Source organism: Haliotis rubra, unplaced genomic scaffold (genome assembly GCF_003918875.1).
Source record: "Haliotis rubra isolate DU_JTF1 unplaced genomic scaffold, ASM391887v1 Scf484, whole genome shotgun sequence".
Lineage (NCBI taxonomy): Eukaryota > Metazoa > Mollusca > Gastropoda > Lepetellida > Haliotidae > Haliotis > Haliotis rubra.
Window position 1 is genome coordinate 432,593 of NW_025767173.1, and position 72,089 is coordinate 504,681.

At 40.9% G+C, this 72,089-nt stretch overlaps 5 protein-coding genes and 1 long non-coding RNA gene across 7 annotated transcripts in view; 3 read left to right on the forward strand and 3 right to left on the reverse strand.

The window, feature by feature from the left end:
• Positions 1-1,403, reverse strand: part of LOC124291178 (E3 ubiquitin-protein ligase MIB2-like) — a 19,334-nt gene extending 17,931 nt beyond the window's left edge. Inside the window, exon 1 of the mRNA XM_046728112.1 lies at positions 1,248-1,403. The gene's annotated coding sequence lies outside the window, so the exon portion shown is untranslated. The remainder of the gene's footprint in view (positions 1-1,247) is intronic.
• A 2,215-nt stretch (positions 1,404-3,618) lies between these two features.
• On the forward strand, positions 3,619-25,751 carry LOC124291174 (translocation protein SEC62-like). Its single transcript, XM_046728107.1, has 9 exons — positions 3,619-3,701; positions 11,527-11,635; positions 12,284-12,383; positions 18,605-18,734; positions 20,068-20,175; positions 20,557-20,634; positions 21,768-21,828; positions 23,056-23,175; positions 23,851-25,751. Exons 1-9 carry the CDS (start codon positions 3,657-3,659, stop codon positions 24,291-24,293), a joined length of 1,194 nt encoding a protein of 397 aa, XP_046584063.1. The 5' UTR covers positions 3,619-3,656; the 3' UTR covers positions 24,294-25,751.
• Positions 25,752-30,023: 4,272 nt separating this feature from the next.
• LOC124291182 (tripartite motif containing 13-like) lies at positions 30,024-35,041 on the reverse strand. 2 transcript variants are annotated; one of them, XM_046728117.1, is made up of 3 exons: positions 34,916-35,041; positions 33,105-33,406; positions 30,024-32,035 (listed from the first exon to the last, which is right to left on the reverse strand). In XM_046728117.1, exons 2-3 carry the CDS (start codon positions 33,403-33,405, stop codon positions 31,458-31,460), a joined length of 879 nt encoding a protein of 292 aa, XP_046584073.1. In that variant the 5' UTR covers position 33,406; positions 34,916-35,041; the 3' UTR covers positions 30,024-31,457. The 2 variants fall into 2 exon arrangements, with proteins under 2 accessions (XP_046584073.1, XP_046584071.1); XM_046728115.1 differs by lacking the exon at positions 34,916-35,041 and having other exon boundaries at positions 33,105-33,884.
• Positions 32,587-43,857, forward strand: LOC124291183. Its single transcript, XR_006902158.1, has 4 exons — positions 32,587-32,598; positions 32,888-32,890; positions 38,104-38,107; positions 42,298-43,857. It is a non-coding gene; the product is annotated as an uncharacterized LOC124291183 (long non-coding RNA).
• Positions 43,858-46,112: 2,255 nt separating this feature from the next.
• Positions 46,113-53,227, reverse strand: LOC124291181 (E3 ubiquitin/ISG15 ligase TRIM25-like). The gene is made up of 3 exons (XM_046728114.1): positions 53,120-53,227; positions 51,760-52,061; positions 46,113-48,132 (listed from the first exon to the last, which is right to left on the reverse strand). The coding sequence occupies exons 2-3, from the start codon at positions 52,058-52,060 to the stop codon at positions 46,658-46,660; spliced, it is 1,776 nt and encodes a 591-aa protein (XP_046584070.1). The 5' UTR covers position 52,061; positions 53,120-53,227; the 3' UTR covers positions 46,113-46,657.
• Positions 53,228-60,210: 6,983 nt separating this feature from the next.
• Positions 60,211-64,630, forward strand: LOC124291179. Its single transcript, XM_046728113.1, has 4 exons — positions 60,211-60,237; positions 61,536-61,628; positions 63,490-63,589; positions 64,173-64,630. The coding sequence occupies exons 1-4, from the start codon at positions 60,211-60,213 to the stop codon at positions 64,628-64,630; spliced, it is 678 nt and encodes a 225-aa protein (XP_046584069.1).
• The last annotated feature ends 7,459 nt before the right edge of the window (positions 64,631-72,089 follow it).

Genomic DNA, 72,089 nt, shown 5'->3' on the forward strand with positions numbered 1-72,089 from the left:
GTTTACTCGGTCCCCATTGTGTTGACATAAACACCCCGGGTCTAGTCCCTTCTCTTTGAATCTGATTGGAGGAAGGCGCCACATTAGACCCTTTAGCAGCATACCTTGTATGCGAGGTTACTGGTGGAGAGGAGCGGTGGGGTAGCCTAATGGTTAAAGCGTTGGCTTGTCACGCCGAAGACCCGGGTTCGAATCCCCACATGGGCACAATGAGTGAAGCCCATTTCTGGTGTCCCCCGCCGTAATGTTGCTGGAATATTGCTAAAAGCGGCGTAAAACCAAACTCAGTCAGTCAGTCATCGCGCCGAAGACCCGGGTTCGATTCCCCACATGGGTACAGTGTGTGAAGCTCATTCTGGGGTCCCCCGCCGTGATGTTGCTGGAATATTGCCAAAAGCATCATAAAACCATACTCACTCACTCACTACTGCTGAAGATGATGTCTGTGTGACAAATGGTGACAAATGGGCCCACGGTACCATAATGGTGAGTGAGTGAGTTTGGCATTACGCGGCTTTTAGCAATATTCCAGCAATAGCATGATGGACTACTTCACATTGTACTCATGTGGGAAATCGAACCCAGGCCTTTGCCGCCACGGGCGAATGATTTATCCACTGGGCTGCCCCACCGCCCTGTATTGTGGAAGAGATTGTGATGCCGACACTAATATGCATTGAGGGAGTATTAAAATACTGTCTGTTGTCCAGAAAGACATACTTTTTATGCAAATTATGTTGGTATTATAATGGAACATGCAAGTCGGTGTACATTTTACTTCTGTCAGAATCAATACGATTGTTTGTAAAACTGTATCCATGCATTAACGGACAGAAATTGCTGACATGAAAACGCAGTTTTAAAAAAAGCAACTTTTGATCGATATAAAAATATGGCGTCTCGCTTGTGCATAAATCAGCAACACAGGTTTGTAAAGGTCTCGCCATGCAGGCTATGTAGGACAGTTGTCCACCTGCAGATCCGATCACAATAAGCCTTATACACGACAACGCTGGCAGGCCGCCAACATCGTAGATTAAATTTCTGAAGGTCATGTACATAAAATGATATTTTGATTTTTAAGAGTATCATTGCAATAATCTGCATATATACAGACGTATATGGAGCATGTATATTCATTCTAAGAAGGTATAGTTCCTGATTAAACAGTGTTTTGGTTCTTACCGTGAAAACTGTACATAGTCATACTTCTTTTAGGAATGGTTTGCAGGTACTGTGCTACCTACCTTCTGGGTATGTATCGATCTCTCTAACACACAGTATCCACGGGTAACGACTCTAGGAGGACACCAGGTGATCCAGCTGCAGTAGAGGTGTGTCTTCTGAAGCTCATGAACAGTTACACCCGACCAGGAAGTTAGCCAGCTTTAGACTGTGACAAGGTCCTATACTTAGTTTGACTCATCGGGGTTTCTACTTTCGGTTTAAAACAAAACGCTTTACATGTGTCAGTACGCAAACTGTGAAATTGAATGTTTGTGTTGTTCTGATTTTTTGTTCTCTGTCTACTGGTCACTAATATGCGACTTCATCATGATTGGGGAACGTTTCGACATTTCAGTATATTTAGGCCACAAGATCTTGACGATTAACAAACATAAAACATCAGTGAAAACGCTTCGTCTTAACATCTAACGAGCCATATTTTACATATGAAAACAACAATTAGCGAAAACAAATAATAATGAGGGAAAATATGTGGAATATAATATGTTATTGGCTTATGCTCATCTGAAAGCTGTAGCATATTAACAATTGCTGAATGTTTCTGGAAGATTTCAAAACAACATTTTAAACGCAGAGGACATTGTTTTAAACTAATATTCACGCTTGTCTTGAAGGAGGGGCGGTGGGGAAGCCAAGTGGTTAAAGCTTTCGCTCGTCATGCCGAAGACGCGGGTTCGATTCCCAACATGGGTACAATGTGTTAAGACCATTTCTGGTGTCCTCCGCCGTGATTTTGCTGGAATATTGCTAAAATCGGCGTAAAACTACACTCACTCACTCATTACAGTCATGATTGGGGGTGGGGTGGCCTAATGGCTAAAGCGTTGGCTCGTCACGCCGAAGATCCGGTTCGAATCCCCACATGGTTACAAAGTGTGAAGACCATTTCTGGTGTCCCCTGCCGTGATGTTGCTGGAATATTGCTAAAAGCGGCGTAAAACCAAACTCAGTCAGTCATGATGGCGGGGTTCGAGTCACAGTTGGTAACAGTTGGGTAATACATTTTTTTAAGTCTCCTGGATATCGCTAAATGCGGTGTAAAACAATGGTAAAGGTAAGACTTGGCTTCCAGAACGAAGATTTATGAAGGTTGCTGCTCACGTCGTCTGTCTGCAGGCCCTCTCGAGGCTTGTGACACCGATCCGCGAAACACAGAGGCTGCGGCTGAGGGTAGTCTGGTCAGGGTTTGGTGCTGCCATTACCTTGTTCTTCCTCCTGCTACGTGTTTCTTTGACGCCAACTCTGCGGTTTGTCTCGGAAAGAGTCATCCTGATTTCCCCAGCTTTGACGATCGGTAGCTATGTTGGTGCAATAGCTGTGGTCAATTTTGCAGAAATAAAACAATATTGCTTACTGTAACTATACGTATACCGAGGTTTCTTTAACCCAAATTGTTCTGCTGCAATGAATTAGTTATCTGCAGAACACTATTCTTTAATTACGGAGGAATGGCGATATATTTGTATATGATCTAAACTGAGGGGCAACGAATTTGTTTTGTGTAACTGCTGATAAAGAACTGTTGTTATATTTGTTTAAGTTTATGTAACCATTCCTTATTCCAGTAACCAACTTGTGAAAGAAATATCTGTGGCTGGGTAAGTTCTGTGTAAAAATAAAATGGTTCAAAGATGACTCAGCAATAAAGTTTAGCAGTATTTCAGCAATATCACGCCCTGGAACACAAGAAATGGGCTTCACACATTGTACGGGTCCATGTTGTTAATCGAGCCTTGGTCTTTGGAGTGAGGGGTGGTGGGGTAGCCTAGTGGTTAAAGCGTTTGCTCGTCACGCCGAAGACCTGGTTCGATTCCCCAAATAGGTGCAATGTGTGAAACCCATTTCTGGTGTTCCCCGCTGGCTGGAATATTGCTACAAGAGGCGTAAAACCATACTCACTCACCTTTCGGATTGACGAATGAAAGTTTTAACTGTTCCGCAGTTATATATAATTTACGATTATATATATATTTTTTTATTTTCAACGTTTTAAATCCATTATGCGTTTAAAAATATAAACATGTAAAAATATACTTAGAGGGCTGACTCAGTGCCAGTACAGCTAATATTGTTTATATAATATTGCAGACTAAAATTAACTGTTTTATACTTCTGATGTGCAGCATGATTTGACATAATAAATCTTATTTGTGATATTCGTCTTTGGAAATTTGTTTTTATTTATAAATAAGCGATAGAGTGGATACATTACTGTGATGATACAAGACTCTACCAAATTAAATGTTAGAATTTTTTACACACATGGGAATCGAACGTGTAATCAGCTTATGCGGTCGACAACACTTCACACAAAGGGATATGTTCTGGGGAAATTCTCTATTATCCCCCTTGTTTGGTCACATGGGGGGTTTTCCCATTTGGAACCAAAGCGAGGTCAAAGCCACGTAATGGCGGTCGAAAGAAAGACGAAGAGTCGGCGCAAAATGGACGAGGTAAGTCACTGAATGAACGTATGGTGATCTTTACGGTATCTGATGAAACTTTAGTTATTATTTATCCAATACATACTGTCGGATTTAATATCAAGGACAGACGCCAGTCACAATCATCCTCTGAACATGGAGTTGCCTGGCATATGTCAAAATCAGCAACCTGTGGTTTTGTAAACATTGATGCATGCGTCGTCATTGAACATCAATGATAATTAATTTTAAGTCCTATTTCTTACATTTAAATGGGACATTGCATCGAGCGTTTATTCCAGTCATTGTGTCAGTAAAATTGATTAATTTTCATCCGTGTTCACTCACAATGATCGTCATCGTTTAATTAGCATTAACATCTGTTACTTTCGAAGCAGGCCTAATCATCAATACGATAACAACTCTAAAAAAAACCAACACAATTGGCGATCGCCCAACTAAGACAGTGGCCATTATATATGCCGTACACTTTAAAGTTAAAGGCTAGAATGCACTTTGCCGGGCGCAGCCACACTTGACGAACCTTAGGGTTAGGGTATGGGTATGCCACCCTTTACGATCTTTAGGGTTAGGCACCCTTTACGATCCTTAGTGTTGGGGAACCCCAGCAGCGCTAATTAATCTGAAAAAGTGCGCCCGGTAAAATGCAGTACTCACGTTTTTTGCCGTTATTTCCCTCAACATATGTTGTATGCTATTGAATTTGACAGACTATTTGTGACGATGGTAGAATTAGGTTTTATATTTCTTGCTAGTGTCTTATTAACATGATTAAAAATGACGAACGAACCGTTCCCATAAAATGATAAACTGTGTATACTATATGATTGTCATGATACTGGGGACTACTGTTCAAACAACTACAACTGGACACCCAACATTTTCTATTCCTAGGGTCAGGTGTGTCCATGTGCTGCTGTGGTATCAGTTTCTGCCTGTACAGATTTTTATTCTCAGTTTGATTCATCAACTTATTCATGATTAGTTGCTAAGGGTGTAATGTGGGCATAGATTAGGCTAACATCTTGTCTCTTAGATGAACATACGTTACAGAAAAAAACAGTCATACATTATGTTAAGTCAATGTTATGAAAAATAGCCCAGAGGCTTTCCTTAAACTGCAGTAATCTCGACTTAATAAAATAATGTTATTGATTTATGTAGCTCTTATTTCCAATGTAGCACTGCTCAGAAGCACTGAAATAATTATTATCCCTGATAACCCAAGCTACCTGTGAAGCGCTAGAACCTAGTAGAAGGTTAATAGTCTCATGACTTATCCCACCGGGTACCCATTTTCTGCTAGGTGAACAGAGGCAATTTTGCACAAACTCACTTGCCTAAGGCGAGACCACATGTATCACATGTGTTTCTTTGTGGGGAAGGACTGAATGTTGCTAATGTCAACTGATTTGTGACCTGAACTCTATGCACAGAAACACTAACCACTTGCCAAATGTTATAGACTTTCATGGACTGTGTTGGATAAATTTGTGACTGACTCTGTATGACAGATATGGAGTAGAGCTGACATACAATACACCTACAAAAAATAGGAATTGATGATTGATGAGTTTGTTTTGAAATCCTGTAGCCTGTATACTATTTTAAGTGGCAAACATCACTCATCTATTCTCAAGAGGAACAATATTTAACTTACATTTAGTGATGGTCTGCACTGACGTCAAATGATTGATTAAAGACAAAACAGTAATATAGTCAGTCATACCCTATTGTTGTCTCAGAGTCAGCATTTGAGACACAATTGGTAGCCAGTGTAATACTTAATCAAGGGAAGTTACACAGTAACAAATAGAATTGTGTACAAGAAATAAGATTTGTCTAAGATTACCTCAGTGAGGAAGAGTTTAAGTTTACAGTTTGTTTCTGTAATTGCTCAGTAGACCAACCCATTGAGATTGTATCGCAAAACATTTACTTGGGGTTTGTATTACAGTGTACCACTACAGTACCAGTCGTACCTCACAGTGGTATCGCTAACTTGCTTGAGATTAATGCCATCTTCACATGTTTAAGCTTGTGAAAATCAGAACTCCCTAACCTGATATTAATACCATTACTAAAACAAGAAGTATCTCCATCATGTTCTCAAACCTAATAATACACTCTGATGTATAATCATTGTAAAGATTCTAATGTTTATGTACCTGATGAAATGTGCCTATTTCAAGGCAGTAAATTTTTCCAATTTTAATGAGGGGCTGTGGGGTAGCCTTGTGGTTAAAGTGTTCGCTCAATACGCCGAAGACCCGGGTTTGATTCCCCACATGGGTACACTGTGTGAAGCCCATTTCCTATCTCCTGCCATGATATTGCTGGAGTATTGCTAAACTTTAGTAAAAGCGGCGTAAAGCCATACTCACTCCATCCAATTTTATTGAAATATTTCCTAATATCTCAATTTCTTAATTATCTGCATTAAGAATAGACAATCTTTGACAATATTATGACATTTAAGTTTAATCATGTGAAGATGAATGACCTTTATACTGTAATTGTCATAACAGGCACCGTGAACATTAAAAAAGGGGTTGCTTATAAAAACCATACAGAACATGCATGACTAGTTACATTTTCACATATAAAGCTGTTGTGAACTACCTTATCTCATACATTGATGAAATTAACACAGTGTCGATAAAGGTTCTAAGGCAGTTATAGACCCTTGTTGGCTAGCCATTGTGAAAACATAAGAAACTGACACTAATCATTCTGCATGATTTGCTGAAACACAATGGTCTTCATACACCCAGTTTAAAATCATGACACAAGATCACCAATGATTCTAATGGTTGCTTGCAGCTGATCATATGACACAGGGCACAGCTTGAGACATCGCAACCAATGTGCACATTCCCATGTATGAAGCAGTGGAGTCACTTCGACACAAAAGGCTGTATGAAGTTAAATGACTTGTACCCAAGAAATGTAATAAGTTGGTGGCTAAATTCAATAAGTCTGAAAGCTTCCAGGAGACAAACCATAGCAACAAGTCAATGCAATAACAATTATTAACATTCATGATTGAATAGATATGTATGATGTGGCCCAAAAATGTCAAGATAAGAAATGCCCTGACTCACTCACTGCTATAGCTCCTGGCGGTGTATCCCCATGATACAGAAAGTATATATGCAGGGTTTTACACAGACTTTTAAAAATGGGAGTCATAGTGACTCACAATATTTATTTTGGGAGTCATTTTCAATATTTAGGAGTCATGAAAAGTTTAATATTTCTTTGTGTTAATCATTCTCATTATGTAAACGTATGTCAAACCACCAAATGAAACTACAGCATTGTTCAATTCAAACAGTCGGGATTACTGTCTCTTCTAAGTTCTCTGGAACAATCTGACAATATCATTTTTTGTTTATCAAATCGATTTTATTGAACTGAGTTGTGAGGGTCACCCATAAAACTTGCGTCAAACTTGACTCGTATGATAATATTTTGAGAGTTGTTTACAAAATTGTTGCATCGAACACGCATGAATCACGCGTCATGTAAAACCCTGTATATGCACACTGCTCCTCTGACAGGCACTGCTCAGAAGTTCAGTTACGATTTCTCTTTGTTGAGCATTTTCTTATAAAATCGATCCTCCAAGTATGAATAATAGTAAAAATTAATACGAAATTATGACATATGTGCCATGTTGTTTAGAGTTTTTATTGGTCAAAAGTTTTTGATTACTTAAATGAACCATTTGAAACACTCCAGGTGGGACATGTACATATTGAGAACACAACAATTGCATGATGAACTTTACTGTTGTTTTTTTGTCTCATGGTCACCAGATAGAGCCACTAAAAACAGTAATTTGATGCCACCTTAGCATGTAGGCTGTCATTTAGGTCATATACATATGACAAGAGTTCTATGTTCTTGTCACGCAAAGGCCCAGGTTGTATTCCCCACATGGGTCCAATGTGTGAAGTCCATTTCTGGTGTCCCAATATGTGATACTGCTAGTATGTAAGTCAAAGGGGTATAAAAATATATTCACTCACTCTCTGGTCCTACAGCGTATACTAGACAGTAGATGTTTGACTTTTAGGTATGGGTTAATGCTGTAGACTGGGAGAGGAGTGTGGTTTTACTTAGGTATTTACCCCTGGAGACTCATGAATAATCCATGGTGGTCCATCGTGTGAAAGTCTTGGACCTGGGCTGGCATTGACATATGGCACAGTTCACTCTACTACCACAAATCAGAGTTTCTAAGTCTGAGGAAACTGTCATTTTCCCCTGTTATTCCTCTCCATCTTCTGAGGTAAACACAAAGAAATCAGCTGAAATACAGATGTGAAACAAGGCATCAGAAAAATTGAGAAAATGACAGAAGACAATTATTACGATTTGCCAACAAAAATTTAAAAGACTAACTATGTGTTAAATTTTCTGAATTATTTCCTTTTATGTGTATCCTCATATTTGACTTACCTCCAGTGGAGCTAAGATAAAACATGACAGTGATGTAGGCCATGCTTCCTTGTGTGTTGACAACATTCCAGTTGTGTATCAACAACCACTGACAGCTCACTGCACTAACTAGTGGAACTGAATAGTGATAGCATGTCAAGCTTCTCTGATGATGACGATGAAGATCGCTTGCCTTGGTTGGATAGGGTAAACCTTTCTAATAGTTAATAGTTTTTTGTTCTTATCTCTTCATTTACATGATGTAGCAGTGTTCACGAATGGTGTTTCAAAGTAACAGGACTTTCGGTCCTGTAAGTTTCAGATGTCTGTCTGACCCATTGAAAATGCACAGGACCCATAGAATATAATTAAAGACACATTTATATTTCTTATATTGGCATTGAAATTATTAACAAACATAAGATTTATATACAGCAAACAAGTGTCACGTGTCACATATAACAACTTCAGTCAAAGTCATTGTGAAATATACAGTCAGAAACTGGGGCCGACGGGTTGTAGATTTCTATCGGACCGTTGGTGAATCTGCCCGGATTTGTCAGAGGGTCAGACGCTATTCGTGAACACTGGATGTAGTAGCATTTATGACATGTTATATTTTGGATTTTACTTTTTCATTGAAGTACAGATTCTTGTAATTTCTTGGATTGAGTCCATCTGGGATTCAATCCCACACTTTCAGAGACAGGCACCTTATTGCCAGCATGCAAAGTCAGCAATCTAACCCACTCTGCCATCGTGGCTTCCGCAAAAATGGAACTCTGACAGCTGGTAGTGTAGACCACATTCTCTTTGTACCTGTCTCATGTGTGTAAATTTACATGGCTTCCACACAAAAAGTTGTGAACAGACAATGACATTTGATCACTTTCTAAATGACATTGAGCATTTATTAGCATTTTAGTATCATTATTCAGGGATTGGGAAAGGCAGGGGCCCATTTTGCACATTAGAATAAAAAATGGCCCATTAAAAGATTGAAGTTTACTATTGATACAAGGGCAGTGGTCCATTCTAAATTCAGAAAATAGCTAGTAATCCTGAAAATGGCCCATTGTCAAAGTTCTCTATCCCAATCCTTGAAATTATTACCACATAGTGTTCAGCACTTTGCAGCCATCATGTAATATCCTCAAGATTTTTTTTCAGATTTTGTCATGGTATAGAATTCATTGAAATGTCTGCAGGAAATTCATGGGATTTTTACATTCTGTACCAGAAACATTTGAGTCAACGAGCCATGCTTGGCCAACCTTGGCTGTAAACATCAGTTTTGGTATGTGTTAATGTTATCATTAAGAGCTTTGTGGGCTAAAAGAATCAAGACGATTTTTTTCCTTGACTTGGGACAAATGGCACTGGTCACAGACTGGTCCACATCTGAACTGGACATGACTCATTGATACGATTGATTTGAGATAGCACATGCTCAAAAGTATCATGAAAATCAATCTGTAGACAATCATGTTAATGAGAACGTCAGTTATTCTGTATGCGTATTGATAAATATTGTATGTAGAGCTACAGTTAGGAAAGTATAGATTATTCTGTGGCAGTAAATCATGAGTCTAGCATGTTTAAAACTGATATGTAAATTTGTGGAGATGATGTTCCTGCAACATGGACATTCATTAATTCCTGATACATCCATATTGCAATACACAATGACATCCGTATTGCAATACACAATGACATCCATATTGCAATACACAATGACATCCGTATTGCGATACACAATGACATCCGTATTATGATACACAATGACATGACATCCATACATCATAGTCAAAAAATGACATCCGTATTGCAATTTGAATGACATCCTGTCTGTTACCATGACATCCGGTCAATACACAATGAATCCATATTTACACAATGACATCCGTATTGCAATAATTCCTCAATACATGCTGACCATTCATTGCAATACTGACATCCATACTCATAGTCAATGATGTTGCTGGAATATTGCTAAAGCGTGACCTCAGTGGTCAGTCAGTCCATCTATGGCTGGAACAGTTTAGAATTCTCTACATAACCCATCTTCATATTACTGGCTTGGGGTGGCCTAGATTCCCCTACAAAGGCTCGGGTTCGATTCTCCACATGGGTACTATGTGTGAAGCCCATTTCTAGTGTCCCCTGCCATGATATTGCTGGAATATTGCTGAAAGTGGTGTTAAACCAATCTCACTCACTCTTCTTATTACTGGCTAAGGTTACCAGAAACAGATACATGTATTATCAATCATGTTAATAGTGTGGCACACTTCAGTATGTAGATTAGTTGCCATGGTAGTCAGTGCATTTTAATTCTTCAGCTTCACCTTCTGATATTGATCACGACACCTATCAACTCACCCACTTCATAGAAGGCCGATCAAACAAGTAGAGTGACAGCTGGTGTTAAAGCACCAAGGTGTCAGCTGTTATTAGTTTGTGTTTGATAATAAACATGCTACAGGGAGAAAAAGACAAACACATGCAAAGTCAGGTCACCTATGACTCAGTCATTATAATAATGTGGACAGGTAACACTTCAGAGTTTCCTGGTCAGTCTGTATGTAAGTCTATGTATATGCTGAAATAAGAGGGCTAGGGTATGACACCATGAGGTAGACATGTCATGTCAGTCTGTGAGATATTGAGTGATGACAGTTACTGTGGCATGTATATGCTGAAATGTACAGAAGAGGGCTAGGCTATGGCACCATCATCCGGTAGACATGTCATGACAGTCTGTAAGATATTGAGTGATGACAGCTACTGTGGCATGTATATGATATGTACAGAAGAGGGCTGGGGCATGCACCATCAGGCAGACATGTCATGACAGTCTGTGAGATATCGAGTGATGACGGTTACTGTGGCATGTATATGATATGTACAGAAGAGGGCTAGGGCATGCACCATCAGGCAGACATATCATGACAGTCTGTGAGATATCGAGTGATGACAGTTACTGTGGCATGATATCAGAAGAGGGCTGATGCACCATCCGGTAGACATTACTATTGAGTGATGACAGTTACTGTGGCATGTATATGATATGTACAGAAGAGGGCTAGGGCATGCAGGCAGACATGTCTAGGGTATGTGGCATGTATATGACCATCAGGTATGACATGTCATGACAGTCTGTGAGATATTGAATGATGACAGTTATTGTGGCATGTATATGATATGTACAAAAGAGGGCTAGGGTAATGGCACACCATCAGGTAGACATGTCATGTCAGTCTGTGAGATATTGAGTGATGACGGTTACTGTGGCATGTATGTGCTGATATGTACAGAAGAGGGCTAGGGTATGACATGTCATGAAATCCCAGCAAGACACTAGGTGTTGATTGTTTCTGCATCACAGGTGCAGGAGAAGCCCTCGAAGGATGAGTATGCTGTTGCCAAATTTCTCCGATTCGGTGTTCCGACCAGACAAGGAAGACTGGTGGGGATGACAGTACAGTGCTTCTTCGGTAAGTCAGATAAATCATGATTTTTGCCAATATCCATGATATCAGAAACCCTTTAAATTATCGAAACTTAAAAAGTGTTGGTTTTTTTCGAATTTTCATTTTGTCATATTTGGTACGATGAATGGTTGACTTTGATTTCAGATGCAATTGCAATGATTAATAAGTACTTGAAGTGGACACCAGTTCATATAATAATGATAATAATGATACTCAGTACAAAATCGCTCTCCCTCCCTCCCTCCCCAGAAAAAAAAAATAAAAAAAAAAAAAATACATGTGTACAAAATTGATGAGCCAGAACAAAATGGTGGGGACAAACACAAACCGACCCCCACCCCACCCCCACACCCACCCACCTACCCAACCACCCAAAATTAGAAAATCATCATCACTCCCCCTAGCCATACATTACAACAACGGTCCCTTGTTGTATTTACTGATACATGTACTGGATGTGGAAAACTATTCAAAAGGCTGCCATCAGGACTTCAGAACCAACAGGCCTTGACAATCCCTTGAGGTCTTCATTGAAAAATGAGGTTTAATCTGCCAGATAAATCATGAAATACATAGGAGAAAGATGTAACACACTGGGTGATCGAGGATGCCATGTATATACCAAGCTAACAATGATTTCTCTGTCTGCAGCCAATAAAGCTGTGGACGCACTGCTGGAATCCAAGTGGTCGAAGCAGGCCAAGGAACCGCTGTTCACCAACCGAGCCTCCTGTGTGTCTTTCTGTAACAGGTACCCTCACTTTCAACACTAGTCTCAACAATGACAACATAGAGGATGTCACAATCAGAACTACATGCACAAAGGCAGACTGATGTGGGCATGGTTCTAATATTGAACTCTGGACTGGTATTTTGTTTGAAGTAGGAAACAAATGAACTGGTATTTTGTTTGAAGTAGGAGAACACAAAGTTGAGTTGAGTTGAACTCTCGCCCAGCCACATATTTTTGCATTTGAAGTACATACTCAGAATGAGTTTTATTTCAAAACATATATTCATTACATTGTCATTTAAAAGCAGAAAAAGTAATAGCATCAAATTTAAAATCAAGGGGTTAGTCACTGTCCTTATGAGGTTTCAAAACATTTATGATACAGATCATCCCTCAGGTAGTTCACTATATGTTTGCATCATAGTTTATTGCCATTAATGATGTGGATGGTTTCGATTTCCCCATCCGTATGGCATGATTGAGAACATGATTCAGATTTCTGGTATATTTAAGTTTAGGGGTCATTTCAGAGAAATGTTTGTGTCTTAATGATTCTTTTCTGTATGGCATAGAGATTGTCCTTTCTGGATATTTAAGTTTAGGGGGCATATATAGAAACCTCTCATTTTTTCATAGGCGCTGAAAATATGACATGTGACATGTTATCAATTTTTTAATAAAATATTATACAATAAATAAAAATATTTTTTATCTATTATACGGCCCCCACCACGTGGAGTTACTCCCTGCTATGCATGTGCAGCCAACCAGGTAAGCACCTAGGCCCGTATCATCATTCCTTCTGCTGTCACTCAAGCGTTCACATGCGTATTTCCTAGCTGATTTACTTCTTGTAGAAGAACGTCTGAGACTTCAACAACTGTATGTATGGTCTTTATTTTGTTTGAGACACGTTTTATTTCTCATTTATGTGACTTTGTATTACACTTTTCCCGCTGTGCTTTCCATGTGGTTTACACCACGTGGTTGAAATATTGCTATTAACCATGGTGGGAAGTTTTTCAATGTTTTGTACGTGTATATTATGCTGTTGAAATATTAGCTACATGCTTGAAATATTGCGTGTGTGCTTTCAGGCGTTTACAGGATGTGCTGCCTGCGGGCAAAATATTCCCCGTTCTGATAAGCATGACAAATGCTTATGCTGCCTGGAGAAGGCAGGGCATAACCCTGACATCTGTGAGTTGTGCATGGGCTTCTCCCCCTGGGCCCAGAAGAGACGGGCGGCTGATTTCCTGTTTTATAAGGAATTACGTGAGGCGGGAGGGGACCTGACCCAGGAGGTTCCCCCGTCCATGGCCAAAAAGGCAAAAGCAAACTAAAACTAAGTCTTCACATAGGTCACACTCTCCGTCCAGTTGTTTTCATATGTTACTTATCACTCAATTGTTTCAGCAGCATGTGGACTCTGTGAAGTCCCTCATTCACAAGTCGGTTGGAGGTCTCTGGCAGGAGTTCCTCTCCCACTCTGATCAGGGGACCGAGAGTCCAGGGTTGGTATCGCCGAGCTCGGCTCGATCCCTTGGCCTGGAGGCGTCTGTCCATCCTTTGCCTTTGGCTTCATGTCCGGATGCCTCAGCTGCCCCAGAGGGTGTGTGTGTGCGTGCGTCCGTGCGTCCAGCGCGCGGCGGTGTCGCGCGCGTCGCAGAGTCGGGCGTGTTTGAGTCCCTCCTGGGGTTCTGGTGCAGGGTCTGTTGAGGATTCCTGGGGTACCGAGGAATCCCTCGCCCGCCCACCCCAGATAGTGGAGGAGCTGGTTCTGTCCGGCCTTCCTCTCGTGTCTCGGGACCGGGGTTCGAGTGTTGTGTCGGTGGCCGGAGCTGAGAGTTCCTTCGTCTCTTCTCTTCCCGAGGCATCTGTGGCTCGGCCTCCCACCGGGTCGGGGTTCGGCTCCTCTTCACGTGGAGATCTGAATTCTGACTCGAGGTTGGGGAGGTCGAGTAATCGGAGGGTACTTTCCGTTTTTCGTCGACTCTCCAGAAGGTTAGGCAACGTATTGCCGGTATATTCCCCAAGCCGGTGATACCGAGGACTTATGAGGAAGTCTACCGGAATGCCATGCAGCAGGTGCGGGTAGTTGTCCACGAGGCGTACCTTTCCTCGATACAAAGGTCGGCTCTGGAAGCGGAAGGGAGCACTGGGGACGTTTCCCCGAATGTTGTTCTGCTCCACCAATTATCCGAAGTACAGGCCCACCTGACGCGAGACTCTTTACAGTCTGCCGCGTCTACGGTGATGTGCGCAGTCATGGGGATGTGCAAGCTGTGCCTGTCTACATCCCCTTATTCGGCAGCAACACAGCAGACTTTGCTGGCCCTTCCGTTTAGGCTGGGACGTTGTTTCCGGGGGCACAGCAGGTCATCCTTCAAGGGCTCTAAGGCGTTGTTGGAGCAACCGTGGGCCTATCGCTCCCGTGCTCCCGTAGCAGGTTCTTCCTCTGGGCGCAGCCTAGCCGAGTCTGCCGGCTGGCTTTGGCTTTGGGTAGGAGGAGGAGCCGTCCCCGCCAAAGGTAAGGGCAAGGAGCAGGCCTCTTCGTCTGGCTCCCAGCAGCCTTTTTTCGGCCACAGGGGGTCTGCCCCGATCTCCCGTTAAATCTGCAGGCTGTCGCCGTGTGTCCGTCCCAGCCAGTTCATTTGCAGGGGACCACTCACGCACTCTTACCACACGTCCCAGTGGGGGGCCGCCTCTCTCTATTCCTACCGGAGTGGGAGAAGGCTACCAGCAACACTTGGGTGCTATCCACCGTCAGTGTCGGCCATCTACCACTGTGGAAGCGAGGCCCGCCAGAGTTCACCGGCATACATCGCACTCCAGTGCCGTCATGTCCGGTCAAGGCGGGTATACTGCGAGACGAAGTTCAGGCTTTGCTGGACAAAAACAGGCGTGGTTTTATTCCATGTACTTCCTCGTTCCGAAGAAGGACGGCGGGTTCCGTCCCATTCTCAACCTCAAGGGGTTGGATCGCATGCTAGAGGTTCCATCCCTGAAGATGGAGACACCTAGCTCGGTGATCTCTGTTCAGCCCGGCGATTGGCTTACGTTGATCGACCTAAAGGATGTGTATCTACATGTGCCAATTCGTCCATCGTTCAAGCAGTACATCCGGTTCTCTTACGACAGGATGTATTACCAATTCACGGTGCTCCCCTTCGGCATATCCACTGTCCCCAGGGTGTTCACCAAGCTCATGTTTGTGCCGGCTACCCTCGCAAGGTCGCAAGGAAGGAGACGACTGGTTGCTCAGCGCTCTAACTCAGCCAGTGAGCCTAGATTCAACCCACACGGTGATAGACATTCTAGTTTGACTGGGGTGGATCATAAACCTCAAGAAATCCGACCTGGTACCCAACCAGGACTTGGTTTTTCTCGGGACGCGGTTCACAACTCACAAGGGTCTTGTCTCTTTGTCGCCCGACCGGGTCACCAGAGTACGGGAGATGGTGTCTTTGTTCCTCTCCCAGCCCCAGGCACCAGTGCGGACTTGGCTCCATCTACTGGGTCATATGGCGGCAACTATCTCTGTAGTGTGGCGGGCGCGGTTGAGGATGCGCCCTATACAGCAAGCTTTGGTGAGTCTGTGGGCTCACTCGGAGGATCTGGAGAAGTGTCTCACAGTCCCCGGGTGGTTGTCTCCTCACCTTCAGTGGTGGACCAATGTCGGGAATCTCTCCAAGGGGGTCCCTTTGGAAATCCCAACACCAGCTCTTACAGTTCAAACCGATGCGTTCCTCACAGGCTGGGGGGTGTTCTGGGCAATCTGTCGGTGTCCGGACTCTGGTCCAAAGCCGAAACCCACCTTCACATCAGCGTCTTAGAACCGAGAGCTGTGCGGTTGGTTTTTGAGCGCTTCCGGGAGCATGTTCAGGGCCAGGTGGTTCGTCTTCAGTTGGACAACCGTACGGCCATGACGTACATCCTGAAGCAAGGCGGCACGGCGTCCCTAGCGCTCCTATCAGATACCCGTGTTCTACTCTCGAATACCGGACCAGAGGGCATTGGCTTCCGACGCCTTCCTGCTGGATTGGACGGGCAAGGTGCTCTGGGCGTTTCCGCCTCTACCACTTATTTCCCGGGTCCTCTCCCAGCTGTCCACCCAGCAAGCTCAGCTACTTGTGCTACTGGCACTGCTATGGCCGTCACAGAGCTGGTTTCCGGTAATTCTCAGGTTTCTGGCTCAGCCTCCTTTGCGACCCAACATTCTCACTCAGAATGGCCTGCCATACCCCAATCCAAGGATTCAGTGGTGGCTTGGCCTCTGTCAGGTCTAGCCTCGAAGCACGCGGAATTCCTGCAGCAGTTGCAGACACAATTCTGGCTTCGAGGCGGGACTCGACAAACGTTCAATATGAGGATAGGTGGTCCCGCCATGTGCGCTGGTGTTCAGATAGGGGGATTGAAGATCCCTTTTCTGCGGATTTAGTCCGTGTATTGGAGATTTTGCAAGCTCATTTGGAAGAAGGCTTGGCGGCTTCGACCATTCGTGGCTACTCCACCGCTATTTCCACTTTCCACACCCCTGTCGATGGTGCTCTTCTGGGGCAGCACCCTCTTTTGCAGCGCTTTTTAGCTGGCGTGGATTGGGTTCGACCTGCTGTCAGGCGAACCAGCCCACTTTGGGATTTGTCAATCGTGCTAGATTGGCTGTCCAGTCCTACGTTCTCACGTCTATCGGCTATTTCCATTCAGCTGTTAACATGGAAGGCCGTGTTTCTGGTGGCGGTAACATCTGGGCAAACGGTTGGCGGCAGACCTGGCGCTGACTGTGTTCCATCCTCGTGTCAGTATTCCCCTCCCGGATACTTACCGTCCGAAGATCGATCACGCTTTCCATGTGACAGCTCCTATTGAACTTCCTACTCTTACCCAGCCTTCCACATCGGGGACCTCTACTCACCCGTTGGATGTCCGTAAGACCCTAAAGGTCTATATCAAACGAACTCAAGGTACGGGTACCCATCTGTTCTGCTGTTACGGTGGCGGGACGGCTTGCATGCCGGCTAGCAAACAGACCCTATCACGCTGGCTTCTATTGGTCATTTGTGCTGCTTATCAGGCTAAGGGCAAGCCTCCTCCTGAGGGGCTCACTCGGTCAGGGCAGTGGCCACTTCAAAGGCTTTTGCATCGGCACTGTCCATTGAAGAGATATGCTCTGCTGCTATTTGGAGCAGGCCTAGCACTTTTATCAGGCACTATCAGCTCAATACACATTCTCGTGATCGTGCGCATTTTGGCCGTTCTGTTCTCTCCAGTGGACAGTGTCCTGCCACCCTGACCGAGTGAGTCTTGGTTATCTGGACAGTTGACGCTGCTTTCAATGGTGTATAATTGATATATCCGCTGTTATCATATCTAACTACTTTTGATTTCTCTGATGAGATTATAGTCGGTTGTGAGTTGGTTTTCCCCCTTACGGTGCTCTTTAATAGATTCACAATGAGGGCGGTTTTTTTTTTTTACTTTCGCACTGTGCAATTTGCTTTGCGTATAATGGATAAAAAATATTTTTATTTATTCTCTTCAAAGAATTGGAAACCTCTACAGGTTTAGATAAGTTAGCTCCAGTCATTCCAGTCAATGATAGTTTATGATTTGCAAGTAGCTATTCTCCACTTGCCTTGGACAGTGTGTGTGTGTGTGCGTGTGTGCGTGTGCGTGAGTGCGTGCGTGAGTGCGTGCGTGCGTGCTACCTATAGTCGTCAAACATAGGGATCAAAACGCGTCAAGAACATCTAATAAAACCTCAATGTTTATCATTCTACAAGCTTTGGGGATATATTAAGCAATACACAAAATCTGTCCAGCTGTCATAGATGTATGACAGTCATTACATCACTCTTGGGCGGTATGACCACAATGATGTCGTACAGTGGATGATGTCATAGAGTTCAGAGATAGTTGCACCCACTTGGTTAGCTGATTTTAATGAATATCAGTGTTTTTCTGATAAATATGGACAAACTGTAATTCAATTAAAAAAAGTATCGGTTCCACAAGTCATGAAATATTTTTGAAATTTTGGATTAAGAACAAAATGATGCTTTACTCAAAAATATTTGTCATCCATTCAGATTGCAGTACATGTGTGAAGCCCATTTCTGGTGTCCCCTGCCATGATATCTCTGGGATATTGCTAAAACCGGTGTAAAACCACACTCACTCACTCCCAGATTACAGTACACATTCACGGTACAGTTTAACCTTATGGCTGTGTGTTTCAGATTGCTGCAGAAGGGTCTCTTCCACCGAGCAGAAAAAGTACAGAGAAGTAAGGACCGAGACAAGACCAAGAAGAAGAAGAAGCTCAAGGATGGAGAGAAGGATGAAGAAAGCAATGAGGAAACAGTTCGGGTGAGGAGGTTACACTTTGTGGGAGGGCAAATAACCAGGGCCCCGTTTCACAAAGCTCTCATAAGTCTATAATCTCATATCTTCAACTCCTATAGGACCGCCTCCGCGGTGTTGTGGTTAGAGCGTCCCCCCGGAGAGCGGAAGGTCGCGGGTTTGATCCCCGACCGCGTCATACCAAAAGACGTTAAAATATGGTACTTGTTGGTCCCTGCCTGGTGCCTCTCGGCATTATTGGGTACAACAAGGACTGGTCGGCTTGGAGTCAGTATACTGTGTCTGAGTGGGGTATTCATGCTTCACTGCGGCATGGTATCTCAGTGGGCTAGCACTATAAAACCAGCTTAAGTCTGGGCTAGTACAAGTAGCCTCACATACACATACACACGCATGCACGTCGTCATATATGAGCGAAATATTCTCAAGCACGACGTTAAACCCAATTTCACCTCACCTTTAACTCCTATACTGTAAGATAGGGGGTATGAATGCTACAAGAAAAGTTACGAGATTTAGGCTTTGTGAAACGGGGCCTGGTCTTCATCTATGAAATGCACAACTCCGTGTTTACCGATCACATGCTTTTGTATGATAGTCCTTATATGGTTATGGACCAGGTAAAAAGTTCAACGAAGGATAATAAAATGAATTGCTCAAGTTTTGAGACATAAATCCCTTCCCCTAAAGAAACCTAATTCTGAAAATGTTTAAATCCCTGTAATACTCAAAAAACACAGTGCCATGAAGAATGCCAAACATATTTTGTACAAGTACATATGATTAAATATACTATTGACATTATTCTGTAACATTAAGAGAAGGAGTTCAAGTAAGTATTGAATAGTTCACAGTTTTGATAACAATCTCAATGAAAACAGTATTGGTAAAATTTTGGACATTTTGCTTATTTTAATTTCTATATATATCATTGAGAACTAAGGAAAATAGATTTTGTTGGATTGAAAACTTGTCCACCCCCACCCCTAAACTTAAGGAATTAAGAGGTTTATCCAAATTCAAACTTCATGCTGAACAGTAAGTTGTCTTTAGTGGGATTCAAACTAATGATGCACTGTCAGGCCATTGTCTGATAGATTTAGTCCTGTTGATTACCATGACGACCTGACCAACAGAATATTGTTAAAAATGAAATCTGTGATGAACCAACCTTTGCTGACAGGTTCACAGCAAGTTAGGAAAACCAGAATTATATGTAATAGACTTTCTGAACCCTGTTAGTACTGTGTGAGTTAAGATTTCTAGTCACACGTTATTTAAAAGAAAATTGAAAGGATGTTGTATCTGAAAAGTTGAGTTAAGAAATGATGTGATTCAGGAGAGAAAGAAGAAGGAAAAGAAGGGAAAGAAGGATGGAGACACAGAGAAAGAAGAGGTAGAAAAGAAGGAAGAAGGAGATAAGAAAGAGGAGAAGAAACCAGAAAAGGTAATGGGAATATACATGATGATGTTGGTACCACCATTGACATCAAGTATTGGGTACATGATAGTAAGGGAGGTAATCCTTTATGGAGGAAAGGGAGGTAAGTAGGAATGGCAGGCAACAGAAAATATTGCAGTGAAGTGCAGCAAGTTGAATAATGACAACAAAACCATGTTCAGTATTCTGTTAAAGAAAATGATGAGTGTGGCATGAAGATTACAAGCATTTCGTTACAATACCAATTGGACATTAGTCACAATTGTCACTTGTTTTTGTGCATCTTAAAAGGGATGAATGAGTCTAAATATGTCTCATGTGTCATGTTGGATGGTTTCACATGCTTTAGACTGCATACTTTACAATCATTTTATTTGATTGTTTCAGGAGGAAGAAAAGAAGAAAAAGGAGAGGAAACTGAAGCTTAACATGCATGACGACCAGCGGTTCGTGGATGGAGAAGAGGTGAGTCAGGAGGTCATGTGACTCTCCATGTCACTGTAAGGTCTATGGCTGCACAATGCGTATGTGCTAATGGCCATTATCGTTAATGTGTAGAGAAAGGTGTTGCCTCTGTGGAGGGGTGGTTGGGTAGCCTAATGGTTAAAGTGTCCATTCATCACGCTTAAGACCCGTATTCGATTCCCCACATGGGTACAATGTGTGATGCCCATTTCTGGTGGGCACGCCGTGATACTGCTGGAATATTGCTAAAAGCGGCGTAAAACCTAACTCACTGAAACTGTGGAGATTTGCAGTAGTAGTCTTGTTTGTAACAAGAGCTGACTTGGTGTATACCAGTTCATTGTAGTGAAGGACTAGTTTGCTTGTCACTGATAGTTGCCCATGCTATCAACCAGTGGTTCACCTGTTTCAGATTTGATTTCTATTATTATTTTTTGGGCCCCTGAATATAGATGGATTGTTGATTTGTTTAAAACACCTTGTTAAATATACAGTGAGACCTCGGATATCCGGACACATTTGTTTTTACATAAATCGTCCGGATAATTGAATGTCCGGATATCTGGATTTTTGGTTTTCATACACCTCAAGGAAAATCCAAAATGTTTATGATCATCAAGCCTTTATTGTAGATTGTAGCGAGCATACACTTCGGGGTTGAAATCACTTCCATAACATTGAATAAACAACTTAACAGTTTGAACTCAATGGTTAACTCAGTGTCAGCTAGGCCTACTAATCACCACCAATACCTTGCTGACCGGTCATTAATCCGGATTAGCAGACCATGTCTCGTGTCAAATCACGTGGGTCTGTCGCGCTTCCATTCACAAGTCAGCGGTAGATCAAAGCTTCGTGCAGATACGTGAGTCAATTTTGTGTTGATTTAGCCCGTTGGTTTGTAAAATATACTGTCCGGAAACGGAAACCGAATATCCGTTATAGACCGTCACTTTTATAACGTAAGAGACTGATTTTTCTAAAAATTGACCGGAGGGCGAGGTTTCCGGATATCTGGGGTCCGGGTATCCGAGGTCTCACTGTATTTGATTTCTAATTAAGATGTTTGTGAATGTTTCCTGACAAGCCAGGAATTATGTTTCATAGCGCTGACATAACCTCTCTTTCAACAGGTGTATGTGTGGATATATGATCCCGTCCCACTCAAGACCTTCCTCATCGGCCTTCTCATGGGTAGGTAGTATTAGTAACCATGGTTACAGAGATATTTTCATTCATTTCATGTGGCTTTGGTCACCAAAGTTTCTATATCAGGGTTCTGCCCAGGATGCCATTGTACAAAACGATCTTAGTACTGAGGTGATCGTAACTCCCTTACCATAACATAGACTTAAGACAGTCATAGCGTTAAGGTGATCGTAACTCCCATACCATAACATAGACTTACGACAGTCTTAGCGTTAAGGTGATCGTAACTCCCATACCATAACATAGACTTACGACAGTCTTAGCGTTAAGGTGATCGTAACTCCTATACCATAACACAGACTTACGATAGTCTTAGCGTTAAGGTGATCGTAACTCCCATACCATAACACAGACTTACGATAGTCTTAGCGTTAAGGTGATCGTAACTCCCATACCATAACATAGACTTACGACGGGCATTGCTGTAAGGTTGCTTTGTCCAACGGCATCCAGGATTCCAAACAAACTGCTGTTGGCCAATAGTTGAGGAAAACGTTATCAAGCCCAAACTGGTCATTGAAATGAAGAAACCCTTCTACAAAAATAACATTAGTGATTGCTATATGACATAAATTTGGAAATTTGTATTTCCAATTTGACATTTTCATGCCATCTGCTGCAGAATTGGGGCTAAATATAGCCCTCTGATCAAGTCTCAATAAATACTTGGACATATCTTCTGTGTGGATCCCGGGTCAGAATAGGCCCAGTGATCTATAGCAGGTGACTACATTGAGGGGTTGTGACTTAGTTGACAGCTGGTCGTCTTAGTGGTGCTGTTTCTTGCTTTTCTGGTCCAGAGTCAATTGTTCATACCAGCTGGAAAATTGTTTAGTGTGACATAAGACAAACCAGCAAAAGGTGTGTATATTTGCAGTGCCAACTGCGTAGGGTCGTGTCAGGGTGATAATGCATGTTATGAGCCCAGACAAAGTGTTGTTCATACTTCTCGTCACTGGTGTTCTTGGACCTGACAATCAATGTCCTGCTACCGCACCTTTATCGGGAGCGGTGGGGTAGCAAAATGGTTGAAGCGTTCACTTGTCACGCCAAAGATCCGGGTTCGATTCCCCACATGGGTACAATGTGTGAAGCCCATTTCTGGTGTCCCCCAAAGTGATATTGCTGGAATATTGCTAGAAGAGTAGAATACAGCCGAGAGTAGAGTTACATGACAAAGATCAACATGAAGTGTTGATGGTTATGTTGCAGTGTTTGGTGCCACGGCTCTGTGCCTGTTCCCGCTGTGGCCTGAGGAGGTGAGGGTCGGAGTCTACTATCTCAGTCTGGCTGCTGCAGGTTTTGTGGGCTTCATACTCTCGCTTGTTGTTGGTGAGTAAAACTGTGGATGGGTACATGGGTACAATGTGTGAAACCATTTCTGGTGTTCCCTGCTGGAATATTGCTAAAAGCGGCACACACACACACACACACACACACACACACACACACACACACACACACACACACACACACACACACTCACTCACTCACTCACTCACTCACTCACTCACTCACTCACTCACTCACTCACTTCACACTCACTCACTCACTCACTCACTCACTCACTCACTCACTCACTCACTCACTCACTCACTCACTCACTCACTCACTCACTCCTCCTCACTCACTCACTCCACTCACTCACTCCTCACTCTCACTCACTCCACTCACTCACTCCTCCTCACTCACTCACTCACCCACTCCTCACTCACTCACTCACTCACTCACTCCTCACTCACCTCACTCCACTCACTCACTCACTCACTCACTCACTCACTCACTCACTCACTCACTCACTCACTCACTCACTCACTCACTCACTCACTCACTCACTCACTCACTCACTCACTCACTCACTCACTCACTCACTCACTCACTCACTCACTCACTCATGTTGATAACAATGGTCATGTCCTTTCGATAAAAACCCCAAAGGGTTAGTTAGTCAACACCAGAATATTATTGCCAATGTTATACTTACATCATTCTGTTTTGGGGTTTCAGTTCGCCTTGTATTATTCTGCCTGGCGTGGGTTGCATCACTTGGAAAACATCACTTCTGGTTCCTACCAAATTTGACAGAAGACGTTGGTTTCTTTGACTCCTTCAAACCTCTTTATAAACATGATTACTTTGGCAAGGACTCAAAAGCAGACAAGACGAAGGACAAACAATCCAAGGAAGAGAAGGAGAAAGGAAAAGAAGAAAACGCTGAGGAAGCCAAAAAGGAAGAAATTGAAAAGGATGAAAATTCTGGGAGTGATAAAAGTGAAAATGGGGAATTTGAACTTGTGGATAAGAATGAACTTACTGAAGAAGAAATCGCTGGAACAGGAAATGAAGAAATTCAGGATGAAAATGATGACGAGATTGATGATGAAGATAATGACTTTGACGATGAAGAAGATTCTGAAGAAGACAACACTGAGGGAAAGAAAGATAAATAAGTTCACAATGATTAGGATCTGATGAAGTAATACATGTTCTGGGCTGGTAGCAAAGACATTGAGCTAAAGAAACCTGGATATGACATCATTATGAATGCTAAAGGTTCTGCTTCATCAAATTTTGACACATTGTTTGTTTTATTGGGGAAATATGACTGTTGTATAAGCTGTGTTAGTACATGGTTACGTCAGCATCTTTGTAAGAATGTTATTTACAAGGTATGTAACACTGTGTCAGTTTAATATACAATGATCATCATCTCATGTTAATATGTAATTATACCATATGACTCTGGCCTTCTCTTTATCAAGAATTATGTTTTGTAGACAGTTACAGTTTGGTATTCATATTAGAGGTTTCCGCGACAAACATCTACCTTACACATTCATATTGTAAAACCTAATTAGTGTCAATCCATGCACCATGGGGGCCGGCTGAGAGCTTGTTGCTATCAACCAGATTGTGTTTAACTCTTCTTAGATTTAGCATTCTGCTTTTGGCAGGTGGGAAGGTAACATTATATCAGGCTTGCTTATTGCAAAATTTCGTAATTTTAGCTTTTTGAAATCTATACAGAATTCAGACATGAATTGACAGACGGGTAGGCGTATCATGCATTGTATCAAATATCAGTTTGAGATCCATCGACACATCAGACACCCCTAATATGAATTGTGACAGGGATTTATCTAGGTTTCCAAGCTAAGTTCCCACAGCATTTCGTTTCCAAATCAGGATATTCTTTGTTACTCCTTAGATATGTACCGGTAGGTATTTCAATGTTGCAATCTTTACAATAATACCCCTTCCACTTACTTGCTATTTGGTCAGTGAACTTCCACCTGACTTCACATGTTATGTCAATGTCAACGGGAATTGACAAAAATTTGCTCATTTTTCACTCACACTTGAGGCGAATATCTGAGCAGATCAATCCCTGAGGGGAAATTTTGGGATAGCAGCAAATTGAAAAATACCAGAGGCAATTCCTGCTTTGGGGTAAAATATCTTTTAGATCTAAGAGTTCTATCTGAGTTGCACATTATGATGGAGTTCTATGTCTTGCATGTCTGTGATAAGGTAATAGCACTACTAACTGGAGTTATCTCCCCTTTTATGTTGTGACCATCTTCCCAGCGGTCAAGTAACCATGGTAACTTGCACTTATCATGACACGTCTCTCCTTGAGACTACCCCTGATTTTGTGAAGCCATAACACAGCATCACTTACAGCACTTGAATGTTTTAATGATAACATGACTAGACATCATTAATTTGGTGTATCAAGGCATTGTGGGTATGAACATACAGAAGCACTGATCGTAAGCAACAGAATGTGAGTTCGGACATGTATGTCAGATATAAAACAGGGCCTTTCATATTTTAAGACCAAGAATTTGTTTGTTTGCTAAATGTGAAGTTTGACAACCCTGATATTAAATAAATTGGGATAACTGTTTTTGTCTTTCTCTTGCAAACCTCCTTGCTTCAACCTGTTCATCGGTGCGGTGGGGTAGCCTAATAGTTAAAGCGTCGACTCGTCACGCTGACGACCCAAGTTCGAATCCCCACATGGGCACAATGCGTGAAGTCCATTTCTGGTGTCCCCCACCGTGATATTGCTGGAATATTGCGAAAAGCGGCGTATAACCCAACTCACTCACTCACTCAACCTGTTCATCAGTGTTGTAGCGCTGTGTCAATCGCAGTTTCACCGTCAACTACATTTTGTCACAGCGGCAGTATAACAAACAGATGGGTGAATTAGTTGCCTCTATCATTTGTTGGTTACAGAACCAAAATAATTCACTTATATTAAGTTTGTGAAGAATTAAGAAATAAACAATGGATGTCGTAGAATGGTGATGATTAAGATAGTAGGGTTTAGGAGATGCATTGAGTGTTTACATTTCAAGGCCATATACCTTTAGTATATTGAGATATCTACCAGGTATGAACCAAGTGTTAAGGGACCATATTTGCGGACAGATCAAGCAAAGTGTACATGAAGTATTTGTCAACTGAAGAAAAGTCTTGCAGAAAACTCTTCCTAATCCAGACTGGCTCACTATTAATTCATCAGCTATCAAGTCACACTTTCAGTCTTATCCAGTCAGAATAGATTGTTTCAAGAAATATCACTCTCTCTGACACTAACACGCACGCACGTGCACACACTGAATTTATTTAATTCTATGTATGATACATCTTGTATGTCTGTGAGGAGGTAAGTGTGAGGCTAGCCAAAATTATCTCCCCTTGTTCGATTCACCCATCTCCACAGATGTCAAATAACTGGGAACAAACATTGGTCACCATACACCCCACAAGACTTTTCCCACCAATACAAACACCTAAGTACACCTGTCCTTTTTTTTATCCCAATTTTTCTAATGTGCACCACTTTAGTCTTCCGATCCGCAAACTGTCATGTCATGACATCACTGATGTACTGTACCTTCCCTACGTCCCCACCCACCCAGTGGACTTTCAGTTCATGACTGCTTACCTAGTTGTACATTATTTGCAAGTACATTACACAAATCTTTAAGTTCAGTGGTATGTGCAGGTGTCTGACGCAGTTATGTAATTCTTCACTCAAACAGCTTCGTGCGTTGACATTGCTCAGCAGAGTTGTGTCCCCTTTGCCATGGTTGAAGTACCAGATTAGGGATGGTGGTGTAGCCTAGTGGTTAAAGCGTTCGCTCGTCATGTCGAAGACCCTGGTTCGATTCCCCAGATGGGTACAATGTATGAAGCCCATTTATGGTGGAAATATTGCTAAAAGTGGCATAAAACCATACTCACTCACTCACTTAATACCAGATTAGTCATCGATAGTGTCCGTTCTTTGTCAGCATCGTGTGCCCTTTGGATTCTTCTGAGGGATATGCATCTGTTACCTGGATCACAGTGGTCTTTTCTCAGATATTACAGTAATATCACTGAAAAATACTATTCAAACTCACTATAGGAACTTGCAGCATCCGAATAACTGTTGCCGACTGCAGGATTGTAGAGAGAGTTGAGTTAGTAGCAAGTTGTTCACACATGTTGGTGTTAGTGTTCTGTGGTTAACTTCTGTTTGTATAAATTGTATTTTAGAAAGTGATTAGCAGTTCTTTTACTTTGTTTTACCTTTTACTGATACCTTTTTTTGCTGTTTACTGTCCTTTGCATTTTCTGACTTACCATAAATACATATCTGTTGGCTATTTGCAACTTTTCCAGAAAACCTAAATATTATTTGTGATGTCAGGAAAACATCTTTGCTTTTTTAGATGTCATGAAAGTTTTTGCACCCATCTTTTTTAAAACATCATGTCCACTTATCAGAATGTATCCTGTTGTCCAGAAATTAGAATTGGAGCCTTGTGATCTTATTTTTGACGATAGCTATTTAAATTCAGTTTGCTACGCAATGAATTTATAATTTTTTTAAATATATTTATTCTACCAAACCATTCTTCACTGTTATATTGTGGATTGGGCACACTATGGTCAAAAGTAAAAGAATGGATACAGAGGGGAGAAGTACTGTATGTCATTGTAGATAAGCCAAATATTTTAAGTACCTTGTACTATCCCTTTAACAAGATTATAATCAACAATCGTCACCCATTCGGAATTGCTTTCTGTTTACAAAGATGATACAAATTTGCACAAAACGTATATGTTGTCTTGGCAGTAGATGCTGTTTCTTGACTCAGTCTCAAAGCCTGTTGATCCCTGGATTGTCTGATCCAGACTCATTTATTTACAGACCGCCGCTATATCGCTGGAATATTGCTGAGTGTGCAACTGATTCACTCACTCACTCAATCTCAAGGCCCTTTGCACACATGTATTGATTGGATATTACTTTAGTTTAATTTCCCTTAAAATAAAACATGATGATTTTGTGTGTGTTTAAGGGATCAGATTTAAACAGAATATTGTCTTTTGTAATTTCTTTACATGTTTAAAGGGAGTTGAAATATTTTTGTATCACTTTTTCCGGACACATTAACAGACTTTTAAGATTTCTATGATAATTTTAGCTTGCCGACAACCTGTGTTGAGTTATTTTTGTTGTCAGGAGGACAGCGGCAGTACTGGGGCCCGTTTAACAAATCGCTCCAAGCACCACCACTATCAAATCTATTTTAAAGCGATCACCTAAGTGTTATGATCACTTTGTGAAATGGGGCCCTGGTGTGGGCTCCAAGCACCACCACTATATTTTACTGGTTACGTATTAACATGTCTAGTCAGCGTAGGACAGTGGGTGGCTCTGTATGGCTTGAGTTTAACTCCCCACACGTGTACATGCTTAAAGCCCTGTGTGCCATGACATGATATGACATGTGTTTCATGTTTGGGATTACACTTTCTCAGTAAAGTACAGATTCTAGTACTAATGGGGATTGAAATATAGTTTGGATTCAAAAATATAACATATCAATTTGTCTTCTTACTGAAGGGCATTGTGTATTCTGTGCATGAGCTTTGTTGAACTGAACTCACTCACTCACTCTAGTCAACCTGATACTTCATCAATCTGCCGCCATTAGTTTGTTCACACATCATTTGTCATTTTTAATAGACATTACAAGTTGTTTAGTGTTTGAAGGAAAACTAAGTTCTATGGATAGTCAACTTCTTTATTGCAATGAGTGCGACATTTCGGTGTAGGTACTAACACCATTATCAAGCAATTTACCATCACTTGCTTGATAACGGTGTTAGTACCTACACCGAAACGTCGCACTCATTGCAATAAAGACGTTGACTATCCATAGAACTTAGTTTTCCTTCATCTTCACAACTTCTAAAATGCCTCTCAAAGAAAAATGTTTAGTGTTTGGTTATTCATGTGAATAGCAACGGTTTATCACTTATAATTACAGAAATTTGCATGTATATATTGTTATTGTTAGGTTAGTATGTAAGTTGGGGACAGAAACTCAGGAGACCACTGTATGCTTTCTTAGTTTCATGTTTCTCAATGTTTTGAAATAGGATAATTCTTTGGTTGTTTGGTTATTTTCTTGAAAATATGGTGTACAAGGATTCAGGTCACTATCAAGTCAAGGAAACAAGATGGTAGTTCTTTCTCCAGTCACTTGGTCTGTTTTGCTTCATACTAATGTCAGCTGTCAAGCAGTGTTGACCATAGCCTTGCCCCAGTATTAAAGGGGTACTATGCTCTGTCATTTTCAGGACATGGTAATAATGGGTGAAACAAATCACTTTGTCTCGAATTTGTTTAATCACAAACTGCTAAATGGGTACACACCATAAAATGTGAACTTGTATTGATGTTTGAAGGACTAATCAAATTGGCAGGGATGCCTATTTACCTAAGTGTAGTTCCCCTTTAATTTCCTAGAACTGTCATTAACTACTACTAAACTTGTGGCATAATAATGTTGTGATGCATTATTTTAATTATATCACTATGGAGTAGCTGCTACTACTTATGCATTTATTTGAAGTAATGATTTGGTTTGCAGGGGCATTTACTGTTATTTTCATGCCTGTTGTGTTGAGAAATTCAGAAAGTTCTGTGTTGTAAAATATACATGTCAAAATATTGAAGGCCTACTGTTAATTGTTAAGTTAAGACATGTTTTGGTCTGTAAAACTTTTAAACCAAAACTGTTTTGATAAACCATTACAAATTATTTTACAAAATTATGAATTTATGTGAATATTGTTATCATAGGCAAGGAATAAATACAAAGATATATGATGGATATGTTATTTATTTTTTTAACACTACAAGAACACTGCAAAAAGACTTCAGCTTTTTCATTATTTCTAGAACATCTAAATTCATAATCAATATCAAGTAAGGCAAAAATGGATTTTACTGAACGCCTGCCGTTTTGGTAAGTCATGTATAAAAGCTCCTTCCTTATGCATAGCTCTTATATATATAAGTATATCTGTATGACAGACTATAATCCAGTATAATTCACTTGTTCTTCTGGTCAGAGCATGTTTATACTTACAGGCCATCATCACCCCATTGAAATAAATACTATGGCGTTAACCATCAGTAACTGTCACTACACATGGCTGTGTAAGCCAACAATAAATATGTCCTGAAATATGGCCATTGCTGATGCAGTATGAAGCACTCATCATATTCACTGTATGGGTTTGGCATCATTCAGCTTCACATTCGAAGAAACATCAGTTTATGCAAACCTCTTCTGATTTCTTTGTATACCATTAGTTTTGAAAGTTTCTTCAGGGGATACATTACCTGTGGAGGTATGTAACTCATGTCAATTTTCTGTAGTGAGTTGAAACTTCTTGATCTTCCCCATTCTCTCTACCACATACATGGCATCCCTGTATCGACAGACACAAACTGGGAACAGTATGCCATGTTCTTCTTTGATGACAGTCATGTTCTCTCTTCCTTCCCTGACCCACACAATGTTGTTTCCTTCTGTGTCAACTATATACACCTTGCCAACATCACGGCTACATGTTATCCACTGTAGTGATGTCTCGAGCTCTATAGGCTCTCTGTTACAAACGAACCCCTCTTTTGTTATAGACAGGACCTGCCCCATTTTTTTCAGCAACCAAATAATATCCCCATGGTGACGTGGTGATGCATGTTGGCAATTCGAAAAGGTTTTGATTCATGACCTGGGCAATGGTTTTCAGGATGGTTCCTCTCAGGTTCATGATGAGTAAGGGAGGGGGATGCTCGTCTTGAGCACAAGCTATAACTGTGTCCGGATCCACGGTGGCAACACTGAACAATTTCTTTTCCACTTTAATCTTCTGCACAGTCTGAAGCTCAGGTCTAACCCTAACTGTGAGGATAGACTTTTCATCTGGACAAGTAACAAAGATCCTTTCATTTATAAGTTCTGTGAGTCCCCATGGCCGACCAGTCAACTTTAAGCGGCTATGACAAGGTCCGCCTACGTCAGTGTAGAAGGATTTGACACATCTGTTGTTCCAAATCCGCCACAACAATAGTTTCCATACTGCAGGATTTCATTACAAGAATGCTCTTTATCCAAGGAGCATCTTCATCTCCCAACCAACAATCAGCGTCTCCCACATAGGAACGGGAGAACTCTTCCATCTCATCCTCTTCATCTTCCAGATCATCCATATTTACCTCTATGGTCTCCATCCCAGGATCATCAGAATCAGAGGGGGGCGAATCCCAGGTCTTCTGTTTCCTTGAAGTCTAATGTTGCCCTTGCAGATGCCAGTGAATCTCCGTAACCACTGTTGATAAATGACTCAACCTTTGAGGACAGCTTGATTGTGGTTACTACTTCCTTGCCATCCTCTTCATCCGAATCGTCAAGTGAGCTGTGATCACTCCTTTCATCAGCACTGAGTACTGGATACAAAGAGTCAAATTTCTCAAACACTTCATCAAGAACAGCATCAGTATCTGCTGTCAACTGCTTCTCCTTGTTCTTGATGTCCTCCACGCCTCTCTTACAAATGACATCAATTTTGGAGCTGATTTCTTCTTTCACTCTTTGGGACATCTTCTTTCTTCGACTTGATGATGAATTTGTTTCCAGGCTGATGTTAAAGTTGTAACATTCATACTTGATAGGAGGGATACTGGCTATTCTTTTCACATAATGTTCTCTGCATGCAGGGATCATTTTGTGGACACGAAGGCAGGGCTGGCAGAATGTGAGCTGACATGTAGAACACTGAACCACTGCTTGGATGTTTCGGTCATCATCTCTGCAAATGTCACAATCTGGAAACAGAATATGATCAGATAGGTAATAATAACAGGCGTGGAATATATTACACACACATCAGACATGATATAACTAGCATCAAACATGCAGTAATGTTAGCAGGGGAGAAACTCACCTCAGATGTGGAATACTATGCATCAGACATGTAATAACGTCTGCCGTGGAATACAATGGATCAGATATGGAATAACGACTGACTTGAAATAACATGCATCAGATATGGAGTAACGTCTGACGTGGAATACTATGGATCAGATATATGTAATAGCTAGCATCAGATATGTATAACGACTGACTTGAAATAGCATGCATCAGATATGGAGTGACGTCTGACATGGAATAGCATGCATCAGATATGGAGTAACGTCTGACGTGGGATAGCTAGCATCAGATATGGAGTGACAACCTCCCCTCCCAAACCCTACTTCCTCCTGCTGGTGGTCCTGAATCTCCTCTTCCTGAATCTCTCAGGATTCCAGGTTAGAATAAGTCCTTAGCAACTTGTGCCAGTCTAAAGAGGTGACTAAACAGTTCAGGAGGTAGTGACTTAGGTGATGATGTGTCTTAACACCCCCAGTACATGAATCATTGTTCATAATATCAATCACTGGATGGCTGGATCAGATTCAAATTTTCCAGGACAACATCATATGGCTGGAATAAATTGCTGAGGGCAACGTTAACGGCAAACAAACAAACTTCACAATCTAACCTGCCCCCTCCCCTCTGACCTCTCATCCCCACGCCCACCTTCTTTCCCTACAACTACCACGTTAAAATATGGTACTTGTTGGTCCCTGCCTGGCGCTCGGCATTAGTGGGTACAACAAGGACTTGTCGGCTCGGAGTCGGTATAATGTGTCTGAGTGGGGTATTCATGCTTCACTGCGGCAAGGTATCACAGTGGGCTAGCACTATAGAACCAGCTTCAGTCTGGGCTAGTACAAGCAGCTGCACATACATACACATACACACGCATGTACGTCGTCATATGAGCGAAATATTCTCAAGCACGACGTTAAACCCAATTCCACCACCACCACCACCATACAACTACCACCTCACCTTTGTCAGAAGGCCTGTGTAGGCCCTGTTCAATGGTGTTCCTGATGATGCAGTTGGTCCGGAGCTGGGAGACCCACTGACTAACTTGTCTAGAGGGGTCAGGGACCTGCGTCTCTTCTCGGCAGTTGGGACATTTGATGCCCGACACATGAGTGTTGAGACGAGCTGATAAGTTAAGATACTCCTGGAGACATGATGCACAGAAGTTATGGAGGCATTGAAGAGTTTTAGGGTCTGTCAGAACCTCGGTGCAGATAGAGCAGCTTAGGTTTTCCTCAATAGCAGCTTCAGCTCCCTCCATCCTGCTTAAAATAAACAAAGACTATCTTTTCGCGATATCACTACACTATCTTACATGTAATAAACAATGTTTGTGATATCACTACTCCCTCTATCCTACATGCCATGCTTATGATATCATTACTTCCTCTATCCTACATGTAATAAACAATGTTTGTGATATCACCACTCCCACTATCCTACATGCCATGCTTATGATATCATTACTTCCTCTATCCTACATGTAATAAACAATGTTTGTGATATCACTACTCCCTCTATCCTACATGCCATGCTTATGATATCATTACTTCCTCTATCCTACATGTAATAAACAATGTTTGTGATATCACTACTCCCTCTATCCTACATGCCATGCTTATGATATCATTACTTCCTCTATCCTACATGTAATAAACAATGTTTGTGATATCACTACTCCCTCTATCCTACATGCCATGCTTATGATATCATTACTTCCTCTATCCTACATGTAATAAACAGTGTTTGTGATATCACCACTCCCACTATCCTACATGCCATGCTTATGATATCATTACTTCCTCTATCCTACATGTAATAAACAGTGTTTGTGATATCACCACTCCCACTTTCCTACATGCCATGCTTATGATATCACTACTTCCTCTATCCAACATGCAATGTTATTTGTGATATCTTTATTCTCTCCATCCTAACGTAATAACAATAACGAATATCATGTGCAACATTACTACTTCCTCCATCTGAATGTAATAAACCAAGAATATTTGTAATATTACCACTCTCTCCATTATACTAGTAACAGAGAATGAAACATGAGACAATTTCTCCCCCCATCCAGCATGTCATTAGCAAAACATTTTTGTGATGCTATAACTACTCTGTCAGTCGAGCATGTCATTAAACAGAATATAATGTGCGACAGTATCATAACTATCCCCTCTGATACTGCATTCAATACACACAGAATATCATAGTGTGAAGGTGTCACTATATTCCTTCTATGCATAGCTAGTTTTACAGCAAGTAGTACGCCGTGTATTTCCAGGAATCCAACTTTCGGTTTTAGGAAAGGGAAGTAATATCATAAATGTGCAATAATTGATACTTCAAGCAATTTCTTTAAAACAACATATATACACTGTTATTTTCCCTCACAGAGATAGAAGCAGGTTACATGTCGTAATTCTAAACGAAACTGTTGATAACGAATATAGGTAAAGGGTGATTGTCCTCCATATATGGGTGTAATACACAGACTGTAGAATGGCATGATTACACATGTTGGTACGTCCTGTACTAGCCTTCCGTCTAATGTTAAACGGTTGTCGTCTTGCATAGCGCCACTGCTAATACAATGTCAGACAGTTCGGTTCCGTTTCATATGCCACTGATAAAGGCTCATTTGTATTAATTTCTTTCAACTAAAATCAGCCCTTGATAAAATATTTGTTTAAAAAACGAAACAAATTCTACTCCGAAAAAAATGCAGAAAACAACCTTATTATTACAGTGACAAAAACATTTACCTGCTTCATGGCTCTCTCTCCATGTCTTAACTCGGTATAATGAGATATAGCCCGGCTGTACCAACCCACCACGCAGTGTCACGGTGACATTAACCTTTCACATCTACGCGTGTACTAGCCGGTGACAACTTGTTCTCGTTTAAAACAGCCAGACATCTGTTGGGTGTAATCGCCAGTGTCACTTATGCGATGTAACTGTAAGATGTTCGACCTGAATATTTAGAAAAAATGTATTTGAAATTCATATTCATATTTTTATTTGATAAACTGAATTGTTCGATCGGCATTCTAGAAGTTGGTGATTCAACAAATGAAACATACAACTTTATGGATGACAACTTCTGGTTTATTTGCGTTGAGCGACGTTTCGATGTAGATTCTTACATCGTTATCAAGCTAAAAGTGAGTACAACCAAATGGTGAGGAGCATATATACATGGTATGTTGTGACAAGCAGCAGATTAACATTATCAACAGCATGTAATAGAAATAACAAGTGGTACATAATTGGAAGAGGCCAGTAGAGAACTAAAAACAACAAATAGCACTAGTGATGAAGTTAATAAACTGAAGACTGAAAAATGTGAGGTAATGGTATAAGAAACGCTGCCTTGAACCGTATACAGTCAATTACAGCTGATTACATACAATATTATAATACCTCAAAATATGTATATTTTAATCGTGACCAGAAAGCCTACTTTCTAAAACTATGGTCCAGCCTACACGTGCTATTAGAACCGTTGAATAGGTAAATTATTTCGATGTATATGTAACACTGTTGACACTGTATAATTATACTAAAGTATTATTGATTATTTATTGAGACCCTACATGTTTGCATTGAACTAATACTTTACATAATATACGTCAACTTGTATGTATACCTGAATAAAAAGCGAAATAAAAAAGTTAAAAAATTAATGCCGACCACCAGGCAGGGACCAACAAGTACCATATTTTAACGTCTTTTGGTATGACGCTGTCGGGGATCGAACCCGCGACCTTCCGCTCTCCGGGCGTTTACTTGTAAACAAACCACTCCTCCAAATTTTACAGCTAGTTGAAACCGTACAATAAACGGTTAGCATTAATTAACGTTTTTCCGGTTTGATACACACATACTAATAGAGATGTATGAATACTCTCACAGAGTCTGTAGATCATCATCCTCTAGTTGTCAACCAATGATGTTGAGCAAGGTACTTGTAAATACATGTTACTCAAATTGCAGTAACACCTGACTGGCCAAAGCATTCGCACGAAAACAAATTTGCATGTGAACAATACAAAATCATGTCACTAAAACCACAATTAATACAACAGACTGTTCAAGCTGTTGTTTGAAACAATCCTCTATGTCACGTAAAATACATCATCTGTGTCAGGTAAAATGCATAATGTTTAATGTGCATCAGGCAATAGTTAAATGCGAGCGACCTCATCATTTAAGTTCGTATAGAGTACTGCATATATTTTGACGATTCTGAAAAGCAACTCATTAACATGGAGTTAATTTTAGTGTCATGTAAAATTTATGCTGATTGAGGTTTTCTGGTGAAGAAAATTTGCTGCATAGACCTTGTCACGGCTTGCATTATTATCATATATTTGTTGTTTCACATCATAAAGCTATTCGAACCATTTGCTTTATGTACATAGCTCCACTTTAATTGTTCGTAATATCTGGGGGCGGTGGGGTAGTCTAGTGGTTAAAGCGTTGGCTCGTCACGCCGAAGACCCGGGTTCGAATCCCCACATGGGTACAATGAGTGAAGCCCATTTCTGGTGTCCCCCGCCGTGATATTGCTGGAATATTGCTAAAAGCGGCGTAAAACCAAACTCAGTCAGTCAGTCGTAATATCTGACTACGTTATAAGTTATATCTGCGGTTGACTGAACTTGTACATATTTTAATGGCGCATATGTGAATTTGAAAAAAAATAAATATATATATATATAAAAAAATATATATACTATATGATATATAAAAATAGCACTAAACTGCCAATAAACTGAAGACTGAAAAACGTGAGGTAATGGTATAAGAAACGCTGCCTTGGACCGTATACAGTCAATTACAGCTGATATGGTAGACCGAAACAATACTTGTCAGTGACCTCTACCATCGGGGATGAAACCACAAACGCGGCTATAGCATGTCTTACCTTAAGCGTCCTCGTACTTTAACTATAATAGTTCAGGGCGAAAGTGTGTTTTATTACACTATACATGGTGGTAGAGCGAACTGTATTTCTTAAACACAATCTGATCTGGGATTCGAACCCAGTACCTGGGGGACGCAACTGAGCATCCGTACCTCCTCTGACAACTGTTAATGACAAAATTAATGGCATACATTAATGATATGTACCCCTATCCTCTTTCACACATGCTTGCTTATCGACCCGTGAAGGTCCGGGTTAGAATGGATCTTCAGTAACCCATGCTTGTCGTAAGAGGCGACTAACGGGATCGGGTGGTCAGGCTCGCCGACTTGGTTGACACATGCCATCGGTTCCCAATTGCACAGATCGATGCTCATGCTGTTGATTACTGGATTGTCTGGTCCAGACTCGATTATTTACAGACCGCCGCCATATCGCTGGAATATTGCAGAGTGCGGCGTAAAACTAAACTCACTCACTCACTTGCTTGTCAAATCTACAGCAATCCACGTTAACGCTACTCTGGTCCGTAGATCATTGTTTCCCGAGGACCCCTGAGTACAGCGTATAGTATTTTACTTCAACTGATTCAAGATGACCTGAGTGATGATTCTGACACATACACTCATAGGTACTTACATACACACATGCATCCATCCATCCATCCTTCCATCCGGGCCGGTGGGGTAGCCTAGTGCTTAAAGCGTTCGCTCGTCACGCCGAAGACCCAGGTTCGATTCCCCACATAATATAATAATAAATGCATATTTATAATGCGCCCCTTCCACACCCTAAGGCAGGCTCAAAGCGCTACAGAATATTTACACTGGAGTATTTACAGATGAAGTTACACATAATATACTGAGTCTGGACTTAAAAATGTCAATTGTGTCAGAGCTTTTAAGGGCACATGGGAGAGAGTTCCAACGTACAGGTGCAGAGTAAGAGAATGATCAGTGTCCAAAGGATTTCAGTTTGTAGGATGGGATGACCAGTCGATTTTGTGTGTTTGAGCGCAAGTTGCGTCCGGTGACATACGGTGAAGGGCGCAAACTGTGTTAGCGGATCGCCTGTGAAGAGAGGTGGATCGCCTGTGAAGAGAGGTTCACTGAAACACATATCAACTTCCTCGGCTGAAAGTCCTTGTCGAATGGTATCAACCTTTGAAATGAAAAATGAGTACATGGGTACAATGTGTGAAGCCCAGTTCTGGTGTTCCCACCGTTCCCACCGTCAAAGGTCGTGGGTTTCGTCAAAGACCAAAACGCCCGTTACTAATCTGTCATACATTCCCGGAGCTATAATATTTTCCGTTCCGCCCAAACCTGCATCTCCGATCTCACACTGCCTCTTTTTCAATTCAGAGTTATTTGTTTCTATGTACATGTGTTTGTCTAGTCTGAGACCAGCATCATGCCATTCCACAAAAAGCTGCGGAAGACTGTGGAAGACGGCGCGAACATAACTCACTCACTCACTCACTCACTCACTCACTCACTCACTCACTCACTCACTCACACTCACTCACTCACTCACTCACTCACTCAAACAATCACAATCACTCAAACAATCACTCAAACAATCACTACATTCAGGAGATCCCCGTCGCCAAATAATGATATCTGTAAAAAATGTTGACAAACAAGGAACGGAGGAGGGGGTAACTGCAGCTAAGACACGGGGAACCCTTTTAGTTTTTCTTACAAGAACTGTTGAGCTTTAATCCAGCATTCCATGTCAGTTACTTATCCAAAGAACGCCTAATATCAAACGCACTAGCGTCTGGTAGATGCCATCTTGTGTGCATTACGGAGAGTAGATGCTATCTTGTGGTAGCCTTGTGGTCAAAGTACCCATCTGACACACCGAAGCCCCAGGTTCGAATCTCCACATGGGTAAAATGTGAGGTTCTAATGTCCATGGTGTGTTTTTGCTGGAATATTCCTAAAAGGGCTAAAGGGCTCGTATCGCGTATGGACCAAGCATTATCGTTAATTGTTAATGACGATACCTGTTGACTTATTGAATAACGCAGAGATTGAGGTAGAGTGTTTATGGCTGTCGACGTTTTTATTATAAGGAAGAAAGTGTATGCTCACTCTCATCAGGTGAATGGATGTCAGGATGCATAGAGCTCGAATATGTTCATGGAAACAAGAGAAATAAGTTGACAAAGATGGAAACTTTACAAGGGAAGCGAGCACTTTATTAATACTGATTGGATGGAAACTTTAGAAATGAAGCCAGCACTTAATTATTTAGTACTGATTTAATGGAAACTGAACAAAGGAAGGCAGCACTTAATTAGTACTGATTTGATGGAAATTGAACAAAGGAAGCAAGCACTTAATAATTACAGAGGCATATGTTTGACGAGTAGTATTGGTAAATTAATTACATTTATCCTCAACAAAAGATTAAACATGTGGGCAAATATTAGAAATATAATCCCTGAAACACAAGCTGGCTTCAGGAACGATTATTCTACGTCTGACCATATTTTTACATTGTATGCAATTGTGCAAAAGTACTTAATAAGAAGGAAACGTAAAATATATGTTGCATTTATTGACTTTAAAAACGCCTTTGATTCGACAAAAGTTATGGTTATGTTAAAGACGGGCGGGATAAGATGGGAAAATGTTATTTGTGTTACAAGGTATTTATGCCAGCGTAAAGGCTTGTGTGCACAGCAATGGGGGATTCACTGACTGACAATGGTCATGTCCTTTGGATAAAAACCCCAAAGGGTTAGTTAGTCAACACCAGAATATTATTGCCAATGTTATACTTACATCATTCTGTTTTGGGGTTTCAGTTCGCCTTGTATTATTCTGCCTGGCGTGGGTTGCATCACTTGGAAAACATCACTTCTGGTTCCTACCAAATTTGACAGAAGACGTTGGTTTCTTTGACTCCTTCAAACCTCTTTATAAACATGATTACTTTGGCAAGGACTCAAAAGCAGACAAGACGAAGGACAAACAATCCAAGGAAGAGAAGGAGAAAGGAAAAGAAGAAAACGCTGAGGAAGCCAAAAAGGAAGAAATTGAAAAGGATGAAAATTCTGGGAGTGATAAAAGTGAAAATGGGGAATTCGAACTTGTGGATAAGAATGAACTTACTGAAGAAGAAATCGCTGGAACAGGAAATGAAGAAATTCAGGATGAAAATGACGACGAGATTGATGATGAAGATAATGACTTTGACGATGAAGAAGATTCAGAAGAAGACAACACTGAGGGAAAGAAAGATAAATAAGTTCACAATGATTAGGATTTGATGAAGTAATACATGTTCTGGGCTGGTAGCAAAGACATTGAGCTAAAGAAACCTGGATATGACATCATTATGAATGCTAAAGGTTCTACTTCATCAAATTTTGACACATTGTTTGTTTTATTGGGGAAATATGACTGTTGTATAAGCTGTGTTAGTACATGGTTACGTCAGCATCTTTGTAAGAATGTTATTTACAAGGTTATTTAACACTGTGTCGGTTTAATATACAATGATCATCATCTCATGTTAATATGTAATTATACCATATGACTCTGGCCTTCTCTTTATCAAGAATTATGTTTTGTAGACAGTTACAGTTTGGTATTCATATTAGAGGTTTCCGCGACAAACATCTACCTTACACATTCATATTGTAAAACCTAATTAGTGTCAATCCATGCACCATGGGGGCCGGCTGAGAGCTTGTTGCTATCAACCAGATTGTGTTTAACTCTTCTTAGATTTAGCATTCTGCTTTTGGCAGGTGGGAAGGTAACATTGTATCAGGCTTGCTTATTGCAAAATTTCGTAATTTTAGCTTTTTGAAATCAATACAGAATTCAGACATGAATTGACAGACGGGTAGGCGTATCATGCATTGTATCAAATATCAGTTTGAGATCCATCGATACATCAGACACCCCTAATATGAATTGTGACAGGGATTTATCTAGGTTTCCAAGCTAAGTTCCCACAGCATTTCGTTTTCCAGTTTAGGATATTCTTTGTTACTCCTTAGATATGTACCGGTAGGTATTTCAGTGTTGCAATCTTTACAATAATACCCCTTCCACTTACTTGCTATTTGGTCAGTGAACTTCCACCTGACTTCACATGTTATGTCAATGTCAACGGGAATTGACAAAATTGAAAAATTTGCTCATTTTCTGCTTTGGGGTAAACACTTGAGGCTTTAATATCTCTGAGCAGATCAATCCCTGAGGGAACCCACGAATTTGGGATAGCAGCAAATTGAAAAACACCTACCAGACAGCAATTCCTGCTTTGGGTACTGTAAAATATTCCATGCTGTGAATGGGTACTTTAGATCTAAGATTTCTATCTGAGTTGTACATTATGATGGATTGATAATTCTATGTCTTGCATGTCTGTGATAAGGTAATAGCACTACTAACTGGATAGTTATCTCCCCTTTTATGTTGTGACCATCTTCCCAGCTTGCATCAAGTAACCATGGTAACTTGCACTGTCATGACATCGTCTCTCCTTGGTAACTACCCATGATATTGTGAAGCCATAGCACAGCATCACTTACAGCACTTGAATGTTTTAATGATAACATGACTAGACATCATTAATTTGGTGTATCAAGGCATTGTGGGTATGAACATACAGAAGCACTGATCGTAAGCAGCAGAATGTGAGTTTGGACATGTATGTCAGATATGAAACAAGGCCTTTCATATTTTAAGACCAAGAATTTGTTTGTTTGCTAAATGTGAAGTTTGACCCTGATATTAAATAATATGGGATAACTGTTTTTGTCTTTCTCTTGCAAACCTCCTTGCTTCAACCTGTTCATTGGTGCGGTGGGGTAGCCTAATAGTTAAATGTCGACTCGTCACGCTGACGACCCGAGTTCGAATCCCCACATGGGCACAATGCGTGAAGTCCATTTCTGGTGTCCCCCGCCGTGATATTGCTGGAATATTGCTAAAAAAGGCGTAAACCCCAACTCACTCACTCACTCAACCTGTTCATCAGTGTTGTAGCGCTGTGTCAATCGCAGTATCACCGTCAACTCCATTTTGTCACAGCGGCAGTATAACAAACAGATGGGTGAATTAGTTGCCTCTATCATTTGTTGGTTACAGAACCAAAATAATTCACTTATATTAAGTTTGTGAAGAATTAAGAAATAAACAATGGATGTCGTAGAATGGTGATGATTAAGATAGTAGGGTTTAGGAGATGCATTGAGTGTTTACATTTCAAGGCCATATACCTTTAGTATATTGAGATATCTACCAGGTATGAACCAAGTGTTAAGGGACCATATTTGCGGACAGATCAAGCAAAGTGTACATGAAGTATTTGTCAACTGAAGAAAAGTCTTGCAGAAAACTCTTCCTAATCCAGACTGGCTCACTATTAATTCATCAGCTATCAAGTCACACTTTCAGTCTTATCCAGTCAGAATAGATTGTTTCAAGAAATATCACTCTCTCTGACACTAACATGCACACACGCGCACCCACTATGAATTTATTTAATTCTGTGTATGATACATCTTGTATGTCTGTGAGGAGGTAAATGTGAGGCTAGCCAAAGTTATCTCCCCTTGTTTGATTCGCCCATCTCCACAGATGTCAAATAACTGGGAACAAACATTGGTCACCATACACCCCTCAAGACTTTTCCCACCAATACAAACACCTAAGTACACCTGTCCTTTTTTTATCCCAATTTTGCTAATGTGCACCACTTTGGTCTCCCGATCCACAAACTGTCATGTCATGACATCAATGATGTACTGTACCTTCCCTACGTCCCCACCCACCCAGTGGACTTTCAGTTCATGACTGCTTACCTAGTTGTACATTATTTGCAAGTACATTGCAAAAATCTTTAAGTTCAGTGGTATGTGCAGGTGTCTGACGCAGTTATGTAATTCTTCACTCAAACAGCTTCGTGCGTTGACATTGCTCAGCAGAGTTGTGTCCCCTTTGCCATGGTTGAAGTACCAGATTAGGGACGGTGGTGTAGCCTAGTGGTTAAAGCGTTCGCTCGTCCCGTCAAAGACCCTGGTTTGATTCCCCAGATGGGTACAATGTATGAAGCCTATTTGTGGTGGAAATATTGCTAAAAGTGGCATAAAACCATACTCACTCACCAGATTAGTCATCCATAGTGTCAGTTCTTTGCCAGCATCGTGTGCCCTTTGGATTCTTCTGAGGGATATGCATCTGTGACCTGGATCACAGTGGTCTTTTCTCAGATATTACAGTAATATCACTGAAAAATACTATTCTAACTCACTGAAGGAACTTGAAGCATCCGAATAACTGTTGCTGACTGCAGGATTGTAGAGAGAGTTGAGTTAGTAGCAAGTTGTTCACACATGTTGGTGTTAGTGTTCCGTGGTTAACTTCTGTTTGTATATATTGTATTTTAGAATGTGATTAGCAGTTCTTTTACTTTGTTTAATCTTTTACTGATACCTTATTTTGCTGTTTACTGTCCTTTGCATTTTCTGACTTATTATAAATACATATCTGTTGCCTATTTGCAGCTTTTCCAGAAAACCTAAATACTATTTGTGATGTCAGGAAAACATCTTTGCTTTTTTAGATGTCATGAAAGTTTTTGCACCCATCGTTTTTAAAACTTCATGTCCACCTATCAGAATGGATCCTGTTGTCCAGAAATTAGAATTGAAGCCTTGTGATCTTACTTTTGACGATAGCTATTCAATTTCAGTTTGCTAAGCAATGAAGTTATCATTTATTTAAATATATTTATTCTACCAAACCATTCTTCACTGTTATATTGTGGATTGAGCACACTATGGCCAAAAGTAAAAGAATGGATACAGAGGGGAGAAGTACTGTATGTCATTGTAGATAAGCCAAATATTTTAAGTACCTTGTACTATCCCTTTAACAAGATTATAATCAACAATCGTCACCCATTCGGAATTGCTTTCTCTTTACAAAGATGATACAAATTTGCACAAAACGTATATGTTGTCTTGGCAGTGGATGCTGTTTCTTGACTCAGTCTCAAAACCTGTTGATCCCTGGATTGTCTGGTCCAGACTGATTTATTTACAGACCGCCGCCATATCGCTGGAATATTGCTGAGTGTGCAACTGACTCACTCACTCACTCAATCTCAAGGCCCATTGTACACATGTATTGATTGGATATTACTTTAGTTTAATTTCCCTTAAAATAAAACATGATGATTTTGTGTGTGTTTAAGGGATCAGATTTAAACAGAATATTGTCTTTTGTAATTTCTTTACATGTTTAAAGGGAGTTGAAATATTTTTGTATCACTTTTTCCGGACACATTAACAGACTTTTAAGATTTTTATGATAATTTTAGCTTGCCGACAACCTGTGTTGAGTTATTTTTGTTGTCAGGAGGACAGCGGCAGTACTGGGGCCCGTTTAACAAATCGCTCCAAGCACTACTACTATCGTAAATCTATGTTAAAGTATGGGAGTTACGATCACCTAAGTGTTATGATCGCTTTGTGAAATGGGGCCCTGGTGTGGGCTGAAACACCTCTGTATTTTACTGGTTACGTACTAACATGTCTAGTCAGCGTAGGACAGTGGGTGGCTCTGTATGGCTTGAGTTTAACTCCCCACACGTGTACATGCTTAAAGCCCTGTGTGCCATGACATGATATGACATATGTTTCATGTTCGGGATTACACTTTCTCAGTAAAGTACAGATTCTAGTACTAATGGGGATTGAAATATAGTTTGGATTCGAAATATAACATATCAATTTGTCTTCTTACTGAAGGGCATTGTGTATTCTCTGCATGAGCTTTGTTGAACTGAACTCACTCACTCACTCTAGTCAACCTGATACTTCATCAATCTGCCGCCATTAGTTTGTTCACACATCATTTGTCATTTTTAATAGACATTACAAGTTGTTTAGTGTTTGAAGGAAAACTAAGTTCTATGGATAGTCAACTTCTTTATTGCATTGAGTGCGACGTTTCGGTGTAGGTACTAACATCACTTGCTTGATAACAGTGTTAGTACCTACACCGTAACGTCGCACTCATTGCAATAAAGAAGTTGACTAACCATAGAACTTAGTTTTCCTTCATCTTCACAACTTCTAAAATGCCTCTCAAAGAAAAATGTTTAGTGTTTGGTTATTCATGTGAATAGCAACGGTTTATCACTTATAATTACAGAAATTTGCATGTATATATTGTTATTGTTAGGTTAGTATGTAAGTTGGGGACAGAAACTCAGGAGACCACTATATGCTTTCTTAGTTTCATGTTTCTCAATGTTTTGAAATAGGATAATTCTTTGGTTGTTTGGTTATTTTCTTGAAAATATGGTGTACAAGGATTCAGGTGACTATCAAGTCAAGGAAACAAGATGGTAGTTCTTCCTCCAGTCACTTGGTCTGTTTTGCTTCATACTAATGTCAGCTGTCAAGCAGTGTTGACCATAGCCTTGCCCCATTATTAAAGGGGTACTATACTCTGTCATTTTCAGGACATTGTAATAATGGGTGAAACAAATCACTATCTCTCGAATTTGGTTAATCAGAAACTGCTAAATGGGTACACACCATAAAATGTGAACTTGTATTGATGTTTAAAGGACTAATCAAATTGGCAGGGATGCCTATTTACCTAAGTGTAGTTCCCCTTTAATTTCCTAGAACTGTCATTAACTACTACTAAACTTGTGGCATAATAATGTTGTGATGCATTATTTTAATTATATCACTATGGAGTAGCTGCTACTACTTATGCATTTATTTGAAGTAATGATTTGGTTTGCAGGGGCATTTACTGTTATTTTCATGCTTGTTGTGTTGAGAAATTCAGAAAGTTCTGTGTTGTAAAATATACATGTCAAAATATTGAAGGCCTACTGTTAATTGTTAAGTTAAGACATGTTTTGGTCTGTAAAACTTTTAAACCAAAACTGTTTTGATAAACCATTACAAATTATTTTACAAAATTATGAATTTATGTGAATATTGTTATCATAGGCAAAGAATAAATACAAAGATATATGATGGATATGTTATTTATTTTTTTAACACTACAAGAACACTGCAAAAACACTTCAGCTTTTTCATTATTTCTAGAACATCTAAATTCATAATCAATATCAAGTAAGGCAAAAATGGATTTTACTGAACGCCTGCCGTTTTGGTAAGTCATGTATAAAAGCTCCTTCCTTATGCATAGCTCTTATATGTATAAGTATATCTGTATGACAGACTATAATCCAGTATAATTCACTTGTTCTTCTGGTCAGAGCATGTTTATACTTACAGGCCATCATCACCCCATTGAAATAAATACTATGGCATTAACCATCAGTAACTGTCACTACACATGGCTGTGTAAGCCAACAATAAATATGTCCTGAAATATGGCCATTGCTGATGCAGTATGAAGCACTCATCATATTCACTTATGGGTTTGGCATCATTCAGCTTCACATTGGAAGAAACATCAGTTTATGTAAACCTCTTCTGATTTCTTTGTATACCATTGGTTTTGAATGTTTCTTCAGGGGATACATTACCTGTGGAGGTATGTAACTCATGTCAATTTTCTGTGGTGAGTTGAAACTTCTTGATCTTCCCCATTTTGTCTACCACAAACATGGCATCCCTGTATCGACAGACACAGACTGGGAACAGTATGCGATGTTCTCCTGTGAGGACAGTCATGTTATCTCCTCCTTCCCTGACCCACACAATGTTGCTTCCTTCTGTGTCAACTATATACACCTTGCCATCATCACGGCTACATGTTATCCACTGTAGTGATGTCTCAAGCTCTATATCCTCTCTCTTACAAACGAACCCCTCTTTTGTTATAGACAGGACCTGCCCTTTTTTTTCAGCAACCAAATAATATCCCCTTGGTGACGTGGTGATGCATGTTGGAGATTTGAAAAGGTTTTCTTTCATGACCTTGGAAATGGTTTTCAGGATGGTTCCCTTCAGGTTCATGATGTGTAAGGCCGGGGGGTGCTCGTCTCGAGCACAAGCTATAACTGTGTCCGGATCCACGGTGGCAACACTGAACAATTTCTTTCCCACTTTAATCTTCTCCAAAGTCTTAAGATCAGGTCTAACCCTAACTGTGAGGATAGACTTTTCATCTGGACAAGTAACAAAGATCCTTTCATTTATAAGTTCTGTGAGTCCCCATGGCTGACCAGACAGCTTTAAGCGGCTATGACAAGGTCCACCTACGTCAGTGTAGAAGGATTTGACACATCTGTTGTTCCCATCCGCCACAACAATAGTTTCCACACTGCAGGATGTCATTACAAGAATGCTCTTTATCCAAGGATCATCGTCATCTCCCAACTTACAATCAGTGACTCCCACATTGGAACGGGAGAACTCTTCCATCTCATCCTCTTCATCAGACCCGGAGTCTTCCAGATCATCCATATTTACCTTTATGGTCTCCATCCCAGGATCATCAGAATCAGAGGGGGCGAATCCCAGGTCTTCTGTTTCCTTGAAGTCTAATGTTGCCCTTGCAGATGCCAGTGAATCTCTGTAACCACTGTTGATAAATGACTCAACCTTTGAGGACAGCTTGATTGTGGCTACTACTTTCTTGCCATCCTCTTCATTCGAATCGTCAGATGAGCTGTGATCACTCCTTTCCTCAGCACTGAGTACTCGATACAAAGAGTCAAATTTCTCAAACACTTCATCAACAACAGCATCAGTATCTGCTGTCAACTGCTTCTCCTTGTTCCTGATGTCCTCCTCGCCTCTCTTACAAATGACATCAATTTTGGAGCTGATTTCTTCTTTCACTCTTTGGGACATCTTCTTTCTTCGACTTGATGATGAATTTGTTTCCAGGCTGATGTTAAAATTGTAACATTCATACTTGATAGGAGGGATACTGGCTATTCTTTTCACATAATGTTCTCTGCATGTAGGGATCATTTTGTGGACACGAAGGCAGGGCTGGCAGAATGTGAGCTGACATGTGGAACACTGAACCACTGCTTGGATGTGTCGGTCATCATCTCTGCAAATGTCACAATCTGGAAACAGAGTATGATCAGATAGGTAATAATAACAGGCGTGGAATATATTACACACACATCAGACATGATACAACTAGCATCAAACATGGAGTAATGTTAGCAGGGGAGAAACACACCTCAGATGTGGAATACTATGCATCAGACATGTAATAACGTCTGACGTGGAATACTATGGATCAGATATGGAATAACGACTGACTTGAAATAGCATGCATCAGACATGTAATAACATCTGACGTGGAATACTATGGATCAGATATGGAATAACGACTGACTTGAAATAGCATGCGTCAGACATGTAATAACATCTGACATGGAATACTATGGATCAGATATGGAATAACGACTGACTTGAAATAGCATGCATCAGATATGGAGTAACGTCTGACATGGAATACTATGGATCAGATATGGAATAACGACTGACTTGAAATAGCATGCATCAGACATGTAATAACATCTGACGTGGAATACTATGGATCAGATATGGAATAACGACTGACTTGAAATAGCATGCATCAGATATGGAGAAACGTCTGACGTGGAATAGCATGCATCAGATATGGAATAACGACTGACTTGAAATAGCATGCATCAGACATGTAATAACATCTGACGTGGAATACTATGGATCAGATATGGAATAACGACTGACTTGAAATAGCATGCATCAGATATGGAGTAACGTCTGACGTGGAATACTATGGATCAGATATGGAATAACAACTGACTTGAAATAGCATGCATCAGACATGTAATAACATCTGACGTGGAATACTATGGATCAGATATGGAATAACGACTGACTTGAAATAGCATGCATCAGACATGTAATAACATCTGACGTGGAATACTATGGATCAGATATGGAATAACGACTGACTTGAAATAGCATGCATCAGATATGGAGTAACGTCTGACATGGAATACTATGGATCAGATATGGAATAACGACTGACTTGAAATAGCATGCATCAGACATGTAATAACATCTGACGTGGAATACTATGGATCAGATATGGAATAACGACTGACTTGAAATAGCATGCATCAGATATGGAGTAACGTCTGACGTGGAATACTATGGATCAGATATGGAATAACGACGGACTTGAAATAGCATGCATCAGACATGTAATAACATCTGACGTGGAATACTATGGATCAGATATGGAATAACGACTGACTTGAAATAGCATGCATCAGATATGGAGTAACGTCTGACGTGGAATACTATGGATCAGATATGGAATAACGACTGACTTGAAATAGCATGCATCAGATATTGAGTAACGTCTTACGTGGAATACTATGGATCAGATATGGAATAACGACTGACTTGAAATAGCATGCATCAGACATGTAATAACATCTGACGTGGAATACTATGGATCAGATATGGAATAACGACTGACTTGAAATAGCATGCATCAGACATGTAATAACATCTGACGTGGAATACTATGGATCAGATATGGAATAACGACTGACTTGAAATAGCATGCATCAGATATGGAGTAACGTCTGACGTGGAATACTATGGATCAGATATGGAATAACGACTGACTTGAAATAGCATGCATCAGATATGGAGTAACGTCTGACATGGAATACTATGGATCAGATATGGAATAACGACTGACTTGAAATAGCATGCATCAGATATGGAGTAATGTCTGACGTGGAATACTATGGATCAGATATGGAATAACGACTGACTTGAAATAGCATGCATCAGATATGGAGTAACGTCTGACGTGGAATACTATGGATCAGATATGGAATAACAACTGACTTGAAATAGCATGCATCAGACATGTAATAACATCTGACGTGGAATACTATGGATCAGATATGGAATAACGACTGACTTGAAATAGCATGCATCTGACATGTAATAACATCTGACGTGGAATACTATGGATCAGATATGGAATAACGACTGACTTGAAATAGCATGCATCAGACATGTAATAACATCTGACGTGGAATACTATGGATCAGATATGGAATAACGACTGACTTGAAATAGCATGCATCAGATATGGAGTAACGTCTGACGTGGAATACTATGGATCAGATATGGAATAACGACTGACTTGAAATAGCATGCATCAGACATGTAATAACATCTGACGTGGAATACTATGGATCAGATATGGAATAACGACTGACTTGAAATAGCATGCATCAGACATGTAATAACATCTGACGTGGAATACTATGGATCAGATATGGAATAACGACTGACTTGAAATAGCATGCATCAGATATGGAGTAACGTCTGACATGGAATACTATGGATCAGATATGGAATAACGACTGACTTGAAATAGCATGCATCAGATATGGAGTAACGTCTGACGTGGAATACTATGGATCAGATATGGAAAAACGATTGACTTGAAATAGCATGCATCAGATATGGAGTAACGTCTGACGTGGAATACTATGGATCAGATATGGAATAACGACTGACTTGAAATAGCATGCATCAGATATGGAGTAATGTCTGACGTGGAATACTATGGATCAGATATGGAATAACGACTGACTTGAAATAGCATGCATCAGATATGGAGTAACGTCTGACGTGGAATACTATGGATCAGATATGGAATAACGACTGACTTGAAATAGCATGCATCAGATATGGAGTAACGTCTGACGTGGAATACTATGGATCAGATATGGAATAACGACTGACATGAAATAGCTAGCATCAGATATGGAGTAACGTCTGACGTGGAATAGCATGCATCAGATATGGAATAACGACTGACTTGAAATAGCATGCATCAGATATGGAGTAACGTCTGACGTGGAATACTATGGATCAGATATGGAATAACGTCTGACGTGGAATAGCATGCATCAGATATTGAGTAACGTCTGACATGGAATAGCTAGTATCAGATATGGAGTAACGTCTGACATGGAATAGCTAGCATCAGATATGGAGTGACAACCTCCCCTCCCCCTCCCCAACCCTACTTCCTCCTGCTGGTGGTCCCGAATCTCTTCTTCCTGAATCTCGCAGGATTCCAGGTTAGAATAAGTCCTTAGCAACTTGTGCCGGTCTAAAGAGGTGACTAAACAGTTCAGGAGGTAGTGACTTAGGTGATGATGTGTCTTAACAGCCCAGTACATGAATCATTGTTCATAATATCAATCACTGGATGGCTGGATCAGATTCAAATTTTCCAGGACAACATCATATGGCTGGAATATATTGCTGAGGGCAACGTTAACGGCAAACAAACAAACTTCACAATCTAACCTGCCCCTTCCCCTCTGACCTCTCATCCCCACACCCACCTTCTTTCCCTACAACTACCACGTTAAAATATGGTACTTGTAGGTCCCTGCCTGGCGCTCGGCATTAATGGGTACATCAAGGACTGGTCGGCTTGGAGTCAGTATAATGTGTCTGAGTGGGGTATTCATGCTTCACTGCAGCATGGTATCACAGTGGGCTAGCACTATAAAACCAGCTTCAGTCTGGGCTAGTACAAGCAGCCGCACATACACATACACGTGTCGTCATATGAGCGAAATATTCTCAAGCACGACATTAAACCCAATTCCACCACCACCACCACCACCCTACAACTAGTACCTCACCTTTGTCGGAAGGCCTGTGTAGGCCCTCCTCAATGGTGTTCCTGATGATAAAGTTGGTCCGGAGCTGGGAGACCCACTGACTCACTGGTCTAGAGGGGTCAGGGACCTGTGTCTCTTCTCGGCAGGTGGGACATTTGATGCCGGACACATGAGTTTCGTTACTTGCTGATTTGTTAAGACACTTCTGGAGACATGATGCACAGAAGTTATGGAGGCACTGAAGAGTTTTAGGGTCTGTCAGAACCTCGGTGCAGATAGAGCAGCTTAGGTTTTCCTCAATAGCAGCTTCAGCTCCCTCCATCCTGCATAAAATAAACAAAGACTATCTTTTCGTGACATCACTACACTATCTTAGATGTAATAAACAATGTTTGTGATATCACTACTCCCTCTATCCTACATGTAATAAACAATGTTTGTGATATCACCACTCCCGCTATCCTACATGCCATGCTTGTGATATCACTACTTCCTCTATCCAACATGCAATGTTATTTGTGATATCTTTATTCTCTCCATCCTAACGTAATAACGAATATCATGTGCAACATTACTACTTCCTCCATCTGAATGTAATAAACCAAGAATATTTGTATTATTACCACTCTCTCCATTATACTAGTAACAGAGAATGAAACATGAGACAATTTATCCCCCCATCCAGCATGTCATTAGCAAAACATTTTTGTGATGCTATAACTACTCTGTCAGTCGAGCATGTCATTAAACAGAATATAATGTGCAGCAGTATCATAACTATCCCCTCTGATACCTGCATTCAATACACACAGAATACCATACGTGTGAAGGTGTCACTATATTCCTTCTATGCATAGCTAGTTTTACAGCAAGTAGTACGCCGTGTATTTCCAAGAATCCAACTTTCGGTTTTAGCAAAGGGAGGTAATATCATAAATGTGCAATAATTGATACTTCAAGCAATTTCTTTAAAATAACATATATACACCTCATACACCTTTTTCCCTCATAGAGATAGAAGCAAGTTACATGTCGTAATTCTAAACGAAACTGTTGATAACGAATATACGTAAAGGGTGAGTGTCCTCCATATATGGGTGTAATACACAGACTGTAGAATGGCATGATTACACATGTTGGTACGTCCTGTACTAGCCTTCCTTCTAATGTTAGGCGGTTGTCGCCTTGCATAGCGCCACTACTAATACAATGTCAGACAGTTCGGTTCCGTTTCATATGCCACTGATAAAGGCTCATTTGTATTAATTTCTTTCAACTAAAATCAGCCCTTGATAAAATATTTGTTTAAAAAAACAAACAAATTCTACTCCGAAAAAAATGCAGGAAACAACCTTATTATTACAGTGACAAAAACATTTACCTGGTTCACGGCTCTCTCTGCATGTTCTCAACTCGGTATAATGACATATAGCCCGGCTGTACCAACCCACCACGCAGTGTCACGGTGACATTAACCTTTCACATCTACGTGTGTACTAGCCGGTGACAACTTGTTCTCGTTTAAAACAGCCAGACATCTGTTGGGTGTAATCGCCAGTGTCACTTATGCGATGTAGCTATAAGATGTTCGACCTGAATATTTAGAAAAAATGAATTTGTAATTCATATTCATATTTTTATTTGATAAACTGAATTGTTTGATCGGCATTCTAGAAGTTGGTGATTCAACAAAGGAAACATACAACTTTGTGGATGACAACTTCTGGTTTATTTGCGTTGAGCGACGTTTCGATGTAGATTCTTACATCGTTATCAAGCTAAAAGTGAGTACAACCAAATGGTGAGGAGCATATATACATGGTAGGTTGTGACAAGCAGCAGATTAACATTATCAACAGCATGTAATAGAAATAACAAGTAGTACATAATTGGAAGAGGCCAGTAGGGAACTAAAAACAACAAATAGCACTAGTGATGAAGTTAATAAACTGAAGACTGAAAAACGTGAGGTAATGGTATAAGAAACGCTGCCTTGAACCGTACACAGTCAATTACAGCTGATTACATACAATATTATAATACCACAAAATATGTATATATTAATCGTGACCAGGAAGCCTACTTTCTAAAACTATGGTCCAGCCTACACGTGCTATTAGAACCGTTGAATAGGTAAATTATCTCGATGTATATGTAACAATGTTGACACTGTATAATTATACTAAAGTATTATTGATTATTTATTGAGACCCTACATGTTTGCATTGAACTAATACTTTACATAATATACGTCAACTTGTATGTATACCTGAATAAAAAGCGAAATAAAAATATTAAAAAATTAATGCCGAGCACCAGGCAGGGACCAACAAGTACCATATTTTCACGTCTTTTGGTATGACGCGGTTGGGGATCGAACCCGCGACTTTCCGCTCTCCGGGCGTTTACTTGTAAACAAACCACTCCTCCAAATTTTACAGCTAGTTGAAACCGTACAATAAACAGTTAGCATTAATTAACGTTTTTCCGGTTTGATACACACATACGAATAGAGATGTATGAATGCTCTCACAGAGTCTGGTAGATCATCATCCTCTAGTTGTCAACCAATGATGTTGAGCAAGGTACTTGTAAATACATATTACTCAAATTGCAGTAACACCTGACTGGCCAACGCATTCGCACGAAAACAAATTTGCATGTGAACAATACAAAATCATGTCACTAAAACCACAATTAATACAACAGACTGTTCAAGCTGTTGTTTGAAACAATCCTCTATGTCACGTAAAATACATCATCTGTGTCAGGTAAAATGCATAATGATTAATGTGCATCAGGCAATAGTTAAATGCGAGCGGCCTCATCATTTAAGTTCGTATAGAGTACTGCATATATTTTGACGATTCTGAAAAGCAACTCATTAACATGGAGTTAATTTTAGTGTCATGTAAAATTTATGCTGATTGAGGTTTTCTGGTGAAGAAAATTTGCTGCATAGACCTTGTCACGGCTTGCATTATTATCATATATTTGATGTTTCACATCATAAAGCTATTCGAACCATTTGCTTTATGTACATACCTCCACTTTTATTGTTCGTAATATCTGGGGGCGGTGGGGTAGTCTAGTGGTTAAAGCGTTGGCTCGTCACGCCGAATACCCGGGTTCGAATCCCCACATGGGTACAATGAGTGAAGCCCATTTCTGGTGTCCCCCGCCGTGATATTGCTGGAATATTGCTAAAAGCGGCGTAAAACCAAACTCAGTCAGTCAGTCGTAATATCTGACTACCTTATAAGTTATATCTGCGGTTGACTGAACTTGTACATATTTTAATGGCGCATAAATGTATGTGAATTTTAAAAAAATAAAAAAATAGCACTAGTGATGAAGCCAATAAACTGAAGACTGAAAAACGTGAGGTAATGGTATAAGAAACGCTGCCTTGAACCGCATACAGTCAATTACAGCTGATATGGTAGACCGAAACAATACTTGTCAGTGGGGATGAAACCACAAACGCGGCTATAGCATGTCTTACCTTAAGCGTCCTCGTACTTTAACTATAATAGTTCAGGGCGAAAGTGTGTTTTATTACACTATACATGGTGGTAGAGCGAACTGTATTTCTTCAACACAATCTGATCTGGGATTCGAACCCAGTACCTGGGGGACGCAACTGAGCATCCGTACCTCCTCTGACAACTATTAATGACAAAATTAATGGCATACATTAATGATATGTACCCCTATCCTCTTTCACACATGCTTGCTTATCGACCCGTGAAGGTCCGGGTTAGAATTGATCTTCAGTAACCCATGCTTGTCGTAAGAGGCGACTAACGGGATCGGGTGGTCAGGCTCGCCGACTTGGTTGACACATGCCATCGGTTCCCAATTGCACAGATCGATGCTCATGCTGTTGATTACTGAATTGTTTGGTCCAGACTCGATTATTTACAGACCGCCGCCATATAGCTGGAATATTGCTGAGTGCGGCGTAAAACTAAACTCACTCACCCACTTGCTTGTCAAATCTATAGCAATCCACGTTATCGCTACTCTGGTCCGTAGATCATTGTTCCCGAGGACCCCTGAGTATAGCGTATAGTATTTTACTTCAACTGATTCAAGATGACCTGAGTGATGATTCTGACACATACACATATATGTACTTACACACACACATGCATCCATCCATCCATCCATCCATCCATCCGGGCCGGTGGGGTAGCCTAGTGCTTAAAGCGTTCGCTCGTCACGCCGAAGACCCAGGTTCGATTCCCCACATAATATAATAATAAATGCATATTTATAATGCGCCCCTTCCACACCCTAAGGCAGGCTCAAAGCGCTACAGAATATTTACACTGGAGTATTTACAGATGAAGTTATACATAATATACTGAGAAAAAGTGGGTTTTAAGTCTGGACTTAAAACTTTCAATTGTGTGAGAGCTTTTAAGGGCACATGGGAGAGAGTTCCAAAGTACAGGTGCAGAGTAAGAGAATGATCGGTGTCCGAAGGATTTCAGTTTGTAGGATGGGATGACCAGTCGATTTTGTGTGTTTGAGCGCAAGTTGCGTGCAGGGACATACGGTGAAGGGCGCAAACTGTGTTAGCGGATCGCCTGTGAAGAGAGGTTCACTGAAACACATATCAACTTCCTCGGCTGAAAGTCCTTGTCGAATGGTATCAACCTTTGAAATGAAAAATGAGTAAATGGGTACAATGTGTGAAGTCCATTTCTGGTGTTCCCCCGCCGTGATATTGCTGGAATATTGCTGAAATAAAAGTGGCGTAAACTCACACTCATTCCCATCCAGACAGACAGACAAATATCACACATACCCACATGTATACGTACGCACATACATGCATACACACACACATACATGCACGCGCACACACACACAGGCACACACACACACATTCATTCATACTTACGTTGAAGGTGGCGCAAGTAGCGTCTCATACATATGCTAGAAACACGTGACTTATATTTCGAAAATTGGTTTAAACAAATTATCTCTCTAGCTTTGTCAACACCGTCAATGGTCGTGGGTTTCGTCAAAGACCAAAACGCCCCTTACTAATCTGTCATACATTCCCGGAGCTATAATATTTTCCGTTCCGCCCATACCTGCATCTCCGATCTCACACTGCCTCCTTTTCAATTCAGAGTTATTTGTTTCTATGTACATGTGTTTGTCTAGTCTGAGACCAGCATCCCACAAAAAGCTGCGGAAGACTGTAGGAGACGGCGCGAACATCACTCACTCACTCATTCACTCACTCACTCACTCACTCACTCACTCACTCACTCACTCACTCACTCACTCACTCACTCACTCACCTCACTCTCACTCTCACTCTCACTCTCACTCACTCACTCACTCCTCACTCACTCACTCACTCACTCACTCCTCTCACTCACTCACTCACTCCTCCTCTCACTCACTCTCACTCACTCACTCACTCACCTCACTCACTCACTCTCACTCTCACTCTCACTCTCTCTCTCACTCACTCACTCACTCACTCACTCACTCACTCACTCACTCACTCACTCACTCACTCACTCACTCACTCAAACAATCACTCACTCAAACAATCACTCAAACAATCACTACATTGAGGAGATCCCCGTCGCCAAATAATGATATCTGTAAAAATTGTTGACAAACAAGGAACGGAGTAGGGGGTAACTGCAGCTAAGACACGGGGAATCCTTTTAGTTTTTCTTACAAGAACTGTTGAGCTTTAATGCAGCATTCCATGTCGGTTACTTATCCAAAGAACGCCTAATATCAAACGCACTAGCGTCTGGTAGATGCCATCTTGTGTGCATTACAGAGAGTAGATGCTATCTTGTGGTAGCCTTGTGGTCAAAGTACCCATCTGACACACCGAAGCCCCAGGTTCGAATCTCCACATGGGTAAAATGTGAGGTTCTAATGTCCATGGTGTGTTTTTGCTGGAATATTCCTAAAAGGGCTAAAGGGCTCGTATCGCGTATGGACCAAGCATTATCGTTAATTGTTAATGACGATACCTATGGACTTATTGAATAACGCAGAGATTAAGGGAGAGTGTCTATGGCTGTCGACGTTTTTATTATAAGGAAGAAAGTGTATGCTCACTCTCATCAGGTTAATGGATGTCAGGATGCATAGAGATCGAATATGTTCATGGAAACAAGAGAAATAAGTTGACAAAGATGGAAACTTTACAAGGGAAGCGAGCACTTAATTAATACTGATTGGATGGAAACTTCACAAGGGAATCGGGCACTGAATTAGTACTTATTGGATGGAAATTGAACAAAGGAAACATCGTACAACATGCTGGTTAATTTAGATACTCTTGGTTATGTAACATGGGCATCAAATATAAGATATCTGTTATTTTCGTATGGATTTGGATATGTGTGGCTTTTACAGGGTGTTGGTAGCGAGTGGTTGTTTATGAACGAATTTCGTCAAAGAGCCGTTGATATGTTTCGTCAGAATCAGATGAATACCTTTAGTTTTAGTTCTAGATTTGATGTATATAGATCCTTTAAAACAATGATCGAACCTGAGAGATATCCATCAAACACTACACGCAAGAAACTTAGAAATACAGTTATTACATTTAGACTTGGTTTGACAGATATAATGATCAATACTGGCCGTAAACATCCAAGATTTTGCCTGTTTTTATGGTGGATATCGAAGACGAATATCATCTGTTATTTATATGTGATGCTTATGCCGATTTTTAAAAGAAAGGTGTTTGTTCCACAGAAATATTTGGGTCACCCTACAAGGGAAACACTTATAAGAATGCTATCATCAGAAGACGAACCTGTTCATGTAAAATTAGCCCTGTTTTTAACACATTCACTGTCATATTTCTCCTGTCAACTAATTTCACAATGTTATAATGCTTTACACTATTTGCACTGTCCATATTTTTCCTGTCATTATAGCATTATGTACAATAAACTGTCTTGATCTTGAATTAGTACTGATTGGATGGAAGCTTTACAAGGGAAGCCAGCACTTAATTAGCACTTATTGGATGGAAACTGAACAAGGGAAGCCAGCACCTAATTAGTACTGATTGCATGGAAACTTTACAAGGGAAGCCAGCACTTAATTAGCACTTATTGGATGGAAACTGAACAAGGGAAGCCAGCACTTAATTAGTACTGATTGCATGGAAACTTTAAAGGGAAGCCAGCACTTAATTAGTACTGATTGGATGAAATCTGAACAAGTGAAGGCAGCACTCAATTAGTACTTATTGGATGGAAACGTATGGACAGATTATTTGATAGGGATGCCGCCATTGAAAGCTTTCGTATATATATTAACGACTAAGAACAAATCCCACATATTAAACCTTTCACTATATATTAAACATGCAGTAGTTAAATGAAATGAACAGCTTAAAGAACGTGGTACTTCCCGTGTGTAATAGTATGATATGTACACACTCTCTTGTATATGGGCCGGAGGCCTTTTGTACAATAAACCTTTTGACTTGACTTGACTTGACTTGACTTGACTTGACTTGACTTGACTTGACTTGACTTGACTTGATTAGCAATGTTGTTATTAGTGATGTTACTATCAGCAACCAGCGTCATTAACTGTTAATCGTTTAATGGGTTCTATTGGCCACTTGGGTACAATATGTGAAGCCCATTTCTGATGTCCCCCGCCGTGATATTGCTTGAATATTGCTAAAAGCGGCGTAAAACCATATCCACTCACTCACTAAATGACATTCTGAGAAATAACGCAGACATTGTCGTCCTAAGACTAATCAAAAGTATGACAATTATCTATATAATCAACATTCCAAGAATATGGAACAATATCGGTACCAATGATGACGTGGCGACTTAGTTTAATAATGCATTATCCCACACCAAAAATGTTTTTTCGCTTAAAATGCCTAAACGTTAATGAGCGAATAAACCGTAGAATCCGCCATCTCCAACATGAACACTTTACCTAGCAGTGGAACAGCAGGGTAGTGGCATAATTGTCTATGCAGCTTTGTGGCACTGTCACGCACGAGGCTTGGGGATTTAGGAGGAGTGCAATTAACGAGGAACAACGCTGATTTCCCTCCCACCCCCTCCGATTCCAGTCATTTTTACATCGTACACGAATCGTTTATATTTCAATCTTTTCACGGGTCAGGGAACAATTTCTACACCCGTTTTGTACTCACCTCATCCCCATTAGCAAATCTCGTGGACGAACAATTCCACGCAGACCGTAACTGTCTCCTTAAATCAACCCGCCATACAACACAGTTACCTATGATCGCGTAACGCCTTTTCTTAGGGGTGGCGTAGGGGGTCTTCAGCGTGATGGAACGCTCATTAGAAAGTCGTGAAGGAATTAATGGTGACTAAAGGATTATGTGGCCATTACTTGCACCACTGACGTCGTGGTGAGCTTGAAGTCTGCAGACAGTCGTCAGATTGTACCTGTTCAGCTACAGACATGGACACACATCGGAGGGAGAGCCTGGTAGGTCTTTGTCAACTGTATATTAACCATAACATGTTTATGACGTCATAGTGTGTATAATTGTTATGTCAGAATATGATGAGAGAGAAAATAATTTATATTACCGAATTTACCCAGGAATCGCTTTAAAAAGTAAGTATAAGATCTGTTGATTAATTTTTTTATTGCAATTAGGATGGACGGTTCGATAGAGGTTCTAACAACCTTATGAAGCAGGTGTTGGATAAGAAGCATGTATACAACGGCTGTATCGCTTCAGTCGTTAATTCGTTACATATCGAACACGTTATTCGGGGAAACAATACGTGGGTATACATAGTATTAAACCAACTGAAACTTTTGAAACAGATTGTTTAAGCGTTTTCAGAGTTAGATTCGTTACAGATTAACGCTTGGTTTCTGAATATATAATTTTTATAGAAACAAATAATTTCACTAAACTGAAAAACAAATTAGGCAGATTCAGAACGTGAACCTGAGGAAAATATACAGTTGCTTCCTTTAGGGCTTTCGCTTTGCAGAAAGGGCTGGGTGGAGCGGGAAGTAATGTGGTTCAGGCACTGTGAGACAGAGTACGTTCGTTACACTATGCATGTTCTGGTGTATGTTTAATATCAGATGATTTTATTGTAACCCGCCATGTTAGGTTGTACTGGAAACACACTCATCCGGGACATCCCAGTTGTGGAAGTTATATTACATGTCCGTAATACTCATTAAGTTGGTAATATGAGTTATAAACAACCACGTGGAGTGATGACAATTAGAGTTACATTGTTTCCCCAGGTTGAACATAACCAGTTTTGGTGTTGCGTTTTTAAAATGTTTGAGTATAGAAACAAATGCTATCTTTGGGATTATTCTCTCTCAGTAAAGTACAGTACTTTTGGGGTTGAGTCCCATCCGGGATTCGACCCCACTATCTTGGAGTGAGGCAATTGCGTACATCTCCAGGTGCAACAAACACAATATTCCCATGTCAATGTTTTATCGGGTGCCCCTTGTATTATGGACATTTATCATAATGAGGTCATGGCATTAGTAGATATCTCCGAACGATTCCGGGTAGCAGTAGCAGTAGCAGTAGCAGTAGCAGTAGCAGTAGCAGTAGCAGTAGCAGTAGCAGTAGCAGTAGCAGCAGCAGCAGCAGCAGTAGTAGTAGTAGTAGAAGTAGCAGTAGTAGTAGTAGTGCAGGGTCAAAACTATTTTAACAAATGAATAGAAATCACTGTATCCACTGTTCCAGACAACTCTTCCGTTATATTTTCTGTATATAAATGTATATCGTCCCGTTCCAGACACGCAAGCACCTGGCAGAACGACGGAGACGAGCCAAGATTAACTACTACCTGGATGAAATTGAAGCTTTGATCTCGCCGCCAGTCACGAAGGTAAGTTAACTATGTTCTATCTGATTTAGGTGAAATGGTGCGTTATCCGTCAAAGGTAACTCATAAAATCACTCAAATTCATTGTCAGCCATTGGAATTGACACCGACAGAATGTCACGATTGCGAAAAATTGATAACATAAATCCATTTTGATGAGAGAGAGAGAGAAAGAGAGAGAGAGAGAGAGAGAGAGAGAGAGAGAGAGAGAGAGAGAGAGAGAGAGAGAGAGAGACAGAGACAGAGACAGAGAGACAGAGACAGAGACGGACAGATAGACAGACACCTAACATTCACATGTACCAGCATGCATCTGTGTTGGACGCTTATTTTTTAACCATTTAGTCCAATTCAACCATTGCAATACATCATTATCGTATTTCGTGGACCACGCACTATATACCTTTATTCTCCTGATGGAGATTGCCACACCTTGATGTAAATGGATTTCATTTGTTTGCCCAGTAAAACTTGGACGCATTTGTGAAAAAACAAATACCTATGACAACTATAGACCAGAATCTTATGGATTTTGAGTTACAGTAATGTTCTCGCACAACATTTGGTAAAAATTAAATAATTCGCATTACAAGCACATAAATCAGGAGTTTGAAAGGTCTCCAGCGTCCCATGTCATGGACAATAGCCTGCAGTATTGCCGGACAGTTACAACCATTAGTAGTAGCCTGAGGCTCACTGACCAGCGACGCTTACCGGCCCCTTTCCGGCCCCCAGCCGTCAGATTACACAACTTCCCACCCCTCTCCTCCCATCTCTGCCCACAACCCACCACCCCGACAAGATACCATTCACATCCGAACCTCCAAATACCTATTAAAATTAGTTCTTGCTTCTCCTGATCCGCCCATCAAACACGTGACAGTCACGTGGCTTCTGCTCAAGGGCTGATTATAGCCTTGTTCCACCTCTAATAAGCACTTGTTTGTGTTTTCTTAAGTGATTTTGACGCATGAGTAGTAGACCTGATATGTCTATACATTGGCTTGTCACAGTGTAGCCATGGAGCGTATTGAATTGGGTGCTGTGGGCGGGGTAAACCGCCGGACGACGATTCACTCTGCTTAGATTTTCTGATAAGAGAAAATTACGCTTTCATAGCCAATGATTGGATAATGAGATAAGAATTATTCGAAAACTTCCTATTGTCATTGCTGAAATCTGACTTCAATTACTTGATTGTCAATAATATTTCGTTTCACATATACAGATTTCTTTTACAGAAATTAAATTCAGGTAGTCGGATAAAGCCATGTTTTGTTATTATTAAATGAAAACTGAATGCAGGAACAAGAGACCTTGTTCAAGGTGGCCATAATAGAAGATCAGCATAAACATGTTTGAAGCTTGCATCTCAACCATAATGATGAATACCACCATAACATTCACCACTACTGCCTCTGCTGCTGCTGCTGCTGCTACTACTACTACTACTACTACTACTACTACTACTACTACTACTACTACTACTACTACTACTACTACTACTACCACTACTACTACTACTACTACTACTACTACCCTGCCATACAGCTAGACTATTGCTGGGTGCGGCGTTAAACATCAAAGAAACTACTACCAAATATCAGTAAATACATCTACGCATCCATGTTCAGCCATGGCATACGACTACCACTACCACTACCACTACCATCACCAGCAGCAGCACTACTACTACTACTACTACTACTACTACTACTACTACTACTACTACGACTACTACGACTACTACTACTACGACTACGACGACTACGACTACTACGACTACGACGACTACGACTACTACTACGACGACGACTACGACGACGACTACTACTACTACAGTCTACAACCTGGTATATTGCAGGGGACACCGGTGAAGATGGAAAAAGCCGAACTACTTGAGAAGACAGTGGCGTACTTAAGAGCTCTGCGTTCGAACGGTAAGAAGAGACTCAATGTAATGGGTGAGACAAAACAATCTTAGCTTACAAATTAACTTACATGTTCATACACTAACAACTGGCCATTTTCTACCTTACACGTACATGCTTTTACTTTTGACACGGTCAAATGCACAACTGTTGCTGATCTTAACGCTTTTGATGGAAATTTCTAAAGTTTTACTTAATTCTCAACTATGCAGATCACATGTGACAAAACAGACACACCAATACAGCTTTCTTCCGCAGAAGATAAATCTACCGTGTTATGGTGTCTGAGGTAGTCTCACTGTAGATTAACCACTTCTTATATCAATCTAGAATCGAGCACCGTAAATATGAAGGATATCATCAACACTTATACTGCACAATAGATAATGAAAACTTGCAATTCAAATTTCAAAACCAAGATGAAAACCCACATCTGTAATTACGGTCCAAAAACCTCTCTGTGGTATGGCTGAATAAAGCCGGTTGTAGATGATGATAAAATGCCACTAAGGAGTCTGAGAGGCACTGGTTTACAGGCCACGTCACGCAGCTTGAATGGGGCGTCTTCAAATAATAAACACAAAACGCACTCACTCACTCAGTGTTTCTGTTGCAGGTGTAGACTTTCGTCATTTCCGTCAACTACCCCGACTACAGACGCCCCGAGTAAGCGTCTACTCTCCATACACAATTCCGCCAATGGTGACAGGTAGAACGTCACGTCAAGATGACGTCGCCACCGACAGTGTCTCTGACGTAATTCAACCACTGAACTTAAAGACACAGCCAAACAACGATACCAAAGAACACAACTCAATCAAGACCCCTGAAGATCTTAAAACAGAAACTCAAGACGGGAAACCCATAACTGACAATTCCAGTGCGGAAGTGACCTTGTTCTCTGGAGGAACGGCTGAGTGTGACAGCGACATTGGTACTTGTGACACTTCCTTGAAGGAGAATCTGATCCCCGTGGTGGTCAAACAGGAGAGTAACACTGACCTTTCTTTGTACAAACTCGACCCGTCCCACTTAGGAAACATAGTGTGGCGGCCATGGAAGAAAATAGTTTAGTCTGCATGGGTTTGTCAAGTAGAGTTCGGATAAACTTGCAGACAAATTCAGTGCATTTCAACAATAAAAGACTTTTATCAACAACAGCTTTCAGAGTTGTGTTTGTTTACAAAGGTTTTCTTCAAACATACCAACACATGCGTATCATTTTCATGCTCAATGAGGGGCGGTGGGGTAGCCTAGTGGTTAAAGCGTTCGCTCGTCACGTTGAAGACCCGGGTTCGATTCCCCACATGGGTTAAATGTGTGTAGCCCTTTCCTGGCGTCTCCCCGTCGTGATATTGCTGGAATATTGCAAAAAGCGGCGTACAACTAAACTCACTCACTCATGCTCTATGGAGCTATATACTCCAAGACAGTTGTGTGGATCAAAAGGGTTAATTGGGAGAGAAAGCATCAGCTGCCAATCTCTAGTCAATGTATTGTGTATACTTTTATGTGTATGATTATATTGTGAGTAAACATTTAGAAGTTTGAGAACATGAAGGCATTATAACAACTTCTTTATTCTTTCCAATGGACTTTCAAGGCAACTTTTGCCCTTCATGATTAAACTGGGTAACCTGCTGAGTTGAATTATATCCATCCTGATTCACTGACATAGGAATGATGTACAAAAGTGAAATATAGGACGATGTGATTACACTATGCCATTTAGAAAGTGGTCAAATGTAACATATGTTATATTTGGGATTACACTTTCTCAGTAAAGTACAGATTCTAGTGCTTTTCTTAGGATGAGTCCCGTTCGGGATTCGAACCCACACCCTAAGAGTCAGGCTGAGTCGAACCTATTCAAATGTGTAAAAGCAAGAGAAGCCAGTGGTCACCCACTGGTTTCACTCGTGTACTTCCTTAAAATAATGATGAAAGCGGCGTAAAATACCATGCATAATCTGTGAAAATTAAGAAGTTATGAAATGCGCACAAGGTCAGATGCATATCCAGTTGGGAATTTGTTTTTTGAAAAGGTGAGTTGTGTCCGAGAATCGTTGGTTGGAATTATCAGATTTCCCTGACAATGTCTCTGTATCTGCAGCATCAGACCTTGCTTGTGGGTAGCATCAAAGCCATAACCCCCTGCCACCTGCCTCATATAAGGCAGTCATCCACATGAACCCGTGAAGATCCGGGTTACAACTGATCTTCAGCAACCCATGCTTGCCGTAAAAGGCGACTAACGGGATCGCTGACTTGGATGACACATGCCATCGGTTCCCAATTGTGCAGATCGATGCTCATGATGTTGATCACAGGACTGTCTGGTCCAGACTCGATTATTTGCAGACCGCCGCCATATAGCTGGAATATTGCTGAGTGCGGTGTAAAACAAAACTCACTCACTCACATCAGGATTTCATGCGCATGAAGCTGATCCGTCTGTACAGCTATACATGAATAAAGTTGTGGCGTTAAACCCAACGCGCTACCATATATCTTTATGCATTGCCTGCTATTTTCAGCCTTTATTTCATAGAAAGTGAATTTGAGTAGCGTCTTTTGAATGACCCATTGGTGTACATGCGCATGTGATACATGATGTGAACTGAAAAGAACAAATCGATTTTTTATCACATGAAAACATCAAAGACATTTATACCTGACCTTGAATTATGATACCATTAGAACATACGGTCATCGCTGGCGAGATACGCGACTACGTTTTGCGTACTAATGTAATGGTTAGGTTAGGTTAGGTTACCATGAAGCACCTGAGATTGTCACGGGGTCGACGTGGGGCACCTGGTTGGACGTCCACGTCCATTTGGCCATCTGTTATAGACTTGTCTTTTTACCAAGAAAAGAACCTTGTTCGGCGAGCATCTTTTAAACGTCGCGTGGACGTTGATTATACACTGGCGCTGGCGAGATACGCGACTACGTTTTGCCTACGTGATATTGCTGGAATATTGCTAAAAGCGGCGTAAAACCAAACTCACTCACTTACTAGAGTATGTAGTGTAGTGTAGTGTAGTGTAGTGTAGTGTAGTGTAGTGTAGTGTAGTGTAGTGTAGTGTAGTGTAGTGTAGTGTAGTGTGTAGTGTAGTGTAGTGTAGTGAAGTGTAGTGTAGTGTAGTGTACTGGAGTGTAGTGTAGGAACGTAGTCTCATCAACCCTATTCAGACAATGACCTACTTTTCAGCCAATCCGAATTTTCTCGTGTGAAAGTGAAAATAGACATCACAAACAACTATGGTTACACTGAATTCCAATTCCTGTTTCATAACAAAATGGTATTTTCAACTGAATTTTAATTTTAAACTTAAATAACATCGTATTTCTATATTTTATGGCGAGGTGTAGGCAGCATGACCTCAACTAAGACGTCACAGACTGCCCCAGTTTGATGAGGTCGTAAAATGATTCGCAATGCATCTGTTACACCTGTTATGTGTTTTTGCACTTGTTCAGTGTAGTTCTGTAACGCAGAATGTGATTGATATAATATCAAGTCCGTACCAGACCGCCAAACTTTTCTAGCGGTAGAGCCTCGTTTTGAGATTTCCACGATTTCCAGGTTTCTGTTTGTCATTGCTCGCTGTACGACAGAGCACGCTGCACATGTTTGCAAGGATTATAAGGAGCGTAGTGTTGCAATAAACAAGTGCTAAGATGTATCAAATAATACTGATTAATATTTATATATCCAGTTAAATGAATTGGTCTCAAAATTCTGGACTGGTTATTGTACTAAGTTGCGCAATAGGACGGAGCCCAGTCAACAGGAAACGAGACTGTTGTGTAATCATTGTTTTGACTTGGAACGTTGGAGCGCAGTGTAATGTAGCGTAGGAGCGTAGTGTAGTGTAGGAACGTAGTGTAGTGTAGGAACGTAGTGTAGTAACGTAGTGTAGTGTAGGAGCGTAGTGTAGTGTAGGAACGTAGTGTAGTGTAGTGCAGGAACGTAGTGTAGTGTAGTGTAGGAACGTAGTGTAGTGTAGGAACGTAGTGTAATGTAGCGTAGGACTGACTGACTGACTGAGTTTGGTTTTTACGCCGCTTTTAGCAATATTCCAGCAACATCACGGCGGGGGACACCAGAAATGGGCTTCACACATTGTGCCCATGTGGGGATTCGAACTGTAGCGTAGGAGCGTAGTGTAGTGTATGAACGTATTGTAGTGTAGGAACTTAGTAAAGTGTAGTGTAGCGTAGTGTAGTGTAGGAATGTAGTGTAGTGTATGAACGTAGTGTAGTGTAGTGCAGGAACGTAGTGTAGTGTAGTGTAGGAACTTAGTGTAGTGTAGGAACGTAGTGTAGTGTAGGAACGAGGTGTAGTGTAGGAACGTAGTGTAGTGCAGGAACGAGGTGTAGTGTAGGAGCGTAGTGTATAGTGTAGCGTAAGAGTGTAATGTAGTGTAGGAGTGTAGTGTAATGTAGTGTAGGAGCGTAGTGTAGTGTAGTGTAGGAGCGTAGTGTAGTGTAGTGTAGAAGCGTAGTGTAGTGTAGAAGCGTAGTGTAGTGTAGGAACGAGGTGTAGTGTAGGAACGTAGTGTAGTGTAGGAACGAGGTGTAGTGTAGGAGCGTAGTGTATAGTGTAGCGTAAGAGTGTAATGTAGTGTAATGTAGTGTAGGAGCGTAGTGTAGGAACGTAGGAGCGTAGTGTAGTGTAGTGTAGGAGCGTAGTGTAGTGTAGGAACGTAGGAGCGTAGTGTAGTGTAGTGTAGGAACGTAGTGTAGTGTAGGAGCGTAGTGTAGTGTAGTGTAGGAACGTAGTGTAGTGTAGGCGCGTAGTGTAGTGTAGTGTAGGAGCGTAGTGTAATGTAGTGTAGGAGCGTAGTGTAGTGTAGTGTAGGAACGTAGTGTAGTGTAGGAGCGTAGTGTAGTGTAGTGTAGTGTAGGAGCGTAGTGTAGGAACGTAGGAGCGCAGTGTAATGTAGCGTGGGAGTGTAGTGTAATGTAGTGTAGGAGTGTAGTGTAGTGTAGGAACGCAGGAGCGCAGTGTAGTGTAGGAACGTAGGGACGTAGTGTAATGTAGCGTAGGAACGTAGTGTAGTGTAGGCACGTAGGAGCACATTGTAATGTAGCATAGGTGCGCAGTGCAGCGTAGGAGCATAGTGTATGAACGTAGGAACGTAGTGTAATGTAGCGTAGGAATGTAGTGTAGTGTAGGAACGTAGGAGCGCAGTGTAATGTCGCGTAGGAGCGTAGTGTAATGTAGCGTAGGAACGTAGTGTAGTGTAGGAACGTAGGAGCGCAGTGTAATGTAGCGTAGGAGCGTAGTGTAGTGTAGTAACGTAGGAGCGCAGTGAAATTTAGTGTAGGACCGTAGTGCAGGAACGTAGGAACGTATTGTAATGTAGCGTAGGAACGTAGTGTAGTGTAGGAACGTAAGAGCGCAGTGTAATGTAGCGTAGGGGCGTAGTGTAGTGTAGGAACGTAGGAGCGCAGTGTAATTTAGTGTAGGAGCGTAGTGCAGGAACGTAGGAGCGCAGTGTAATGTAGCGTAGGAGCGTAGTGCAGTGTAGGTCAATCAGTTTTGTTTTGTTTACACAATTGCCTCTACATGTGAACGTTATAATGGATAATTAAATTAAAATGGTGTAACAGTATTACATATATACTGTTCAACTGACCATCAAGCGCCAAGAATAATTGAAATGTACACATGGAAGTATCGCCAAAGCACGTGGCATCACCATTTCAGTTGATGTTTAACAACGATAAATCTCTTTCTGCAGATCCGGTTTGTTGGCAAATATATTTCTCCGTCATGTCAAACAGATGCTCTCTAATAAATTGACACCCAGATGGCGAAGACATAACTAGCTTCCACTATACCAAATCAGAATCAGTTGTCCAGGGAGCAAGACTGAAGGTAGATTCATAATTGTGGCAGCTATCATAGCATAGTGTTGTGTAATGTTTGATGTTATATATTCAATGTACAGGCACACAGTAATTATAACTAACCACGTGTTTCAATATTTAGTGCTGTCTTTTGTAACATGATGACCTATGCTGAATATCACTACATATAGTTTCATGTTGTTGACGTTTGGTTGGGAACAATGGTTTCACTGCTGTAAAACTTAATTGACTCAAGTACCAAAAATGTGATTGCATTACAGCTTTTAGGCCAGGCTGTGCATAGACGTGCACCTGATGGTTGTTGAATGCCTTGTTATTTTAAATCTATGTTGTGTAGTAACCATAGTGACCCATAGGGAAACATTTGGTTTTCAGGGGCGTAGCGACCATTATAAAAAAGCCCGGGCTTACACATGATTTTTGCTAAAAAGGTTGGGCAAGCCCTCAATACTGTCTCAATATAAAGGTTTGCAACCTATCGGACTTACACGAACAAATTGGCATGCTACGTGCCTGGTTTTGAATAACTCTAGATTCTGTTGGTCTCGAGTACTACCGATCGACATGCTCAGAGTTCCCTACTTCCGGTTCCGGTGGTGTTTCTTGGTTGACGAAGGTTGAACGGAATGATCAGGTCAGTAAGCTATAGAGTTACCTTGCTGGCGTTGACATGCCGCGCTATTGTGACATGGCAGTGTAATGTTACACAGTGTTGTAATTGTGTGACATTTGTCAAGATTCAGTTGAAGGGAGTGGTGAGAAATGTACAATAGTTAGACGTGGAGTCCAGTTCAATCTGGAATATTCCAGAACAGCTTAGTCTAGTCCAGCACTGGATAGAACATCGCTATTTAGACTGTACAGCTAGATAGATGCACTCCTCTGTCATCTCACACATCAACAAAACCAAGTACTGGCAGAATAACGCTTAGTCTCTGAATATATTTAATTTTGATAGAAACAAGCAATTCCTTTTAAATTGAAAAGGAGAAGGGATATATCAATTTCTTCATTATTTGCATAAGCAACGTTTCTCAGCTGTTTCTTTGCTCCTTCGTCAGGTGAATGACATGGATAATATTTTGTCTTATACTTGAATAGCAACTTCTATATGCCTCTCAAGAACCTTGTTTTATTTAGAGCTTAAGCATAGCAGAAAGGGCTAGACAGAAGGGAAAACAGTGGGTTCAGGGACTGTGAGACAGACAAAGTGACTAGCCGAAGATCATACTGATTACTGTAGGAAGCTTGTCCACTGTTACAACCGGCTTTATTGTGACTGCCACTGGACATTCCTGAACGCTGAACATAGGCAGTAGGTACAAATATATGTGTCAAAACACCCGTCACGAAATCCGGGTAAATTTGAAAGTAGTTCAATAACATGAATTGAACACGAACGGCAGTAGACACCGAAGCAATATCGTTAAATATACCGTACTTCTCCGCGTGACGATATGACGAGGGCATCTCCATAGATAATTGCGTCTGATGAATTTTCAGATCAGCCAATCAGCTTCGGTGCTTTTAATGTGTCGGTACGTTTTTGCGAATCATTCAGATACTCGTATCTGATACATCTCGAAGACGACTGAAACGACAAAATCCGAACGTAGATCATCACAGCCTCGCCATCATAATGTTTTGGATAGGTTACACATCTGGTTTCACAAAGGGAGGCCCATCAAACAAATATCTTTTTTTCTGTGTGAGTGTTTATTTGCACAAGTTGTATATACCAAACCAATGAAGCAAAGACATTAAGAGTAGAAATCATCGGTTTAAGACGTTGGGATTTGATTGGCTCAAGAACCCATGTATCCTTCATTTGAATCCATTAAAGAAACACACACACACATGCACGCAGGCACGCACGCACCCACGCACGCACGCACGCACACACACACACACACACACACCACCACCACCAGCACCACCACCGCACACCTACAACAAAATTAACCAAAACCAAACAAAACACCAACAAACCATAACACCACAAAAACAACAAACGCAAATAAAAGCCTAAGATTGAAAAAGCCTAAGTTCACTCGGCCTTCACCTGACGTTACCTCATGCAGTGTCCTCAGATCTTAAGGCAGAGGCTCGATGGGGTAGCCAACTGATTAAAGCGTCCGCTCGTCACCCTGAAGACCCAGGTTCGATTCCCTTCTCGGTACAATGTGTGAAGCCCATTTCTAGTGTCCCCAGCCGAGATATAGCTGGAATTTTGCTAAAAGCGGCGTAAAACCATACTTATTCAATCACTCACTCACTAAGGCAGAGAGGATGCAAGCAGTTAAAATTTCTCATATGAATAACCTCTGCAGCATGTGTCTGACCTTTCGCAAAGTTACATGACAGACTACTATTCTGGTTGAATCCTGATCGCAACAAGTCCTAAGCTTTGCCCAGGAAACACAGACAATATATGTTTAGAAATGCCATTGCAGTTCACCACGCGCCTAATGTGTACACCTTCGTACACTTGAAATTTGATTGCTACCTTATAAACGGAAAAAGAGAAACGGTCGGGACAATGGACCTTAGGACGAAAATACAAGCACGCCGCGATTGTCGGGGATTTAAGCCTTCATGTAAGGAACAACACGTTAACAATATACTCTCCGTTGTGTATTAGGGTAGT

Bases quoted from the DNA above. Each gene is read 5' to 3' on its own strand.
- LOC124291174 (XM_046728107.1), top strand. From the start codon at position 3,657: ATGGCGGTCGAAAGAAAGACGAAGAGTCGGCGCAAAATGGACGAG. The intron at 11,636-12,283 runs GTAAGTCAGATA...CTCTGTCTGCAG, and splicing joins GACAGTACAGTGCTTCTTCG to CCAATAAAGCTGTGGACGCA. The intron at 20,176-20,556 runs GTAATGGGAATA...TGATTGTTTCAG, and splicing joins AGGAGAAGAAACCAGAAAAG to GAGGAAGAAAAGAAGAAAAA.
- LOC124291182 (XM_046728117.1), bottom strand. From the start codon at position 33,405: ATGGAGGGAGCTGAAGCTGCTATTGAGGAAAACCTAAGCTGCTCTATC. The intron at 32,036-33,104 runs GTGAGGTGGTAG...TTCTGTTTCCAG, and splicing joins ACACAGGCCTTCTGACAAAG to ATTGTGACATTTGCAGAGAT.
- LOC124291181 (XM_046728114.1), bottom strand. From the start codon at position 52,060: ATGGAGGGAGCTGAAGCTGCTATTGAGGAAAACCTAAGCTGCTCTATC. The intron at 48,133-51,759 runs GTGAGGTACTAG...CTCTGTTTCCAG, and splicing joins ACACAGGCCTTCCGACAAAG to ATTGTGACATTTGCAGAGAT.
- LOC124291179 (XM_046728113.1), top strand. From the start codon at position 60,211: ATGGACACACATCGGAGGGAGAGCCTG. The intron at 61,629-63,489 runs GTAAGTTAACTA...GGTATATTGCAG, and splicing joins TCTCGCCGCCAGTCACGAAG to GGGACACCGGTGAAGATGGA. The intron at 63,590-64,172 runs GTGAGACAAAAC...TTTCTGTTGCAG, and splicing joins GAAGAGACTCAATGTAATGG to GTGTAGACTTTCGTCATTTC.